The following is a 70,232-nucleotide window of genomic DNA, read 5'->3' as shown; positions in this document are numbered from 1 at the left end:
GGCCAGACCAGAAACATTGATATCCAGAAGGATTATGGCTTCCTGGTAATTTTGCCCCACATCAGGAGCACAAGAAGTCACTACCATTTATATTCAGAAACATTACCAGTTCGTTTTCATAGGATATCTGATGTGTTCAGATAGGAGTCCCTTGAGAAATCATTATGCTTTCTACCCTCAGCCCCTGATGCTCTAGGTTCTTGGTAGGAACAAGCTGGAGCAGCCACATACTGAGCCCTTTCCAGTAACCTCCTTCCATGCTTCCCTCATGCAACACTAAGGCTCCTCTGTCAAAGGAGCCATCTTCCCATCTCTGCTTCATTGCATGACACAGCCCCTCCCCCCAGGCTGTTTCTATATATACATGCACACACAAAATAAGCCAGACAGATGGTAACTTGTCTTTCTTTTTTAGGAAAAAAAATCAGGAAAAAGATTTTTATTTCTAAATCTGCCTGACCCATCTATATTTAATATGCCTCTTCTACACAGGCTCTGTGGTTACACAGAGCCTGATATGCAAAGGTTACCCCTATCCCTCAGGAATCCTCCAAAGTGGTTGAGTTGTAGCCCTCGAATTTGCAACATGTATTTTTCTAGGACAGTAAAGCAATCTTTACAAATTAATTTAGTCTGCATACTATAAGGTGTCTCAGCACCTCTGCCTTCTGTTTATTCCCTTTAGAAGGAAAGTAAAAACAGAAGAAAGCATTAGCAGAGCCTATTTTGGCATACTACTGTGATTTGGCAAAGAGCTCAAAAATCTTAGAACTGGTATTTTTTTCATTCAGATGTGTTTAAATGTCAGTGCTACAGCATGTAGATAGCCCTGGGTGCAGTCCCTAGTACCGCAAAAGTAAGGGACATCCCTCAATGGGTTTTCCTTGTGTTAAGAATTGAGTGGGTGAAGATTAAGAAGAGCAGAGTAGTAACCCAGTGTTCCCTTTGTTTGATAGTGCTCGCATCTGGGACTCCATTTTTAATAGCCAGAGCTCTTTCTGTGGGTGATGCTCTAACAGAAAGAAAAGGGAATGTAGAAGTGACTTTTGAGCTTCATTCTTCAGCAGACAGATAACAGTGTAACATTTCATCTAAAAGGCTTTTCATGGGACCTAAGGATGTGGCAGCTTAGTAATGTCTGTACCACCAGATGTCCTTAGTGCTCAGCCTTGAGTTCAGAGGCATTCCGCTGAAGTTGCCACCTTCTCTGTAAGGTGTGTATAGCTGTCTTCTGGATGACCATGTAGAGACCAGTATTGCCTCTGCCCCTGCTGGTTTTCCTCCTGAAGGTGGAGTCCCTGGAAAAGAGAAATGATAGCATACCTGCCCAGAAAACCACAGTAGGAATTTTGGAAACTTGCTCCATAGTTGACCTCAAAGCCAATTGAATTTGGTGCTAAAACAGTAGACCATTCCACACAATTAAGTTGTCCAATGGTTTTGACATGTTAGAATGGTGCCAGGTTAGCAGCATTGCCCTACTGAATTTGAGAAAGCTTGGAGACCTCCAGCAATATGCTGACAGTGATATGGGTTCCTTCTGAGACTGCTAATTAGAACGGTTCCTCTGTGTCTGGTGCCAAAATTAGTCCAGAGGGCTTCTCATCTGTTCTCATGCTTTACTTTTCATGGGAAGACTGAGCTCCTGCCTTAGGAGGCCATCCATGCCAACATACACTGGTTGGACATGGCGGGTCTTATGTCCCTTGATGAACAGATGCTTATGTTTTCAAAGCATTTACCTTCTGCAGCAGGTACACAATGAATTTCCTCATCCCATTGACTGTTCCTAAGAGCAGGACAAGACTTCCGTTGGTGACTTTTGGTGTGACATAGTTGAACTCTGGCTCCTATTTTGTCTCCTATGAGAGCCAACTTCATTTGGACAAAGGGTGGGACTGACTGTTGGAAGACTAAGAAATGACCAGTGAGCTAACGAGAGGTGTGGGCTCCTGATGGTGACGGGTGAAACGCTAGAAGGCTGAAAAGCCGATAAAGTTCCAAGAAAGGAAGTTGATATTTCAAATCATTGACTGGGAAGCTTGAACTTAGAGCATATGGTTCAAAAGGATATGAATTCATGAGAAAAGAGGTTGCTGAGGCTGGGTATTCATTGTGAGCTAAAGAGCCAGTAGTCCCACTAATGAAAACATCCTTAGGACCACAACCAGGCTGTGGTGGCTCACGCCCTTAATCCCCAGCACTTGGGAGGCAGAGACAGAGGTGGATCTCTCTGAGTTCGAGGCCAGCCTGGTCTACAAGAGCTACTTCCAGGACAGGCTCCAAAGCGACAGAGAAACCCTGTCTCAAAAAACAGCAAAAAAAAAAAAAAACGACCTTAGGTTTGTTAGCCATGCTGAGCAGCCTGACAAGTAAGATCAGAGCACCGCCAGCTCAGCAACATACAGTGAGTTCTTCCTGTGAAGGAATGTAAGGTGAGTGTTGGGTGCAGCGCTGGGTGGGTTGCTTACGCCTTACTCTTTCCAAGAAGTTGGAAGCCATTTGCAAAAGATAACTGACCTAGACAACAAATGCTTGTCAAATCTTAGGTGACAGGAAGCCTCTCAGAAGGTGATCTGAGGATCCAAGTAGATCGAGTCATTATAAGAAAAGGACATTGGCAACAGTGTTTTGATTAGAGTGCTCTGTCCCTCACTAAAAGTACTGGGTGTTCAGAGTCCAGAAAACTCACTGTGGGCCTAGTTTGTGATTCTGCAGGTTTTCCATCTCTGTCCCTGTCAGTGGTCCTGATTGATAACAGTACTCTGTAAAAGGACAGCCAAGGACTAAACTTGAGGAAAAGCAGTGACGTGGCTCAGAAGGCTGGACTCAACAGCGCTTCAGCACATTAAGGGACTGTCCAGTAAAAAGTGCTGCATTGTCCAGCCCACTAGGCAGACCTGTGTGCCTGAGTAAATAAATAATAAAAGATGGATTTCTGGCTCCTCTGTTTCCTGTCAGTTTCAGTGACTATTAAACTGAAAGCCAGTGCCTTAGGCTTTTCTCAAGAAGCTACTCTAGGGCTCAGCAAGGTGGTGTCTGCCTTTAATTCCTGAGGCAGAGACAGCTGAATCTCTTGAGTTCAAGGTCAGCCTGGGCTACCTAGTGAGTTCCATTCTGTAGCAAGGGTTACAAAATGAGCAAGGGAAGCTGATAAGGAAATTGGAAACCAGTAACAAATAAGGCAAATGTTATGGGAAAAATAGTGTTCACTGTCACACACACACACTCGCCCTCCCCCCCCCCCCCAATAAAGCTGGGCTACTGGTAATGGGGATTGAAACTGAGTCAAATGACATGGAGAAAGTGACCCTTCAATAAAGCAGCAGAAAGGGCTGGCAGTTCTTGCTAAAACTTTAACGCTGAAATGCTGGACCAGCTGAATGTATCTATGTGAACAGCCTCACACCTACTATCCTTGCAAAGTGGGTCCTTTTCCTTACCCTTTCTGCACATTGAGTAAAGCGGAGATACAGCATGTTGCCTGCCAGCGTGAGATTACCATATCCAAGAAACCTGTTTTCTAGTTTCTCTTACTCTCCTATGCATTTGCCAGGCAGACCAGGATAGGGTAGGGTATTCCAAAGGAGTGACTAAAATAAGATTGTCATGAAACAACTACATTTTAAAAGCTTTTGTACGCACAATAAAATGTTAGCGTGAGCCGGGCGGTGGTGGCGCACGCCTTTAATCCCAGCACTCGGGAGGCAGAGGCAGGCGGATCTCTGTGAGTTCGAGGCCAGCCTGGTCTACAAGAGCTAGTTCCAGGACAGGAACCAAAAGCTACGGAGAAACTCTGTCTCGAAAAATCAAAAAAAAATAAAAAATAATAAAAAAATAAAATAAAATGTTAGCGTGAGCAGTGCACTGTAGAACATCTGTATTACTGGCGCTCTGGAGACAGAAGCAGGTAGGCCAAGCAGAGGGACAGAGGAGCCCCCTTTTTTTAAAAAAATCTAGTTACCTCACTGGTAGAGCACATGATTAGCATTAAGTGTTTTACCAGGGTCCTACTCCCCACGTTGGCACCCAGACCAGGGTCCTACCTCCCACGTCGCCACCCAGACCAGGGTCCTACCTCCCACGTCGCCGCCCAGACCAGGGTCCTACCTCCCACGTCGCCGCCCAGACCAGGGTCCTACCTCCCACGTCGGCGCCCAGACCAGGGTCCTACTCCCCACGTCGGCGCCCAGACCAGGGTCCTACTCCCCACGTCGGCGCCCAGACCAGGGCCCTACTCCCCACGTCGGCGCCCAGACCAGGGTCCTACTCCACACATCAGCACCCAGGTAAGAAAAATTAAGGTACTGTGATTCCTGGGATCTTAGCCAGAAATAAAGCTGTAAAGATAAGTGAGCCAAATGGTGAAGGTTCCAACAAGGCCTGCTTCCTCTAGAGAAAAGGTGACCACCCAAGAGGGACTTAGAGGTGCTTTAGAGCCTGAGCTGATGGAGGAGTTGTGAGGTAAGGATGCCATCTGGCAGCAGGGCGAGGTGGAGGAGCTGCATATGTGCTAAGGTTAGAACAAGGGCAGAAGAGAAATCAGTTAAATGTTGGTGCGCATCAAGGCTGAATGACTGCTAAGGGAGAGAGTCCCAAAGGTGACAACTATCAAATGTGTTTTCTCGGTATTAGAGTTCCTCTGCATCAAAGAGGCCAAGCATTTAGCAGGTAGTCATGGCCAAAGCCCCTTCTCACACAGTGTCATACACTAGGTGGCAAAGCATTTACAAAGCATTGAGTAGTCGTATTCCAGTAGCAAGCAACCAATTGTTAATAAAATTCCAAAACTGGTGACTGATTTGCTTTTCTGTGAAGATGATGTAGATCAACACCAGCCAGCCAGTGATCTCATTTTTTTGTTTTGTTTTTAGATGATTACAAAGGTCTCTCATGCCTGTGTGGCAAATATGCAATGAGAAGGAAAACAGCCACTGGCCTGATTAGAAGGCCCGGGAAGCCCTTCAAGTCTTGGCATAACAATATAGCCGGAAAGGGGCCTGGACAGAGTGCCACCCTGTGAACCTGGGTTTCCCTGTTGTAAAATGGGGAGCAGATACCCAGCTCATGGGATGTGAGAAGAGTCCCATCCTAACCACCCCCCGCCCCCCAGCGCACACAGAGCAGGAGCTAGCTGGATTTGGCTCGCCTTGCCTGCTTCAAAATGATTGTGACTCAGTTCAACTTCACAGACGCCACTGCTGTTGCTAAATCAAGGCCTGGGGAGCAGGATGGAAACACGGTGGCCCCAGCGCCCACCTGTCGCCCACCCTGTAGTTTTCCTGTGTGACAAATGATTGGTACATTGATTTGCTTTCGTTACACTTTTTCCCCACCTCTCGTTCTCATTACATAAGTGAGTTCTTTGAGATTCATCACCTTAGGGGGTTTTGCAGGGCAACAGACCACTGCCTGAGGATAGCTGCACTTCTGGGTCCACAGGAAAAAGCTCAGCTGAAGGCAGGCTGGGATCCTGGAGGAAGGGGCCTAGCCTCCCACAGGAGGAGGTCCCTGGAGCTGGCTGGTCCTGGCTGAGTGCCTGGTGAAGGGAGAACTTTGGAGAAGGCTGCATGGGATACCTGAAGAGCTCTCTACATAGGGTATGTCACGGGCCAGAACTGCATAGATGAGCTTATGTTAAAGCCAGTGTTATAGGCCTGGCATGCTTACCCTGGAGTTTTTTGTACTGTATGAGGCCCACGACCTCTTCATGACCCTGAAAGGAAAGTTAACCCGTAACATACTAAATTCTCCCACTAGATGTAGGATAGACTCGGTCTGATCTATTTTAATTTTTTTTTTTTTTTTTTTTTTAAATATTTATTTATTTATTATGTATACAATATTCTGTCTGTGTGTATGCCTGCAGGCCAGAAGAGGGCACCAGACCCCATACAGATGGTTGTGAGCCACCATGTGGTTGCTGGGAATTGAACTCAGGACCTTTGGAAGAGCAGGCAGTGCTCCCAACCTCTGAGCCATCTCTCCAGCCCTATTTTAATTTTTTAAAAAAAAAAAAAAAAAAAAAAAATCACTTCACCAGGGCAGTGGTGGGCACGCCTTTAATCCCAGAATTTGGGAGGTAGAGGCAGGTGGATCTCAGAGTTTAAGGACAGCCAGGGGTACACAGAGAAACCTAATCTCAAACAAAACAACAAATCATGTTCATACCTGACTTTGTAGTTGCAAATTCTTAGTTCTCATTTCCCCGGCTGCTCCTTTTTTGTGCTTGCAGGAAGGTTAACCAGTGTGAGGGTGACCGGAACCCTTTGCATGACCCTAAGATCTCCAGACCAGATAAAAGACAGGATGGACTGGTATCTCTGATGAACTCTGGCTTTAGGGTTCTAGTGGGTCGGACTGTACCATATCTTCCCACATGAGGGAACCAAGACGAGGGGGATCAGGTGACTTGGAGCTGGCAGTCGACAGAACAAGACTTACACAGAGTTTATGGTTCACAGCATGGGCTCTGGAATCAGGCTAGATTCTTGAGTTCTGGCAAGGCCACTTACCAGCTTTGGTAATTTGGTCAAGCTTTATTAAATTTTCTGTCTACGCTTCCAAATCCACAGAACAGGTCCATTGGTATCTGTTCTACAGAGTGATTGTAAGAATCAAATAAAGTCAGAGCGATACCAAGCGTTTTGTAGTAAGGCTTACAGTATTAGATTTAGCTCATTAGTGTGGTCTTGAATCTAATGGAATCATCACATAAATCTGCCCCAGGAGAGTGGATCCTGTGCATCCAAGTTCAACAGTTCCTGGCTGTGCTGGGACGGCTGAAAACAAACCCCAGCTGGAGTGCTGAATACTGAGGCCCTGAGCCTTCCCAGGAGGGGCCAGACAGGAAAGCTGTAAACAGCGTTGGCCATGCACTCGCGGATCTCAAAATAACACTTGTCTGCTCCCACTCTGCCCAGCTGGCAGAGCTGCAGGCTGAGTAAAGTGCCATTTAAAGATAACCTGGCACTCTCTGGACGCCCCACTGCCAGGGCCAGCTCCTAAGGCCAGACTGAGGCTGCCTGAGAAGGTGGTTGCTCACACAACCCAAGCCCATGCACCCACTGCCTTCATCCTGCAGCCTGGAGTCCACAAACTGCCTAAGCTCTGCTCCAGTTCTTGAGCACACTGCAGACAAGCAGGAGCCTGGCCTTCGGAGACACACTCCTAAAAAGACAGTCTCTAGGGGACGAGCATCGCTTTCTAGATGACACACTACACTGGTCACCTACCCTTGACCTTCCCCCACCACCACCAAAGGTGCCCAGTACCACAAGAACAAATACAGAGGACAGTATCTTACAGCAAGAAACATAATTGATACACTTGCTTATATTGAAGGAATGGGCGCTAGGAGAGACTTGAGTTCCTTCAGTTCCCAGTTCAACCTTCACCTTGGCCGTGTTCCTAGTGCTTTTCTGGGCCTTTCTCTTCCTTGCTGTGACCTTCAAGGAGCATATAGCTAGCTAGTTCTTAAGAGGCTATGACATTAAATCACAGTTAAGGGCACAGGGTACATGGTCAGGTAGCTGGAAGTATTCTAGAAAGGAGCACAGAAGGTTTGGAGAAGCCTGGACTGGACTGAAGTGTTGTAGGTGGCTGCTTATTCGTCCCTGTCACCTAGCCCTGAAATAACCACACAGAAATTGTATTATTTAAATCACTGTTTGGCCCATTAGCTCTAGCTACTTATTCGCTAACTCTTATATCTTAATTTAACCCATTTCTATTAATCTGTGTATCGCCATGTGGCTGTGGCTTACCAGGTAAAGTTCCAACGTCCGTCTCTGGTGGGGCTACATCTCTGGTGGGGCTACATGGCTTCTCTCTCACTCCACCTCCTTTCTCCCAGCATTCAGTTTAGTTTTTCCCGCCTAGCTCTTCTCTACCCCATCAACAGGTCAAGGCAGTTTCTTTATCAGCCAGTGGTATTCATAGCATACAGAGGGGAATCCCACATCAATGAAGCCTAGAGTCAATGGCTCTCACAGGCTTGGTCTAGTAGTTCTCCCACTTTCCCCACTCCTGATATCCTGACTACCTTTTCACTCCATGCATGTAACTGCTAGAGATGACGCTAGGCATCCATGTTTTTTTTTTTAAAAATATTTATTTATTTATTATGTATACAATGTTCTGTCTGTGTGTATGCCTGCAGGCCAGAAGAGGGCACCAGACCTCATTACAGATGGTTGTGAGCCACCATGTGGTTGCCGGGAATTGAACTCAGGACCTTTGGAAGAGCAGGCAATGCTCTTAACCGCTGAGCCATCTCTCCAGCCCGGCATCCATGTTTTTATGCCAAGCACAGTCAAGGAGGAACAGGGTTGAATCTCAAGGGTATGGGCTTTGAAGTCAGAGAAGACCAGCTTCAAATCTCAGCAGTGTTAGCTGAGAGAATTAGCTTCTTCCTGTTCAGTTTCTTTCTTTTAAAAATTTATTTATTTATTTATTATGTTTTATGTGTATTGGTGTTTTCCCTGTATGTGTGAGGGCTTGGATCCTAGAGTTACAGTTTTGAGCTGCCATGTGGGTGTCGTGTGGGTGCTCTCAACCACTGAGCCATCTCTCCAGCCCCTCAGCTCAGTTGATCTGTACAGTGGAATGAGCTCATTTGCAATATTAGTGCCTAATGCCTCAACCACATTCACCCTGCAAGCCTCTTACTGACAAAGCCTTATTTTGTCTCATCTAGTCACAGATTAGGATCCCAGAGAGACTGACTTGGTGAGAGGATGATGTTCCTGCATCCCTTTACTTGAAGATTAAGGAAGACTTGGGATTTGGATAGCTCCTTCCGGGGTCCCCAATCTTCACACATTCCTCAGTCCTTGCTCCGTGGCCTCTCAGGTCCATAGCTCATCCTAACTATTCATGTCAGTGCTCCAACATCCCTTGCTAAGAAGTTCCCGTTGAGAAGTGGCGGGTATTGTGCTTATGCCGGTACTCAGAAGCCTGAAGCATAATGGTTGAGGCTTAGGAGTTTGAGGCAAGGCCTGCCTGTGTCTGTCTGTCTGTGTGTGCATGTGTGTTCCGACCTTCATGGGCACACTAGTCCCTGAATCCTTCTATCCCTCCTTCCTAGAATTTTGCAAACAGAAAACCACTGATGTAGCTATGCATGGTGGCACATGCCTTTATTCCCAGCACTTAAGAGGCAGAAACAGCTATATTTCTGTGATTTAGGGGCCATCCTGGTCTACATAGCAAGCTCCAGGCCAAGGCTACATATGAGACCTTGTCTCAAAAAAAGAAGGAAAAAAATTGGGGCAGTGAGGATCAGTTGATAAGATCTGAGTTAAATCCCTGGATCCTATGTGATGGAAGGAGATAAGCAAATTCTTATACTTTGTCCTCTGACCTCATGTCTGTTCCCACACGCTAATAAATAAAAGTAATGATGTTTTTTAAAGAAAGAAAGAAACTAAAGATATCAAATAATGCAGAGACAGGTGATGTGCGATCAAAAGCACACATCCAGAAGAGAACAAGAGAATCAACTTCAAACAGGAAGAATGGCTCTTTGCTGAGCACCTATTGCCAAAACTTGGTGACAGTGGCCCTTGCATGCATGGAGCTCATGGTAGGAAGAAGAAGGACAGCAAAGTGCTGGCATAAGTGGCAATGAGTCGGGAAACATCCTTGGCAGTGGTTTTGATGACTGCCCAATTTTAGTACACATTCTGGCCCACCTATCAGTCAGTGGCTGACAGCTTCCTGGGGCAGGGGCATGCTCCTCCTGCTCCCTCTCCTGGAAAGATATGCCACCACCCACTAAGACCCCCTTTAGAGCTACCCTCCCTCTGTGATTTCCCTTTCCCTAACTCACCTATTCGGCTTTCTCTCCATGACCTCCAGTCCCTCATCCAGAGAGCGCCGGAAACATTTTCTGTCAGCTGTAGTCAGCTCCAAGTCAAGATCCACCCATTTAGAAATCATGGGTCCTTCTGTTTTCTCTCCCATTTACTATGTTACCTTAAAGAAACCTTGAACATATTGGAGTCTCTGTTGGTAAGATGATGTTGATAAAAGATATATTTACCAACCTGGCTTAGCTAGTGGAGTTGTGCAAAGATTCTGTTGAGGTAGCTGCCCAAGTGTTGGAGCACCTTGTGGCATGGGCTGCAGAGATGACTCAGTGGTTAAGAGCACTTGGAGATGTTCTTGCCAAGCACCCAGGTTTGGTTCCCAGCACCTACATGATGGTTCACAATGGTCTGTAACTCGAGAGTATCAGATGTTCTCATCTGGCCTTTGAGGGCACCAGACGTGCACATACACATGAAAAAAAAAGTTTGAAGTGTACATGGCAGGAGACTACGGTAGCCGTTATTCAGCTTCACTCGATTGGTAGTACTGGTCACAGTAATGTGCGCAGAGCAAGGCACGATCATGGCACTCTATAATGTCCTGTCCAGCCGCAGTGAACATAGGCATAGACACTTGTGTCCCCTCTTCAGCTACCAGGCTGCTGGAAGAATGGACCCCAAGAAATTTGAATTTCCCCAGAAATCTCCACCTGGGTGACGAGTTGGTGAAGGCTGGTGGGGCATCCAGAGGAGGCACTTGTCTCGTGGTAAAAGGTTTACAATTTGGCAGATTACCTTGCAGGAAAAACTGAGAACGGAGACAGATGGGCAGCAGAACCACCCCTTGCCTGGACCTCTAAGTTAGGCAAATATCTTGCCCACTATTTAAACTTTACCCTCATTTGAGGACCCCCCAAGATGGACTTGGAAAATGGCACTCAACCTGGGTTACGATCCCTTCAGGTTTAAGACAATCCTTGCATGAAGGTCACTTAAGACCATCAGGAGTAGGACAGTGGTAGCGCACGACTTTAATTCCAGCATTAAAGGCAGAGGCAGGTGGATCTCTGAGTTTGAGGCCAGCCTAGTCTACAGAGTGAGCAGAGTGAGTTCCAGGACAGCCAGGGCTACACAGAGAAACCCTATCTCGAAAAACAAAACAAAACACATCAGAAAACACAGATATTTATGTCATGATAATAACAGTAGCAAAATTACAGTTATGAAGTAGCAACAAAAATAATTTCATGGTTGGGGGTCCCCACAACATGATGAACCATATGAAAGGGTTGCAGCATTAAGAAAGGCTGAGAGTCACTGGGCTCAGGGGTGGAGAGGTAACACTGGATCTCCTTGTCCCTCTTCCAATGTGACATATTGAGTAAATCTCCTGGTTCTGTTTTTCATTGTTACTTTGATTCTTTTCATTGACTTCTTTTTTTTGTTTTTTAAAATATTTATTTATTTATTATGTATACAATTTTCTGTCTGTATGCCTGAAGGCCAGAAGAGGGCGCCAGACCTCTTTACAGATGGTTGTGAGCCACCATGTGGTTGCTGGGAATCGAACTCAGGTCCTTTGGAAGAGCAGGCAATGCTCTTAACCACTGAGCCATCTCTCCAGCCCCTTTCATTGACTTCTTGAGGATGGGTAGCTAAGCCTGGTTTGTTGGCGCACAGACCATGACCTCTAAGTGCTGTAGCAACTCTCCGTGGATTTGTAAAGGTAGATCGGCTTTTCCTACCCTGACACCCTCCACCTGTAATTAGCCTGAGTTGGTTCTGATAGCTAATGCAGTATTTTTGCAGGCTGGCTCCACGAAGTAAAAGGTTTCCACTGTAAAGTGTTTAACAGGATGGGTCCCAAATGGCTCGGGCCATCCCTACTGGTGAGGAGTGAGGCTCCAGATGGAGAGCTGTCCATTCAGAGGGGGAAGGAGCCATCTCAGGGAGCCAGTGCAGCTGCCAGGGCCCAGGCCTGTGGGCACCGACAGGGACAAAGCCGCTCTGAACTTTCTCTCAATGGGTGCCTGTTTCTAGGAATGGGGGCAGGGTGACTCTGCCCCTCTCCTCCCCCTGCAGGACATCCAAGACTGGACACTACAGAAAAGGAGATCCCACACAAGGAAAGGTGCGGCCCATGTCCCTCCAGGGTTGGTCCATGAGCTGGACATTAGGAGGTGGCACCAGGATCAGTTTCTGGGGTCTGGGATAATGATTGGTCTCAGGAGAGGGGCGGGCGCAGGGCACAGCAGGGCCTCCCTGACCGCAGTGTCCAGCTGTTGGCTGTGCCCTTAAGGGCTCAGACTGAAGGAGTCATTGCACTGTCGGGGACAGGGAGAGCAAGGTTGTTTCCTGGGGTGAGGGGCGCCCAACTGGTACTGAGGCTGGGTGGGCGTCGCTGGTGGGCAGACCCCTGGGCGGGGCCTGGGCAGGGTTACTGCGGGCGAGGCGTTAGTCCCGCCCCGAGGAGGCGGGAGAGAAGCCAGAGCCTGTCCGCGGGCTGGGCGGTGCTGCAGCTCCCGCCGGCCGGCTTCGTCCAGCTTTGTCCTGCGGCCCCTTTTTCAGGCCGTCCTGGCCGCTCCCAGCCCCCTCCTGCCATGCCGCCCGCGGTGTCCCACGGGGCCGTGCCGTTGGCTGCCGTCGTCCTGCTGGTTCTGGGGACTCCTCTGGGTAAGGGATGGGGAGCCACAAGGATGAGTGAGGTGGGGCGGGATCGGGGAGGGGTTAAAGGGATCGGTCAGTGTCCCTGGAGACTATCCTCAGGCTGTCCTCCGGCTGTCCACGCGCCCCAGACGCTTCTCAGGTGCCCCTGGAACAGGAAGAAAGGGCGCTGAGAGGTCAGGCAGTGGGAACCTAACCCCAGGCGCGGGGTTCAGCTTCAGGAAGAGGGGGGTTTCTAGAGTTTCGAGGCCGAGCCCCTCAGGGTGGAAACAAAAGTGAGCCTTCAGCTTCCCAAGCCTGTGGGGTTGAGGGTGGCCAGAACTAAATTGGACTGGTGTCCACTGGGCACCCAAACCCCTGCCCGCAGCGCAAGCGAATGAAGACTGCTTGTGGTATCTGGATCGGAATGGCTCCTGGCATCCGGGATTTGACTGTGAGTTCTTCACCTTCTGCTGCGGGACCTGCTACCAGCGGTACTGCTGCAGGGACCTGACCTTACTCATCACCGAGAGACAGCAGAAACACTGCCTGGCCTTCAGGTGGGCTGTGGACTCCCTGGCCACCCTCTCTCGAGGCCTCCCGCTGCCTCCAGTACCCACCTCCACATTCTTAGCTGAAGGAGTCACCAAGACTCCAAATGGTGACAGAGAGCTGGTTGGTTGATGTTAGTTATCATGGGCTTGCCTGGGCTGTTTTCAGAAGCTTCCTGTATCCTGGCAGATCCTGGGAGGGAGTGTACCCGGTTAATACTCAAACTGCAGAGCGGCTTTGTAGACGCTCTGGCAAGAGGGCAGGAAGAAGACTTGGGTTTGGGTCCCAGGCCAGCTTCATACTAGCAGTGTGATTTTTCCGAGACACTTGTCCTCTATGGATCAGTTACCTTTTAAAGAATATGGAAGTTGTTATCCAGTCCTGGTGCCTCACACCTATAATTCCAACACTCAGGTGGCTGAGGCAGGAGGATCAACGTGAGTTCCAGACCAGTCTGAACTATAAAGTGAAGCTGTCTCAAAAAACAGATAAACAAAAACAGAGTTGCCCAAATTAAAGGTTTTGTTACCCTCCCGTCCCCTCCCCCCACCTGACCCAGCTCAGTGTTGAAGCTGGGTTTAGTTTAGGTCCTTATTACTGTCAACATTGCTTCTGTTAAGTGACACTCTTAGCCCCCAAATTAGTGGTTTCAAACTTTTTTAAGGGACCTGCAAACATATAAAACAGATATAAGGGGAAATGTCAAGTGAGATTTGATAATAATGACCCTATGTTATTTCAAAGGCTCCTTTGAGGCCAACACATTTTAAATCTAACCACTTAATGTGTAGATGTGAAACCAGGAGTAGGTGGGCACACCACAAATCCCAGCATGCTTCACACTATCCAGCCAGAGAGCATAGCCTCCTGGGAAGTAGAGGTCTCTAAACTCTACTAACAAGGTGGGCAGAATTAATCTCGCAAGGAACCCCAAGCCTTAGCATGCTGTGGCTGCCTGCTGGCCAGGAGTTGGCGCCAGCACAGTGAGGACTTCCTTCTGAGTGTTGGAAGGTGAGAGGACCTGTTTTTTTGTCTAAAGTCCCAAGACCATAGCAGGCATCGCCTCTGCTGTAATCCTCTTTGTCGCTGTGGTTGCCACCACCATCTGCTGCTTCCTCTGTTCCTGTTGCTACCTATACCGAAGGCGCCAGCAGCTCCAGAGTCCATTTGAAGGTATGCACAGCACCAGGCAAGGGGAGCCTGAGGTGGGCTGGGCTGATTGCTGCCGAGGGCACCAAAGGGATCGAGGATTGGTGAATTCTCTAGTAGTGAGTGTTTCTGGGTGCCTTCACATGCCACCCAGAAACGTGTCCGGGAGCATATGGGAACACGTGTGCTCTTGTGTGTGCATGCACATGCGCATTCAGTCGTTCACAGGAGGGTACCTGTTGATGGTAAGTGGGCAGCAGGTATAAGCGTGCCTGTGGCTGGGTATATGGGGTGGGGTCTGTGGTAGTGGACATTAACTGGGTGCGTTCCAGTACTTTGGATGTGTGTTTGAGTGTTGCATGTAACTGCTCAAGCCCGATAAACATGGAAACAGTGACACCATATGGGAGATGAGTGTGGGAGGGGAGGAGTGGAGGAGGACCCCCTTAGTGACAGCTGTGCTTTGTTACAAGACACCAGCCTCTGGAGCTGCCCATTTTCTACCCAACGGGGACATTCCCCATGCTAGGCTCTGCCTTCTGACGGCTCGGAAACCTGCCCAGGGGAACAAACTTGGTCAACACAGACTGACCCGCGTAGCCTCATACATAGCTCTCTATTCAGCTCTGGGCAAGCAAGCTTTGGGAGGCAGAGGCCACGACTGGTTACCTAGAAGCCTGCTGGGCAGTTGTCAGGGTGCTTACCTTGGTTTCCTGGACAGGAGGAGGTTTCCATGGGAGCTGGGTGTTTAAAATGCTGATTCTTGTCTCTCTTCTAGGCCAGGAGATTCCGATGACAGGCATCCCAATGCAGCCAGTATACCAATACCCTCCGGACCCCAAAGCTGGTCCTGTACCTCCCCAGCCTGGTTTCATGTACCCACCTAGTGGTCCTGCTCCCCAGTATCCTCTCTACCCAGCTGGGCCCCCAATCTACAACCCTGCAGGTAAGTGTATAGCCTGGAATCCTTGTTCCTCTTGTTCCCACCCACCCTTGCTCCAGGACCTTCCCCCACCCCGCCCCTGAAGCTGAGGAATGAACCCAGGGCCTTGCGCTTGCCAGCAAGCGCTCTACCACTGAGCTAAATCCCCAACCCCATCTCCAGGACCTTACCTACCTCTCTCACTGCTAACCCTTTCCCAGACTCCTTCCATTTCTCCTTGGAAACTTGTAGGCTTCTCTTCCCATGGAACCTGCACACCATGGGGGGGAGGCACTCCTGGCCCCACTGACCCTCATCCTGTCTCCTTGGTTTTCAGCTCCTCCCCCCTATATGCCACCACAGCCCTCTTACCCAGGAGCCTGAAGAAACAGCTGTGGCTCTGCTGTCCCTTCCATGATGCCGTTTTTTGGGAGATTCCCCATTCTGTACCTGCATCCAGCCCTGGGGGTGGGCATGGGTCTTCTAGTCACCAGACCCCAGATCAAGCCAAGCCTTGGGCCGTCCTGGGGACAGAGCCCCAGAGAAGTGGAACGTGAGCTGAGTTGGAACCAGGCCATAAATGAGGGGTGGGTAGGGAGGGCTTGGGGTTCATGAGCTATTTTTACTGGGAGGCAGAGTAAAGTGAGAGCCCGGGTCACAGTCTCTGTTTTCAGCAGTCCCTCTGCTCCCAGGATCCCAATCAGAAAGGTTGGGCCCCTCCTAATTGCCCTCTTGGGGCTGAGATGGAGACAGTGGGGGACTCTATCAATGGCTGGCCACAGCACTTCCCTCTGGCTGCCCCACTGGCCAGAGCTCAGGCCTGCAGGATTAAAGCTGTAATGATGTAACTCCTGTCAGTGGAATCATTGGCTCCATTCACCCCTCTCTTAGCCCTGCCTTCTACCAAACCCAGACCTCTGCCTGGTCCACATCCCACAGCAGGGGAGGGCAGCACCAGTGGGAGGAGCGCTCTACCATCATCCCCATCCCAGGCAGAACCCCTGAGGATCCCTGGGCTGTTTTCCAAAGTGAGATGGATTTGTGGCCCCACCAGCATTTTGGGGCCAGGCCTCTAGAACATCCGAGGCACTACCAGCTATACAAAGCACCTGTCCATCCAAGCACACTTAGATTTGGGTCTCACCACTGTCTGACCTTGAGCTTGAGTATGCTTCTGAACGTCCCCAAACCCCAGTGCCTTCATCTGTTTGGCGGCGATAGTTGTCAGAAAGATGAGCAATGGAATTGAAACGCTGACTCTGTCCTTCCTTCCTGACCAGAGGCCCAAGGCTAGGGGCCAAGTGGAGAGACGTGACCACCCAACAGACTGGTGTAAGGTGTTGTTGTCAACTGCTTGATCCTCTTGGGTGCTAAGGTGTCAGGTCCTTCAGGCCCATACCAGGAGCCCAGGGTAAGGTATAATAAGGATGTGAAGGCTAGGGCTGGAGAGATGGCTCAACCTTTAAAGGCTAGGCTCCCAACCAAAAATACAAGGGTTGTGAAGGCTACCTAAGGAGGGACTTGAGGGTGGCAGTGGGTATCCAGAACTGTCTGCCAGTGTTCCTTTGTTCTGACACTTGAAGTCACAGTCTTTATGCTCCACTCTCAAGACATCTGGTGACAAATGCAGGAAAGAGAATTCCATAGTTTTGAAGTTTGGCAATACTGGGAATGGGACTGGGGGCCTTAGGCATGACAGTTAAGTGTTCTGCTCTTAAGACACATCCCAAAACTGTTTTAATAGTTTTGATTCAAGTAGGGAGAATGTCAGCTTACCCAGTGTCCCCTTCTCCCAGCTCCCTAAATTCAGCCTTTTTTTTTTCAACCACCCTCAGGAAATCTAGCTCAATGTAGCCTCTGGCTTCTGGCTTCCAGCACCCCTCCAGGTTCTAGGTAGGGACATTGTGGTCACCATGTCCTCAGGGCCCTCTGTAGCCACATACCCAGGGGGCATTACCCCTTATTATATAATCTAGAAGGCAGGAGCTTTGAGGCCTGAGTCATAGACTGCCTTGCGCAGTGATCTGCTCCTGAGTGAATTCACAGCTTTCCTTTCCTGGGTGAAATCAAGGGGCACATGAATTTCCCCCTGAACATGAACCTTGTCACAAAGGGGTAGCTGATGCTACTGGCCCACAGCTACAAATTTACTTTCTCCTTGAGGGTAGGGGAAAGAGATGGAGCTGGCATGTACAAATTCTTCCGTCACACTTGAGAAGACTAGCCAGGCAGTGGTGGCACACGCCTTTAATCCCAGCATTCGGGAGGCAGAGGCAGGCGGATCTCTGTGAGTTTGAGGCCAGCCTGGGCTACAAGAGCTAGTTCCAAGACAGGCTCCAAAGCTACAGAGAAACCCTGTCTTGAAAAACCAAAACAAAAAAAAAATAAACAACAACAACAATTTAAAAAAAAAAAACACCCACGCAAGAAGACCATCTTTGCCTGGAAGCTAAGGTGAGAGGTACAAGATAAGGTTCCCAAGATTTGGAGAGAAATGGTGTTAATGTTTAAGGGCCCTAACAGAATTCACTGTCCTTGAGTCAACAGTCTGGGACCAATGACAAGTTGCTTTGTAGTATAGGGCAGGAGGCAGGTTTACAGCCGCCAGAGCTGCCTGTGGAGAAGGGCTAGCTCCAGTGAACACAGCCAAGAAGAAAGGAGAAACCTTGCAGGGTAGGGAGAGGGAGGAGTCAGCGGAGTTCTGTCACAGCCTGGAGCTCTTTCAATGAGGGTAGCATTCCAACCCCCCAGCACGCCTGAGGGAGCCTAGAGGGGGCTGTACCTGCCCCTTTCCATCACTTAGCACCCCTGAAAACCAACAGACATCTCAGGAACACAAGCAGGGCTGCCGGAGGGTCAGACAGTAGCCATTAAGAACTAGGGGACTTTCCGGCCATGGTGGTGGAGACAAAGACAGGTAGATCTCCGAGTTCAAAACCAACCTGGTCTACGGTGTGAGTTCCAGGATAGCCAGGGCTCCATAGAGAAATCCTGTATCGAAAAACAAGACAACAACCAACTAATATTGTAAGACCCTAATGATGTAAGTGGGGTCTTACTGGACTAGGAGGAAACACTTAACAGCCTAGGGGCTGGTATAGGAGATCTGGTTGAAGAGGAGAGGTGTTTTGTTTTAACAAAAACATTGGCCTATAACTGCCAGTGTGAGGCTCTGGGATGAAACACACACAAACCCAGGCAAACACGAATTCCGGTGTGGGTATTCATCTGGGGTGAGGGTGTCAGAGCTCCAAGGGATTGGGAGGGGCTTGGGGGCTGGGAAAGTAGGGCAAAGATAGCATGGGAATACAGTGGAGCCGATGAAAAGGTTAAGAAAGGGAATCATGGCTGGCTGGAGAGATGGCTCAGTGGTTAAGAGCACTAATTGCTCTTCCAGAGGACCCGGGTTCAGTTCCCAGCACCCACATGATAGCTAACAACTGTCTGAAGGAAAGGACCAGGGGCTGGAGGGCTGGAGAAGGGAGTTCCAGAAGGGCAGAAGGCTTTCAGGCAATATAGGCCACCCAATGGATGTTGTACCCCTGGTCCTGGGCCTGACTTCCATGCTGCCTTCAGCTGGATAGCATCTGCCGTCCTCGATGGGGGCTGTGCTCTGGAAAACTTGGTTTTCCAGAAAATCGTGGTCTTGAGTGAGTGACCCTTGTCCAGGTCTTAGTTCTCAACGGTAGCCAGACCTGGAGCCGTTTGCGCTCCTGAGAGCCTCAGCAACCTCCGGTGCCCACTTATGATGTCAGACAGACCCATGTCCCAGGCTTTGGCGTCTCCTGGCAAGGGAAAGTGGAGCCAAGTGAGAGCAAGAGAAGGATTTCTCGGTTTGGGGGCAGCAAACATGGAATGGAACCCGGGGAAGAACAGGGAAGACGACGCGGAGGAAGCTACTCGGAGAGGCTGAGGTCAGGTGTCTTCTCCCGTGGATCTATTCTCAAGGGGAACCTGGAGTTGAGTCTGGATTCATTAACTTGAACGATCATTTGCTTTCTTTGAACCCCCTCCCCCCTTTTTTTTCTCTCCCTTGTAAAACGCAGAAGCTGGATGTGGATAGCTCTTTTCTAATACTAGTTCAGGCTCTCCTCAGTTTTAGACAGAGGGTTCTAGTGCGGCAGGCTAGGTGACTACGGGTTCGGGTGCGGCAGGCGGACCGCGGAACACGTGGAGCTGGCAGGAACGCTTCTGCGAATCCCGCAGATCCTGAGCGTAAGCTTCCGCTCCACACTTGGCTCCTACCCCGGCGCTGCACCGACAGTCGTGTAGTTGGGGCCAAGGTCCCTTCCCACCCTCTGGTCTTCTCCCCTGACCTCCGCGGCCAGCTCTAGGTCCAAGCTTTAAGCAGCTCTGAAGAGCAGAAAGCCTGGGACGCAGTTTGCCTCGAGGTGGCGCTGCGCTCCCACAATCAAGCTTTAAACGCACTCAGAAATGATTACATCATCCCAAGCCTAGAGGTCTCTGGGAGGAGGTAAGGCGTGACTACCCCCTCCTTCATCACCACCCCCCCCCCCCGCCCGGTTTCGCACCCCCACCGGCTAAATCGTGTTTTCATTAAAAACGCTGCAAAGATGAAAGGTTCTTGAAGGACACTTTAAGGCTAGAGATTGGCTCAGCACACGCATTTAATACACACAGCCTCGGCGGAAAGATCTGAGTTCAAGGTTAGCCAGGTCTATATAGAAAAAAAAATACTACTAGCTGGGTTAGCTGGTTCTGTCTGGCCTTCAGTGCCATTGTAAAACACTATCACCGGTCCGTTTTTCAGAGGCAGAAAGGAGTGAAGACCTCAGTCCTGCCTCTTATTAGCCATGTGCACATGCTCCGCTGACTAATTCTATCTGCAAAACAGCGAGGCTGTTAGCTTCCAGGGGCTTGGCTGAAAGATCAGCAGAAGACACCCTTAAGCATCTAGCTAGTGCCCTGTACCCATCATGTGCGAGCTTGTGGGCTTGGCTCCAAATCACACCCTTGGAGAGCCGAGAGCCAGCTGGTTTCTCTCCTCCCCGGGAATACCCGTTACTTAAGCAGTGGATGGGTTGGGGAGGAATGGGGTCGGAGTGGACGCTGGGATAGGAGTTGACTCTCTCATTTAAGCCTGTTCTGCTTCTGTAGGGAGGTAGGATCCCACTCATATTCCAAGCACTCTGCTCTCCACTACTGAGGTTAATCATAAATAAAATAAAATAAAATAAAATAAAATAAAATAATGGAGGCAGCAAACCTGTCTGTGACCAAGAGCCAAGGTGGCAGTTTCATGGCGCCACAGCTCCCTCCAGGTCAGTAAGAATCAGAAAGAGACTTGTGAGGGCAGTGTTGGGGGTGGAACCTGAGGCCTCTGTGTTAGCCATAGGAGCTAACACTGAGCTTCACCCCTAACTGGGCCAGTGGTGGCTCTGTCTCCAGCTGGAGCACCCTGGCCTGAAGTCACCCTGGTGCAGGTGTTGTCCTCACTCAGTCACTCTGGTTCTCTGTGCCTTCCTTGCCTATAACTGCTGTGAGTTGAGGAGCTGGCCCTGAGCCCACAGTATGAAGAGTCCCAGAAGGATCGTCCCTGAACGTGCCTAATATAGCCATCCCTGGGCCTGTGTGCCTCGTTGCCCTGTCACCCCTGAGAACAGTTCTGGGCATAGATATAAGGCAGAGAGACTGACTGAGGAGCAGCCCTGGAACACCAGGTCAGGAGGTTGTCTCCTCGGGAGTTCAAGCACTCCCCCATACCGCCCTTTCTGCAGCGTACAGCACAGGCTCCACAGTTGGTGTCCACAAAGACCTTGAACGGTTTGGCAGAGACCCTGAGCTTTTGGAGGCCTTCTAGGGAACCTGGAGTGGACGTCAGAACCATTAACACATGAAAAGAGGTGAGGCATGGCCGCTGGCAGCTAAAGGTTTGCATATATTATCAAAATCTTATGGAAAAACAGATATATAGCTATTTATACAGCAGCAGGTGATGTGAAGAAAACGTCTGCTTTGGCATCAACCCTTCATGTCCGTCCAGCTGCTGTCTTTCCACTTCCATTTGGAGCCTCCTCTCTGTCAGGCACCTCCAACCAGGCCTGCTGCCCAGGCACAGCAGATAAAGGGGTTGGTAGCCTCCTCAGCTCTCCTGCTCTGCCCTTGGACCCCCATGCCCTCTCCATCCGTCTACCATTGCCCCATAGAGAGCCACTGGCCCAGCAGCTTCCCCCAAGGGCTCCTCAGAGGCCTGAATCCTGGCCCTGGAGGCAGTGAGGCTGGGGTGGATGTGTGGTCCCTGGGAGACATCCTCTCTGCATTGGAAGCCTTTGGCAGCATGCCTGCTACATGGGATATGACGGTACCATCTTCTCTGTGACGTGCTCAAAGAACTCCTCTTGTCCAGGAACTTCAGCTCCAGGTTTCAAAGCAATTTTTGGAGAGCCTCGGAGACAAGAAAAGGAAAGTGAGAAGAGACGAGGTGTCTTCCCTCGAGCATGGCCCAGGTCTCGCGCTCTCCCACGGTGGACAGGGACAACTGCGACAGCTCAGCCAGGGTGGGGTGGCGGGGGTTGGTGTAGCCCTGGTACTAGAGTCTGGGCAGTCATGGCATTGGCACCGGTGCCCAGATGCCTGGTCCTATTGGAGCAGTTTGGGCACCTCCACCTGTAAGGCAAAGCAGAGGCCGGTTAGCTCAGGGAGCCCAACAGGGTACCCTAGAGTTCAACTCGCTTTCCTTCCTTGCAAAAAGATAACAACCCAAACACCTCAGTGTGTGTCTGTGGGGTGGGTGAGTGAGGTGTTGACAGCAAGGGTTACAGCTGGTTCTTCTTTATGGTTAGTCTTTAGTCACAACGATAATGGAGGTAATGGGACAGCCTAATTAGGGCATTCGGTTAGGATGTCCTGATTCAGGGGTCCAGTCAGGAAGACAAATGACCCTGGACTCTGTCACTCAAGTAGGACTTCCAAGGAGACAGGGGTGTAAGAATCAAGAGATCCCGAGACATTCATGTGTCCAAGACACTGGTCATTTAAAGTAGACTCTCCCAAGGGGTGACCTTTAGGGCAGACTAGCCCGTGGACTTGGGTTGATCCTGAGAGTAAACAAAATAGACCCAAAATTATTTTTGTTTGAAAAAAAAAATGGAGAAAAAAAAAAAGCTTGCAGGCCGGGCCTTTGGCAGCCTTGCATATAGGGGCCATTTCTCCATCCCTAGGGCAATGCAGGTTTGATTACAGGTGGAGAGGCGGAAATGTGAAGTGGGAGGCCAGAAGTGCTGTAAAGGAAGGGGCCTTGCCTCACAGAGAGGTGTAGGGACCTGAGGCCCTGTGGCTGGATGTGGGCTCCTCAGCTTGTGTTCCCTTATACCCTTCCTTCTCCTACAAGCCTAGGACTGTCCTGGCCCACAGCCGTGCCCGCCATCACTTACCTTCTTCAACTGCTTAAGGTTGCTGGAACGGATGGCAGCCAGGAGCTGGTCACGTGAGTTCTTCTCCTGGGCAGGGAGCACTTTGTCTCCCATCTTCCTCTGGGTAGCTGGTGACAGTGAGTTCTTGAGATTCTCCATGATAAGGGGTGGGGCCAGGGGAGGGGGAGGGGGAGGCGGGGCTGCCGGAGCACCTGCTTTCTTAGGTGAGTTCTTTGGAGCAGACTTTGGAGATGGCTGGGGTGATGGTTTGGGGGAGCCCTTGGCCAGAGCCCCAACTTTGGGCACCTCCAGCCGGTCTTTCTTCTCTCCGCTGGCTTCCTGGGCCTGCTTTTGCTCTTGCAGCCGTTTCTGTCGCTGCTTGTCCATGTTGCGGCTGAGCAGATTGGTGACGGTCATCCGGGGCCCAGCCAGCTCAAAATGGTAGCCCAGCTTGAGCAGGGTGGTGTTCTCCTTGAGCAGCTTGGCGATCTCCATCTCGGTCTTGCCTCCACAGATGTGCCTCTGGTTGTGAAAACGCAGCTCTGTCAGCGTGTTGTTCTGGAGGAGGGCCCGGAAGATGGCCAGGATGCCTTTGCCAGTGATGTGGTTGGAGTCCAGGTTGAGGCTGGTGATGGTCTTATTGGCCTTAAGCATGATGGCAATGGCAAAGGCCACGTGGTCGTCGGCCCGAGTGTTGGCCAAGGCAAACACCTTGACCACGGTGTTGAACTCCAAGGCCTCGGTGAAGCGGACCAGGATTTCATTGGTGATGCAGTCGGAGTTGTTGACATTCACCTCGGTCATCTCTGGGTCATTGTTCTTCACTCGCTCCAGAGGTTCATCAAATATGCTGGGAGCTGCTTCCTCCTCTGCTCTGGCTGGCCCTTCAGAGGGTTTGCTGGGGCCACTGGGGGCCGGCTTTTCTGAGGCTTTGGTCTTGCTCTCTTCCTTGACGTCCTTATCAGGTCTGTTCTCTTCCTTCTTAGCCTTTTCCTCCTCCTTTCTCGAGTCTCTGTCCCCACTTCCTTTTTGTGCACCCTCTTCCTCTGCTTTCTTGTCTGTGCTCTCACTTGGCTTTTTCGGCCTCTCGTCCTCCCTTTGGGAGACTGTGCTTCTGCTCTTTGCCATCTTCTCTTCCTCTTTCTTGCTGGGCTCCTCCTCTCTCTTCTTATCTTTCTCTCTGTTCAAGCCTGCGTTCCTGACACTCCCCGTCTTGTCTTCTTCCTTCTTCGGGGCTGCCGACCTCTCCTCCTTGCCATCCTTCCCAGCCTCCTTCCTGTCCACCGCAGCCTTGACCCGGCCCTTGTCAATGCCCCTGATGGCCTTCTCCTCCTTGGGCTTCTCAGCCCCTTTGCCATCAGTCTCCTCTCGGTCCCTGGAGAAACTTTTCTTCAAAACACCCTTCTTGGGCTCTTTGCCCAGGTCTGAGTCCTGTCTGGGGCCTAGGGCCTTCCTGCTGGCATCGTTGCCCTTTTCCTCTCCGTTCTTGGCATCTGTCTTCCTCCCCACTTGCTTGCTTTCCTAAGAATTCAGAAAAGAAAAATAAACATGTAGAGCTGGCTAAAAGGGAGGGGAGGGAAGGACTGGGGGACCAGCCAAGGAGGCTTGTGGAAGTGCCCTTGAGTCTCTGAAGGACACTGGATGGGGGAAAGACTGACAGCCTGCCTCTGCTGAGCTCTGTAGTGGCAGGACTGGGTTCAGGCCTCAGAAAACGAACAGACTCATCAGATTCATGGTCTCGGGTGAGCCATGTGCGAATGGACACCTGCAGAAAGAACACGGCTTCTCCACAGAGCATCCTTAGAAATCCACGCATGCTAACACTGTCTCGTTTACAGTGTTGAATGCTTATTGTTATAGACTTGCTCGTGTTTATTTTGTTTTTTTAAAACTTATTTGTTGTGCTGGAGAGATGACTTGGAAATTAAGAACACTCATTGCTTTTCCAGAAGACCCAGGTTCAGTTCCCAGCACCACACGGAGGCTAACAACCCTGTGTGACTTCAGATGCCCTCCTCTGGTCTGCTTGGGCACCAGGCATGTAAGTGGTACCCAGATACACATGCAGGCAAAATGCCTGTACACATAAATTACAGTAAAATATTTTGTAAAAGATATATTTACTTTTTTTTTTAATTGTGTGAGTGTTTGCCTGCATGTTTGTATGTATACCACATGCCTGCAGTTCTCTCAGAGGGCAGAAGAGGGCAGAAGAGGGCATTGGACCTCCTAGAACTGGAGTCAAAGATGACTGTGAGTATATATGTAGATGCTGGGAACTCAACCTGGGTCGTTTGCAAGAACAGCAAGTGGCTTTTTTTTTTTTTTGGCGGGGGGGGTAGTGGGATGTTGAGACAGGGTCTCACTATGTAGCTTTAGCTGGCCTGGAACTTGCCATGGAAACCACACTGGCCTTGGACTCACAGAGATCCACCCGCCTCTGCTTCCCAAGTGCTAGAGACAAAAGTGTGCACCACCAGGCCTGGCCAAGTGCTCTTAACTACTGAGCCATTTCTCCAGCCCCAATTTTATTTTATAATATACATTAAGGAAACCAGCAAACTGGCTCAGCAGGCAAAGGTACTTGCCATGCAAGCCTGATAATCTTTTGATCCCCAGGTCCCATGGTAAAGAAAACCAGTTCCCAAAAGTTGTTCTCTTACCACGTGTGCGCGCGCGCGCACACACACACACACACACACACACACACACACAAGACTCCTTGAGTGTGGAGCACCTTGTGCATTTATTCTGCATTCACGATGAGTGTTTCCTAGCCTTCACTCTAATTCAGCCCTGCTCCGTAGGGGAATCAAGGGCTTTGAACACTGAATTGTGTGTGTGTGTTTTGCTAAGAATCAAACAAAGGCCTTTCGCATGCTAGGTAAGTGCTCTTATCACCAAGCTACACCCTCAGTCAAAGCCAATACATTTTCAAAAAAAAAAAAAAGTTGGAATGATCAACATAGCATTGCTACATTTTACTTTACCAACTAAGGATATTTCTAAATCTATTCTCTCTCCCATTGAATGAATATATATGCCTATACATACATATATACATGAATGTGTGTGTATATATCCTTGAAATAAAAAGGAACTAATTAATTAGCTAGATGTAATAGCTGCACTTTTCCATCAAATGTGTGTCTTCTTTTTTTAAGATTTATTTATTTATTATGTATACAATATTCTGTCTGTCTGTCTGTATGTCTGAAGGCCAGAAGAGGGCACCAGACCTCATTACAGATGGTTGTGAGCCACCATGTGGTTGCTGGGAATTGAACTCAGGACCTTTGGAAGAGCAGGCAATGCTCTTAACCTCTGAGCCATCTCTCCAGCCCCTTCTTTTTTTTTTTTTTAAGATTTATTTATTTATTATGTACAGTGTTCTGCCTGCATGTGTACCTACACCCCAGAAGAGGGCACCAGATCTCATTACAGATGGTAGTGAGCCACCATGTAGTTGCTGGGAATTGAACTCAGGACCTCTGGAAGAACTCTTTTTTTTTTTTGTTTTGTTTTTCTAGATAGGGTTTCTCTGTGGTTTTGGAGCCTGTCCTGGAACGAGCTCTTGTAGACCAGGCTGGTCTTGAACTCACAGAGATCCACCTGCCTCTGCCTCCCGAGTGCTGGGATTAAAGGCATGCGCCACCACCGCCCGGCTTCGAAGAACTCTTAATTGCTGAGCCATCTCTCCAGCCCCAAATGTGTGTCTTCTTTAACAGTTCATAGTTTTTTGTGTTTTTTTAAAAATATTTTTTATGGCTTATTTAACTTTTTATTTTATGTGCAATGGTGTGAAGGTGTCAGATCCCCTGCAACTGGATCTTCAGACAGTTGTGAGCTGCCATGTGGGTGCTGGGAATTGAACCCAGGTCCTCTGGAAGAGCAGTCAGTGCTCTTAACCACTGAGCCATCTCTCCAGCCCCAACAGTTCATAGTTTTGTTGTCTCTATTGTTTAGTAAGAACTTTGAGGGGGACTGGAAAGATGGTTCAGAGGTTAAGAGCACAGGCTGTTCTTCCAAAGGTCCTGAGTTCAATTCCCAGCAACCACATGGTGGCTCACAACCAACTGTAATGAGATCTGGTGCCCTCTTCTGGTCAGCCGGCATGCATATAGACAGAACACTGTATACGTAATAAATAAATCTTAAAAAAAAAAAAAAAAGAGCTTTGAGAGGGCCAGGCACGGTGGCACATGCCTTGAATTTCAGTACTAGGGAGGCATAGGCAGGCAGATCTGAATTTGAGGCCAGCCTGGTCTACATAATGAGTTCCAGGCTAGCCAGGACTACATTTTGAGACCCTGTCTTTTTTTTTTTTTTTAACTTTGCCAGGGACAAGTCCCTCTCTGTGGAGAACACTGGAGTCCACTGTGGGAAGCCTGCACGGTGGACTCCAGGATTCCGAGACTCCAGTGTGATTACAGATTCTGTGATGTTGATGTACCCTAGAGAGGCGGCAGAGGCTTGAGTGTTCCAGGCAGCACAGGGCACCGACCACCTCCACAGAGCCCTCATTCTCCCTGTTAAGCAGTGGTTCTCAACCTTCCTAATGCCAGGGCCCTTTAATCCAATCCCCCATGTTGATGTGACCCCCAAACATAAAGTTAGTTTCATTGCTACTTTATAAGTATAATTTTGCTGCTGTTATGAATCGTAATGTATTCGTAATACCTGTGTTTTCTGATGGTCTTAGATGACCCCTGTGAAAGGGTCGTTTGACCCCCAAAGCTCAAGACCCACTCTGCAGCCTTGCAACATTTCTACAGTGCTTGTTTCTCATTCCTGGCCAAGAGTAGAGGAAGTGGCCAATTGCCTCTGATGAGACAGGCTGGCCAACAAGCACCTAGGGTGAGGAGCCCAGAGCACCTGGGCTGCTAAGGGATGTATGTGTGTGAGGGCCTTTCCCGCAGTTGTTCTTTCTTGTTTTTAATATGAAGAGACCGGGAAGGGCTCCTTTCTTTCAGGTGTGCCCAGCTGGGTACAGGAAGAAGAGAAGGCAGGGTTTGGAAGAACAGCACTCCTTGGTACCCTCTGGCTATGCAGCCCTTCATTACCGCACCCTTCCCAGAGGGGTAGAGAAGAGGGTGATCCTACAGAAAGAGTCCGTACCCACATCACAAGCATCATACTAGGGACCAGCCCGGGGTTCCTTGGCTCCTCTACCACAATCACAACAGGCAGGCAAGGGCTTGAGGCCTGGAAGATAAGGCCTTGGACTGCACCCCTTTAAACCTTAAGCCCAGAGGGTACTATTGTACAGAGTGTCACTGGAGCTGTTGGTGGAACTGAGGCAGAGAGGCCCTGTACTCTCTGGTTCCCAGGAAGCTGGGCTTGGTCCGTCAGTTCACCTGGGGCAGTTTTCCTTTTAGGGACCTTTGTAAAGCCCTCTTCAGATTAGCCTGGGACTCACATCTCCTATCTTACCAGGTGCATCATGCCTTCCTCTCATTGAGGGACAATGATGTAGAGCCTTGGGTGGGACCATGTCTTGAGCAAAGCTCTGGAGGTCTGGCCTGGGACAGAGCCGGCTACCTTCCTTCCTTCCTCTGCTCCCCAGATGTGCCCATCCACTGCACACTGCCCAGCCACCCCTCCAGAATGCCCAAACCGCTTGGCTCTCAGGTTTGGCTTGAAGGAGGCTGAGATCTGCAGAGATGACGACCAACCGCACTGGGCAGGCTTAGGCAAAACTGGGGTTCAGGCCCAACTGCCTCATCTGTAGCCATCCGGTCACTGCAACAGCATCTGGCCTTTCCCATTGGGGTCAAGGCTTCTGGCCCTGCCTGTGCCACACCACCCACAGAACCTCACCCATCACCCCCACCTCCCACCCCTACAGTCCCAGGCTCCGACTCAGAACTCCCAACCAAAACTTTATCTCTACATTTTTAATCTTTTTTCTTCCCAGACCTCACACCCCGACCTCTCCCCTTTGACCTTATCCGGCACCAGCTGCCAGCCCTCCAGTTAAACCTCCGAGCTGGGGTCTAGGTTGACTAGGATCTAACAAGAGGTGTGCCAACACTTTAAAAAGAACCAAATGTAAAACAGGCAGAGGGTGGGGGTGGGGAAACGTTGATTAATCACTGCTTTCCTCCAAATAGCCAGGAATGAATGGGGCTGTGGCGTGTCGGAGCAAGTGCAGCCCTAGCAGCTCAGACCTTGCCTTAAAAGGAGAAGGAGCACAGACTGCTCCCAGGCCTGGGATTTTGCAGAGTCCAGCTCCCAGCACATCGCCAAGCCTCCTCCTCTACACTTATCTGAGAGGGAGTCTGGGCTGCCTGCTTGCTTTTGTTTTTAGGACTGGTGCTGTGTATCCTGATGGACTCCACGGGTTATTTTTGCCGGCGTTGGCTATCTCTAGACCTTACCTGACCTTTCATCATTTAGAGCAAAAGGAGTTTAGGTTAAATGTAACAAAGACCTAGAGGACTAAGGTCCAGCAGCCTTCAGATGAGAGATCTAGGGAGGAGGATCGTTCCCTCAGGGAAAAGCTTAAAGGTTACAGGAAGCCCAGCGGGATGGGTCTGGAGTCCAGAGTCACGCAGAGACTATGCTATGGGAAGGATGACCGCGGGAACCTCCGGTGGCCTGTGACACGTGACAGGACCTCTCCTGGGGTCAGAGGTGAGAGGCAACTACTCACCAGTTTCCTCCAGGCCTATGGTCATGTGATGGTGTCCTGTTTCTAAAAGCCCTGGGGACTTCAGTGAACAAAACACAGCACTGTCCTATCACCAGACCAGACCCTCTTGATGCTACTTCCTGTGACAGAAAAGTCAACATTTTCAAGGGCCAACAGAGAGGAAAAGAGAAGGGAGGGGAGAGGGATCCTCAGAAGTGATACCACTGCCTCCAATTCATTTCCAGTGCCAACAGGAGCAAAGAGAAGAGGGGAGAGAAGGGGAAGGGAGGGGAGGAGAGGAGAGGACTAGTTTGTCTATTTGAAAGTCCCATAGACAAGAGCTCACTGAAGGCAGGAGCCAAGGGCTCTGTATTAACTTAGGCTAAGCCTATCCCAGCCATCTCTTTCTTCACCTGATGTTGAGCAGGTGAAGACTCCCCCTGGAGTCTCCTGGACCCTAGACAGCTATAAGGAGTGAGGAGCTAGTTTGAAGAGTTGCTTATAGGAAGGCTGGAAGGGAATGGTCTTTGCTTCTGACCCTCTCTGGAGGCAGGGACGCCTATAATATGACCGTCCTCCTCAGCTGTGATTCACTGTCTCTAGTCCAGGTGCATTCGTTTCTTCCCCAAAGCACATCTGAGGTGACCCTGACTCAGAGTGTCAATGCCAGCCACTCTTACTGCATTCCTAGAATCTGAGGGGCCCCAGAAAGCTTTCCAACTGGAGGCAACCAGATTGCCCCAGAGGCAACCAGATTGCCCCAGCCCGAGCTCCAGACTGGGGCAGTGACTCTGGGTCCCCCATACTGTCTTCGTTGGACAGTCTTTCCAGGCCTCAGTAATGTTAAAGTTGGCCTTGGTGGTCTTGGAGTGCCTTGCACAGTGTGGGCAGCCTCGGTGTGTGGGAATGTACAGCCTGGCAGGCCTCCTCTTGCCTTTGGCCCTGCTTCCTCCAGGACCAAGGCTAGTTTTTCACCAGGAAAGCAAGAGAAGCAGGTGGTGATGTCTCCTGGTCCTGCTTCCAGAATACACCCCCCTCACCACCTAACCATCCCGGTCCTACACATTCTCTCAGAACCCAAGATCTCGATCCCTTGCTTTTCCTAGGAAGCTACCCTGCCCTACCCACCCCCCACATGCCCCCTAACCTCTCAGTAGGAGCCCCCAACACTGTCAGTGTCACCTGTTTGCAGAAGGGAGAGCAGAGGAGTTGGACACGAGTCCCCTGGGAGAACAGCCCCTTTTCAGGCTGGCATGAAGGGCAGAACAGACAACCCAGCCAGGGCTAGTGGGGATAGAGGGGGTGAACTCCCTCCAGCTCCTGCCTCATTCTATCCGGAGTGACAATAAAGGTTCCAGATTCTCCTGCCATCTAGGGACTGTAGCATTCCGGGCACACAGCAGTGCCTTGGTGGTCTGTGGGTAATGGCCCTGCCTGCTCTGAGACAGCCCCTTCCACAGACCTGTCAAGGACTGCTTCTGTCCTTAGGAAGTCTCTGGCTCCCTTCAGCACTGTCAGAAAAACTTCAGATTGTTCTAGAGATGTTTTGTCTTTTAGAGGTATGGAGGAAGCCCATTGGTTCTGCATTCAGCTGGTCTGTATGCAAACCCCCAGCTATGCCTCTACATAATTGTGTGCCCCCGAGGTTCCGCACCTAGCTGTGTGCAGGGAGACCAAGCTCCCCTGCCAAGAAGGGCTGTGTGACTGCTCTGGGAGCCCTAGGAAAAGCGCTCACTGGAGCCAGGCAGTGGTAGCACACACCTTTAACCCCAGCACTCTGGAGGCAAAGGCAGGCAGAGCTCTGTGAGTTCAAGCCCAGCCTGGTCTACAGAGTGAGTTCCAGGGCAGCCAGAGGTACATAGAGAGACCCTGTCTCAAATGAAGAAAAAAGGAAAGTGCTCACTGAAACCATGATGACATCGTGAGGTTCTGATCCTTGTCCTACTTGAGCCCCTTTGTCCCCTTTACTTAGTATTTAGAATTTACAGAGTAGGTAGAATTGGGCATCTATCCAATGGCCTAGGGAATTACAATTTGAATTCTTTCATGGAAAAAGAAATGACTACATCTCAGATGCCAGGAGCCTACCTGGAGGATAAGAAGCTGGTAGGAGATCAGGCTGCTTGGGGAAGACTCTCCCATACCCATCGTATCCCAACTGTACAGCAAACCCTGTAAGAATTAGGGCCTCAAACAGAATTCCTCACATTAACCTGAAGGCTTTGCCATCATCCGATGTGGGACCACAGAGTTGCCTCCTTACAGGCTTTCTCACAGTGTCTCAGCCCAGACTGATCCCAACCCACAGTGAGGCTGAGGATGACCTTGAACTTCTGATCCCCTGCCTCTACCTCCTGAGTGCTGGGACTGCTGGGGTGCCTTGCCACATCTGGTTCATGGTGTGCCATGAGTCAAATCCAGGATCCGGTGCATACCAGGCAAGCACTCTACCAACTGAACTACACCCCCAGCCCTCCTGAACTTTCTGAGCTCTCAGCCCTGACCAAGGCAGGAAGGGGTACGAGATACCCAACAAGGGCCTTGCCGAGCCTAAAATCTCCTTGACTCCTTGTTGGTGATGACAGCCCAGTGGACCACCCTCAGAGAGACCTGGAGGCTGTCAGAAATGGAGGGGTCAGATAGACCTCCCTCACATGACCCTTCCACACCAGAGATTAGCTGACACCTTTGCCAGCCCTGTTCCCATCCTCAGCACCTGGATGGGAGACACATACAAACACTGGAAGGGTTGGCTCCCTCATTCCTAAGGCATCTGGCCATTGAACACAGCTTCTCAAATGCTCAGGGCTTCTGAAGGGTCATGCTGGACCCAGGGAAGCCTGCCTACTTTGAGTTGAGAGGCCGGTGTGGTATGGGTGGTAAGGAGACTGTATTCTCCATCTTTTTTAAGGTTCTGGGAATGGAATCCAGGGACCTACATATAGTAGGTAAAAGCTTTATGTCTGAGTTTTTATCACCAGTCCAGATCAAACTTCCACCTGCCCGGGGCAGTCACAGCTGAGAAAAGCTGTGACCCTTCTGGAATCCCACGGTACTGCCGTGGTCAGCCCACTTGAGCAACAGTTCCCTCCGCTCTGTGGATGGAGGTAAATGAGACACAAATCTCTGTAGAGTTGCGATGTTGCACGATTGTGACCCTCAGAGGCTCTGGGAGGGATGCTGTACTCGGTGGTTTTGTGTCAACTTGACACAAGCTAGAGTTATCAGAGAGGAAGGAGCCTCAGTTGAAGAAATACCTCCATGAAATCTGACTGTAAGGCAATTTCTCATTTAGTTATCAATGGGGGAGAGCCCAGCCCATGGTGGGTGGTGCCATCCTGGGCTGTTGGTCCTGGATTCTATAAGCAAGTGGGTTGAGCAAGACATGGGAAGCAAGCCAGTAAGTAGCACCCATCCATGGCCTCTGCATCAGCTCTTGCCTCTAGGACCCTGTCCTGTTTAAGTTACTGTCCTGACTCCTTCAGTGATGAACAGCAATGCTGAAGTGTAAGTCAAATAAACCCTTTCCTCCCCAGCTTGTTCTTTGGTCATGGGGTTTTCATCACAGCAATAGAAACCCTAACTAAGACAGACACCCGCCCCTCATCTGGGTTTCATATTGAGATGAGAGGAGGAGCCATGAAGGAGGAAAGGGGGAGGGAGCAGGCCTCATCAGAGAGGGAAACCAAGGTTGGAGGTCCACGTGTTTCAAATTCCCTGCCTTTGGGAATGAAACCACAGCCCAAGGACTGCGCACAGGCTGCCTTAGTCTGTCACGTTACTGTGTTCGTTTCCCACTGTTTCTCCAGAAGACCTTGTACTCAAAAGTCCTATCCTTAATGTTAGTGCTAAAACTGAAGTGAGTGGGAATGAGGAAACCAGACTTGCAAGAGGAGACCCAAAGGAAATGCGGATGGGTCAGCCAGCAAGCTGAAGACGAGGCTGGTGGGACAGCACGGTCCTGACAGAAGGAAGCCCGAGGAGGTCCCCCAAGGTGGTGACCCACGTGGGCAGAGATCTAGAAGGGATGAACACGATGGCGAGGCTCCACGCTGGCAGGGATGCGGGGCTGACTCCTGAAGGAGAAGTGGTAAGTGGATCCATGGCACATCCCACTGTGGGCCTCACCCTTTTGCTCCTTCCCAGCCCTTCCTACAACTTTATCTCTAGGCACAGACACTTCCCAGCCAGCCTTCCCTGGGTCTCAGTCTCTCCATTACCCAGAGTTAGTACAAGCCTAGGCCAAGTCACCCCTGCCAAGGGCTTCCCCTGGACTGCTGCCCCACAGATCTCTTTCCTCTCTCCCTTGTCTTAGCTCCTTCCACAGTCTCTCTGTCTCCCCAGTGGATCAGGGCCACCAAGTATCGTTAGTCCCTGGCTGCCTAGCACGCTGCATTTATTCCAGCACAGATGAGATGCCTAATGGTGGTTCAGCAAATGAATTGTTGAGAGGATGATGTCCACTAATTGAAGCCAAATATTAGTGTGGGATGATGAAAGCCAAGAGAGTTTGTGGGCCAGACAGCAGCACACAGAGAAATCCTGTTTGGGAAAACAGCAAGCAAACAGCAACAAAAACTGAAGCCAGCAAGACTGCTCTGCAGATAAAGGTACCCGCTATCAACCCTGGTGGCCTGAGATTGATTTTCATGAGCCACATGGTAGAAAGAGAGCCAACTCCTACAGGTTGTCCTTGGGTCTCCATATGTGTGCCATGTGTAGCACACACGTCCTGTTCACACAGACAACACGAATAAAATGTCGTAAAAGGATTTTTAAAGGTGTGGGAGCTGGAGAGATGGCCAAGGAATTAAATGATTGCTTTTGCAAAGGAACGGGGTTCAGTTCCCAGCACCCACACAGAGGCTCACAACCATCCGTAACCTTAGTTCCAGGGGATCTGACACCCTCTTCTGGCCTCCTTGGACACCAGGCATGCACACGGTGCACAGACATCCATGCAGCTACTCACACTTACACATAAAATAAAATAAGTAAAATATTCAGCATGAATTTTTTTCCACTTGAGGGGTGGAGAAAAAGAGAACACAGAGTTGGGTGGGAAGGAAAGGGTGGGAACAGGAGTTAGGGAAGTCTTGAATATGGTCAAACTCACTGAATGACATTTTTAAAGAACTAATATGAATAAACAAACAAACTGAAATAAATATTTTTTAAAAAAAACTCAGAACCTGAATTCAAGTCAATGAATATCAAAAACTATGGCCTCTGTGCCTAGAGAGGTTGCAGATCTGAGGAACTTGCTCATTAGCCCTCTCAGCCTCGTCCAGAACCTTGAGATGTAGCCCCAGCTAACTTCACATTCAAAATCCTCCTTCTTTAGCCTTCCAAATACTGGGAACACAGTGTGCTTTGCCAGTTCTGGCTCAGAGCCACAATCCCCATGCCTCACTCTGGTACCCGTTAGGCCTGGTAGAGGTGACCTGCTTGTAGGGCAGATATGTGCCCAGGGCAATCTGAGCCAGGGATAAGACTGGAGGACATCTGGCATAGGAGCCAGGGGAGAACGGATGCATGCAACCCCACTCCACCTTAGAGAGCTATTCACAGTCTCTCCAGAGAATCCCAGACCCAAGAGAGGTTCACTGAGGACCCAGGGGATAAGAGACCATTCTGTTCCCTCTGCTGGACTCCTAGATCTCAGTTCAGATCAGGCTAGCCCAATGTCAGATGGGAGTATAGAACACATCATGTGTTAGACTTTCTGGACTCCACAGGGAGAAACCCTCTAGCATCTGTGGCTTCCCTTTCTCCATCTCCTGCAACCTTGAAGACATCTCAGGCAGAGGAAAGAGGTGGAAGCCAAGAGGCAGATGGGCCAGCCGGGCCAGTCCCCGGAGAATGCCCACCACTGATGTTCCTCAAAGGAATGCAATAAACAAGGAAGCCTGTCCCACTGGGGCAGAAGTGGGAGACAGGGAGGAGGGACGGCCATTTTATTCTCCATTTTCCCCATTTTGTCCCAAAGGACCGAGCTGCTGGAAGGAGACCAAGTTTGCTTTCCAAACCAGAGGCTTGTCAGCTTCAGGCTAAAACTCTCGGTCCCGGCTCTGTCCCCCGCTAGCGGCTTTCTTTGGGCCACTGCTCTATAAATGTCATCTTTCCAAAGAAGGCTTCTTTTTCTCAATCCTAAATTCTCACGCAGTGTATCACCAACACGCTAGTTGCTGAGGAGGATACACAGACTAGAATGACACTTAGAAGCCAGGCACACAGCCGTAATACCAACACTGGGGGAACGGGGGTGTGGGCGGCGGGAAATCCATGTAAGTTCAAGGCCAGCTTGGTCTACACAACAAGTTCCGAGTCAGCCAGGGTTCCATAGTAAGACCCTGTCTGTAAGAACCAAATGAAAAGAAGGACATTTAAGTTCTGCTAAATGGAGGACAGCACCTAGGAAATGGGGACATCTCATAAGAGTCCCTTTCATGACAGAATAATATTCTGTTGGATGTATATGACCCATCCTGATGTCCACTTCACCCACTAAGGTTCCAGTGAGAACCATGTCACTTCTGGTCCAGGTTCCGTATGGGGTCTCTTGCAGCTCCCCAGAGGGGCGGGAATCCTTTCTCCTCTGCAGAGAATCTCCTCTACTTTCTAGAAAGGATCTAAAAGCCAGTGGTAGGATTTTCTTTTTGTTTTTCAAGACAGGGTTTCTCTGTGTAGTCCCGGCTGTCCTAGAACTCAATGATCCACCTGCCTCTGTCTCCAGAGGGCTGGGATTAAAGACCTGCACCATCACCACCTGTCTAGGATCCTGGGCCACACCTACAAACTTCCCTTTTGCCCCCCTCCTTCCCTTCCTTTCTCTCCTGAGGCCCAGGCTAAGATCCCCACCGCTCCTTAACCCTGGATTCTTTCTTTCCTGGCCCCCCTCTTTCTACATGCTCACATTTCCTCTGCAAATCAGATTCCTATTTCCAACCCACATTACTATCCAAGACCCACCCCCACCTCTTGCTTCTCCCCAAAGTCCCACATTTTCACCTCAGACCATTCCTTGACCAACACAACCCTGCCTCACACTCAGCACACCCTAGAAGTTCGTTCCATCCAGATTGCTTCTTCCTCTCTTGCTGTCAAAGCAGGTTTCCATCTTGGACATTTTTTTTATTTGACTACTATTTTCAGTGTGCACACACACGAATGATGTGTATGGGTGCATGTGCCAAGGCACTCATGTAGAGGTCGGATACAACTCTCAGGGGAGAGGTTGCCCCTCCCTCCTTTGCACGGGCTCTGAGATGGAATCCAGTTGCCAGAGTCACATGGCGAGCACCTCTGCCTACTGGCTCATCCAACATTTTTGTCTTTTATTTCTTGTCTTGCTTAATTGCTTAGGGAGCATCTGGCCAGGGACCAGACCCTCACTGTAGCATGCATCCTTCCCTTGGTCTCCACCCACGCTTCTCTTCTGCTCTAGAAGGTCATTTTCAGCCTCCCTCAAGGTGCCTCTTCCTCCACGGGACGACTGTCATCAGTGTTCCATCATCATCTGACCTCGTTCCAGAGCCCTGTGTTCCCCCGCCCCATCCCTTAACACTTCTCTTGCTCCCGGCCATACCTCCTCTCAAAGGGTTAGGGTGACAGCCTTATCCCCAGCTTTAACAACTTCCTTCAGGGCACTGCAGCCACTAGGCCTTTCTGGGTACACACCTCTCAGGTCACCTCTTTGCCTAAATGTGTTGGTAGTTCCCCAGAACCCTCGGGATCAGATGTAGATGCCCAGGCCTCTCCTCACCCAGCTGTTGGCCAAGGCCCTCTCTCAGGACCTGCCTGCCCTTACTCCTTGTATCTACAGTTCCCCAGCTCTGCTCTGCCCTTGCTTGGAGACTGTAGGCCTCTCCACCATGGCAGGGCTATTCCCACCCTTTTCCTTCTGGAGGGCTCTGGCTGGCAAGGAGGGGATTTGGACCTGCCGTTCAGGGAGGTACTTTGGAATATGATACAAAGGGACAATTTCACTGTTTCTTTTCCAACAGATGTTTAATAGTGGAAGTACTTTTATGATCTGGGACAGACAACAAAGAGTTGGGTTATTTGCTAAAACAAAAAATTATCATTGAATAACTTAATTCATAGAAAAAAAATAAGGTTCCAGGGTTGGAGAGATGACTTAACGGTTAAGAGTTCAGTTTCCAATTCTCACATCAGGCAGCCAGTCATAACTGTCTGTATCACCAGGTCCAGGGTATTTACATTTAAAGGCACCTGAACTCATGTGTACACACACACACGCACACACACACATTATTAAAGATATTAAAACGGGCAGTGGTGACTCACACCTTTAATCCCAGAATTTAGGAGGCAGAGGTAGGTGGATCTCTATGAGTTCAAGGCCAGCCTGGTCTACACAGCGAGTTCCAGAACAGGCTCCAAAGCTGCACAGAGAAACCCTGTCTCGAAAAACAATAAATAAATAAACAATAAAAATAATAAATAGTTAGGTGGTGATGGTCCCGGCGGTGGCAGCAGCATTTGGAAGGCATAGAAGGCAGATCTCTGATTTCAAGGCCAGCCTGGTCTACAGAGTGAGTTCCAGGACAGCCAAGATTACACTGAGAAACCCTGTCTTGAAAAATCCAAAAATAAAAAGTAAACATGAATCTGAAAACTAAAGCCTGTAGGTTTGATAGCACAGCTTGTGATCTTAGTACTTAAGAGGCAGGAGAATCACAAGTCTGAGGCTAGCCTGGACTACACAGAACGACCCTGTCTCAAGAAACAAGAATTGGAGTTGGTGAAAACATAAAGTCAGCTTGCTTTTACCTCCTAGATAACCTCCTGGCATATAGTGTTCTGGGATCTTGGGGGGGTGGGGGTTGGTCTTCATTAGTCACATGGTCAAGATCATGCATTTCTGCCTGCTCTGCCTTTGTGAGTGATGGGAGCAGACAGCCTAGGAGAGACCAGGAGTGAGGTGCAAGTTTGGGTGGCAGGGCTCTTTTTTTTTTTTTTTTGTTTTGTTTTGTTTTGTTTTGTTTTTCGAAACAGGGTTTCTCAGTAGCTTTGGAGCCTGGCCTGGAACTAGCTCTTGTAGACCAAGCCAGTCTCAGACTCACAGAGATCTGCCTGCCTCTGCCTCCCAAATGCTGGGATTAAAGGTATGCCCCACCACTGCCCAGCAGCAGGACTCCTAAAACATGGGATCTGTTGGCACATTGGGCCAAGGGGGCTTGGGACCCTTGACTGCTTGAGTCTTGAAGAGCCAGGATTTCTCGTCAGGGAGTATTGAGTAGGGGAGGCAACCTGGCTTGGAGGAGCAATTCTGCCAAAAACACCAGTAGAGAAGGCACATGGGGGAGACTGCTCTCCTGGGCCTTTGTCCTTCCACGGAGCTTCTGCGTTCTAAGGCTAGTGAAAAGTTTCAAGGTGAGGTGTTGCCTATGGCTAGGCTGGCAACCTCTCAAGCCAGTCATTCTGGTTTCCATTTGGGATCCAGGAGAGGGCTACATCCTGGGCCTGAAGTCTGTATGGCAAACTTCTTTCTGTGTCCTTGGAGGACAGCTCCACTGTTTGGCTAGCTGGCCTGTGACTCACACTGAGAAGCTTGTAGCAAGCCCCATTTTTGGAGAAACCAGGAAATCTCTTTGGAGAGACAAACAAACCACTTTAGCACCCTGCTCTCAGAAAGGCCTGCCTGCTACTTTCTGCCTCTCCATTTTGCTCCAGCTAAGATGAAAAGTGGAGCTAGCTTGGAAAACATTGTAAAGATTTACTTAAAAGTAAGCTATTTGTCCCAGAGTGCTGGGTCCCTCTTGAGTCCTGGGGGTGGCAGGAGGAACATGCTGTGCTCTTGCTGCCTGGAGCTGCGAGCAGAGAGCCCTGGCTCGCACCCTCCTGCCTTTTCTAAACAAAGAAGCTACAACGGCCTAATTGGGACCAGCTCCACAGCCGGTCAACCTCTGCAGCACGGCAGGCACGGGCTCAGAAGGCACTGGACTTGCTCTAACATAATTCTTTTACTATCTTGGAAGTCTTTTTGGTTGTTGTATTTTTCAAGACAGGGTTTCTTTGAGTAGCCCTAGCTGTCCTGGAACTCACTCTGTAGACCAGGCTGGCCTCAAACTCAGAGGTCTGCCTTCCTCTGCCTCCAAAGTGCTAGAATTAAAGGCATGTTCCACCACTGCCCAGTTCACTGTCTTAGAAGTCTTAATTCTTTTCTTAATGATTTTCTGGGTTTTTTTGTTTTGCTGTAGTGTCTCACCATTTAGTCCAAGTCAGCCTCAAACTTGAGATTCTCTCCTGCCTCTACCTGAAAGTCTTAATTCTGAACAAGTCTCATTTGCATCATTGGGTCCTGCAACTGCCATAACCAGTCGTGTGTGTGTGTGTGTGTGTGTGTGTGTGTGTGTGTGTGTCGGTGGTGGTAGAGTTTTGTTTGTTTGTTTTGCTGTAACCAGTCTTAAGCCTGATAGAGTTGGGGAAAGAATTAAAACAAGAACAGTGGATGTCAGGGGAGAGATTGCCACCTTCTTCTCTTATCCATCTTAGGGAACGGTGGTACCCATGCATGGGAAGCAGTCTTGACTCTCCCTTCTCACCAGATTCCCCCCCCCCTTTTTTTTTGGTTTTTGAGACAGGGTTTCTCTGTAGTTTTGGAGCCTGTCCTGGAACTAGCTCTTGTAGACCAGGCTGACCATATTCCCTTCATAATAGACCCCACTCGCTCCCTCACTATCCCTGCTGCCATGCTGCAGTTGGGACTATTGATGTTTCTCGCCTCCCAGCTGACCTCCCTGCTTCCTGTATTCCTTCCTTTTGAGCCATTCAAACACAGTAGCCAGAGTAATGGTTACAAAGCTGAAGCTGCTTCACAGCACCCAAGTTCTTAGAATGAAGTCCAGACTTCCTGCTAGTGCACAGACCCTTTGTGGCCTGGTCCGTGATTGCTCTGCATCCACTCTGCCCCATGCAAGCCACTTGGATCAAATTGAAGATCTAGGGCAGTGGAGGCTCTTCAGTCTTACTGTCTACTTGAGTTTTGTTTGGGGTGTTTGCTTGGTTTTGAAGACAGGATGTCACAGCAAAGCCTGACTGGCCTGGAGCTCATTATGTAGACCAGGCTGTCCTTGAATTAGTAGTGATCCTCCTGCCTCTGCCTCCAGAACACCAGCATTACAGACAAGTACCACCTTGCCTACAACATAAGACAGAAACTTGGAGGAAAAAAAGTATGTGAAATCATTATCATACCTAAATGACTAATAACAGCAATTCATCCCTTGCTGTCCTAGACACACTGAACCAAATGGGCTTCTATCCCTGGCAGAGGCGCCCTGGCTATGAAGTCAAGATTGAGAGAGGGGAACATCAAGCAGGCCAAGGGGCATTATAATCAAGGATGCTAAGTGGCCTCAACACTGTATAAATGCTCAGGGGAGGGGTGCTGTGCCTGAGTCCTAGGACTCCCCAAGAAGATCACCACAGAGCCATACTTCCGCATGCAAAATGAAGGTTTCGTGTATTAAGTAGGGGCTAGCACAGGTCCTCTGCCTCACAGTCTGACACAGCAGATGGAGGGAGAAGAACCCTGTCTACTATTGTAAGGGGTTTATAAAGATAAAAACAGCAAATCAGTCACAAAGTTACAGTCTCAAACTACAAAATTACTTATCCTATATCACAATTGGCTAAAGATGTTAGTTTTTGAAAGGCTATTAGTATCTAAGGGGGATAGCAACAGCCCCCCTGGTTATGTCCTTCAGACATCTGCTGACCCTGTGCTAACCACAGGGGCTGCTTAAATATTGCCCAGCTGATATCACCCAGCTGATAAAGGAAGTTGGGTGGGGGAATGGGCTGCAGTCAGCAATTTCATGTAACTTAGGTTTCTCCATTAGCTAATAGTTCCCCTAAAGAGGGTTCCTATGGCCTTATCCTGGGGGCTGGGGACAGCCTTCAGCTCTTCTGCAGCCTTCAGCTAGCGTATAGTTCAAGGTCCCAAAAGGGCCCAGCACAGAAAAGAAATCTCTTCTGGCCTTTCAGAGGGAACCAGAGCAAAGAATTAGAGGTAGGGGCTGGAGAGATGGCTCAGCGGTTAAGAGCACTGGCTGTTCTTTCAGAGATCATGAGTTCAATTTCCAGCAACCACATGGTGGCTCACAACCATTTGTAATGAGATCTAGTGCCCTCTTCTGACGTGCAGGCATGCATATAGACAGAACACTGTATACATGATAAAAAATAAATAAATCTTAGGGGCTGGAGAGATGGCTCAGAGGTTAAGAGCACTGACTGCTCTTCCAGAGGTCCTGAGTTCAATTCCCAGAAACCACATGGTGGCTCACAGCCATCTGTAATGAGATCAGGTCCCCTCTTCTGGCCTGCAAGCATAGAGATAGACAACACTGTATACATACTAAATAATCTTTTTAAAAATCTTAAAAAAGAAAGGAAGGAAGGAATAAAGAATGGAAGGAACAAAGAAACAAGAGCTAGAGGAAAGAAAAAAAGGGAAGAAAGAAAAAAGGAAGGAAGAAAGAAAGAAAGAAAGAAGGAAGGAAGGAAGAAACAAGAGCTAGAGGCCGCCTTAGGAAAAACTATTTAGAATCAGAGTCAAGAGAAGTGCTGGGATTATGGACATGGGCTACCATGCCCAGCCTGTGCACACTCTCCTAATGAAGAAGCAACAATCAGATTTGTGGATTGTTTTAAGCTATGGTAGCTGCTTAGAGAATGGCGTCGAGGCTAAGAGAAACCAAGAAGCAGGCCACTAGCAGACAATTGCAGCAGTCACAGCACTGTGACTAGGGGGATGTGATAGGGAGATGCTGGACCAAGCACGAGCAGTGGTACCTAGAGATGGCCTCACACCCACTAGCTGTGGCAGACAACAACTGTCAGTAAAGATGCAGGAAGCTGGAATGTTCACATACTGCCAACAAGAATGTGAATGGGGCTGCCCTATTGGAGCAGCTGAGAAAGCTGAGCACAGTTGCCACAGAACCAGCGATACCATCTCAGGAGAGCCAGAAGAGTTTACAGGAAAACTTACATGCAAATTCCCAGAAAAGCATCATTCCTAACAGCCTCAAAGTGGATACTACTCAACTGATGTATGGGCAAACAAAATGTGGGTCAGCCACAGAATGGGAAAAATATTCATTCGACTGTAAAAAAAAAAAAAAGGACAAAGTATCAATCCGAATTTCGAAAGTTTGAAAACATAATTTAAAGAAACTAGACACCAAAGACTACATATAGTATGATCCCGCTTACATCAAGTAGCCAGAACAGCAAAGCCAAAGAGGCAGAAACAGATTTGTTTCCCAGAGACTGGGAAAGGGGTAACACATGATTGGTGGTGGGCATAAGGCACATGTACCACGGTGCACATGTGGAGGTCAAAGGGCAGCTTGTGAGAGTCCATCTTACCAGCTTGCTAAAGGGTTTGGAGGGTACCAAAAAATAGTTTGGAATTAGGTAGAAGTGTTGATTACATAATTGTGCAGGGGGGTGGAGGTCCACTGAACTGCACCCCCTCTTGTGGGCAGCAATGCTGGGATTGACCCTAGGGCTTCATACACGTGAGGCAAGTGCCTCACTGAGCTGCAGCCCTGAACTGCTTACTTCAGAAGGTGAAGAGTCCGAAAATAAGAATTCAAAAATGCCAGGTGGTGGTGGCCCACGCCTTTAATCTCCCAGCATTCAGGAGGCAGAGGCAGGTGCATCTCTGTGAGTTCCAGGCCAGCCTGGTCTAAAAGAGCTAGTTCCAAGACAGGCTCCAAAGCTACAGAGAAACCCTGTCTTGAAAAAAAAAAGAAGAAGAATATTAAAATAATGTAGAAATAAATATAAAGTTGTAAGCCTAAGAGAATAAGAACAGATTATCTGGAGCTTTCTAAGCAGCTTAAGGACTAACTATTAACAGTGGGTTACTTTGTTTTACAACCAGTAGCTCTACCTGTAAGGCCAAAGTGGCCCTCTGCAAACTGAAAGTTAGCCCTAAAATAACACCCTGGCCATCTGTGATCAACAACGAACGTGAACTGAGTTAATCTTTAGAGGGTAGGATGTACAGGACTTTTGGTTTTGCATTGTCGCATACCCTTCTCTGCTCTGCGAAACTGGGAGTATCAGGGGAAGTGCAGAGCTTTGGTAAACACTATCAGGAACAGCCAGGGAAAAACAATGGACTAAATACAAACACTAGTGTAACCTACGAACGTTAATGGAAACTGTAAACAAACAAACAAACAAAGGCAATTTGTATCTGAGTTTTACCTCAAGATTGTAAAAGTTCCTTTGTTCATGCCTAATGCTTGTTGCTTCTTGCTATAAAAAGGGTGAGTTCAGAAATTGTCCTTTGGCACAACCTTACGAGTCCATCTCTGGCTGTGGTTTCAGCAAGCTGATAAGCTTTTTGTGCCCCATGGAGATTTATATTTGTAATTTTTAATTTTTTTTCCTGGAATAAAGTTTGCTTCTGGTTTACTAGACTTCAGTGGTCTGTCCCCTTCTTTGCGTGACCCCCAGGGACCCAACAAAGAGTAAATCTTATAGTGTATGAATTATATCTCAATAGAAAGAAAAGATAATTGAGAGAAATCTTGGCCTTAAATATATGCAAATAAAAGAAAAATCATAGCAAACAAAATCAAAGCCTCTATTCCTACTATTCCTTCTTTCCTTCCCTTTCCTCCTCTCTTCCTCCCTTCTGTCATTGTCCCTCTTGTCTTTGTTTCTTCCTATTTAGTTTTGTGAGCCACTCTGTCCTTGAACAGATGATGAATTCCTGCCTCGGTTTTTGGAGCCTGTCCTGGAACTAGCTCTTGTAGACCAGGCTGGTCTCGAACTCACAGAGATCCGCCTGCCTCTGCCTCCCGAGTGCTGGGATTAAAGGCATGCGCCACCACCGCCCAGCTACATTTCTTATCTTATATTGTTTAAACTTCTTTTTTATAAATGACTGTCTTTATTTTTGTTTATTTTTTATTAATTTATTTGCACACATGTATTTGTCAGTGTGTGCACGTGTGTGTACCTATGTGCATTCGTGGAGAGTATTAAGCATCCTTTTCTATCGCTCTCCATTTATTTCTTTGAGGCAGAGTCTCTCCCTGAGCCTAGGGCTCACATTTCCTTGGCTAGGCTGGGAGTCAGCTAGCTCCAGCCACCTTCTTGTCTCAGTTCCACTTGGATCTGGGGTTACAGGCTTTTTCAGGGTCACCTAACTTGTTATGGCAGTGCCAGTCCTCATGACTACTGAGTCACTTCTCCAGTTTTTATCACATAAACTTCTAAAGGGTAAAGGTTAAATAAAGAACCAAAAAATACAAATATAAAGCCCAAGCAACCAATAAAATGAAGCATGGCCAGTCACGTACTGTAGTTATGAACACTGATTGGCTCAGGCAATGCTCAGTCTCCTAGGCACCATAGGGCTGTGCTGGACTTAAATTTTTAAGGTTTTTTTTTTTTTTCATTCAAAACAGAATTTCTCTGTGTAGCCCTGGCTGTCCTAGAACTCACTATGTAGACCAGGCTGGCCACAAACTCACAGAGCTCCACCTGCCTCTGCCTCCCAAGTGCTGGGACTAAAGGCATGATGCATCACCACCGCCCAGCTTAAAATTTTACCTTAATAAATCCAGTTTAAGGGCTGGAGAGATGGCTCAGTGGTTAAGAGCATTGCCTGCTCTTCCAAAGGTCATGAGTTCAATTCCCAGCAACCACATGGTGGCTCACAACCATCTGTAACGAGGTCTGCTGTCCTCTTCTGGTCTGCAAACACACACAGATTGAATATTGTATACATAATAAATAAATATTAAAAAAAAATAAATCCAGTTTAAGCAAAGGATTGAATTCTCTTTTCTAATTCCATTTGAGAATACAGATATGTCATGTTTCTAATTATCATTGACTTGTAGAGCAATTTTAAAAAATTACCACCCTATACTGTACAGGTCAAAGGAAATATGATGTGAATTACATTTATGACTCGAAATGTTCTGGTAGCCACATCACAAAAAACAAAACAGAGGCCGGGCGGTGGTGGCGCACGCCTTTAATCCCAGCACTCGGGAGGCAGAGGCAGGCGGATCTCTGTGAGTTCGAGACCAGCCTGGTCTACAAGAGCTAGTTCCAGGACAGGCTCCAAAACCACAGAGAAACCCTGTCTCGAAAAACCAAAAAAAAAAAAAAAAAAAAAAAAAAAAAAAAAAAAACAGAAAAGATAAAGTTAACTTTAACAAAACATGTTTTGAACCCACTCAACTACTACCATTTTGATATGTAATATAATCATATAATAATCTATACAAGAATAATCTATTGTATAATAAGTATATAGCTATATAATGAAATAATTTTTGTATGTGGGGAGATGATTTGAATGAGAAATGTCACCTATAGGCTCAGGCATTTGAATACTTAGTCCTCAACTGGTGTCACTATCTGAAGCAGGTGTGGGGAAGTACAGCCGTGCTGGAGGAAGTACGTCACTGGGAGCCGGCTTTCCGGTTTAACCCTCCCCACTTCCAGCTCAATTTCTCTGCTTCCTGCTTTCAATTCAAGATGTGATCACTGCCAGGCAGTGGTGGCGCACACCCAGCACTCACGAAGCAGATGCAGGCGGATCTCTGTGAGCTCAAGGCCAGCCTGGCTTACAGAGAAAGTTCCAGGACAGCTAGAGCTGCTACACTGAGAAACAAAAGATGTGATTGCTCAGCTTCCTGCTTCTGCCCCTTACTGCCACCCCCCTCCCCCCATGATGGACTCCTATCTCTCTGGAACTGTGAGCCAAAATCTGGCTCCAGGGCTCTATCTGGCTCTGCCACCTCAACCCTGGGTTTGCAAGCACGCCACTGTTCCTGGCTTTTTCATGTGGGTCCTGGGGACTTAACTCAAGTTCTCAGGCTTGTACAGCAAATCCTTACTGACTAAGTGTGGCCAGTGACTGTGTGGGGCAGTTTGAGCCTAGGATGGCTGTCACTTTCCATAGAGACCCATTTTTTTCCCATTTGCCATACAGGTTAAAGGTCATCTGCCTTACAAGACACACAGGAGACTCACATGAATGACATTGTGGAGCCCACAAAGCTTGACACAGACAGGAGGTATGAGACTCATTGTTATTGTGGCTGGATGAACCTGATCATGCATGCAGTTCCTAAGATAGCAGCCAGGCACTCCATATGTGCTTGTGGGTGTGTGATGCTTCTCCGTGGTTTCCTTTTCTCCTTTTTTAAGATTTATTATTTATTATACTTACAATGTTCTGCCCTGCAGGCCAGAAGAGGGCACCAGATCTCATTACAAATGGTTGTGAGTCACCATCTAGTTGCTGGGAATTGAACTCAGGACCTCTGGAAGAGCAGTCAGTGCTCTTAACCTCTGAGCCATCTCCCCAGCCCTTCTCTGTGGTTTTTTTTTTTTTTTTTTTTTTTTTGGTTTTTCGAGTCAGGGTTTCTCTGTGGTTTTGGAGCCTGTCCTGGAACTAGCTCTTGTAGACCAGGCTGGTCTCGAACTCACAGAGATCCGCCTGCCTCTGCCTCCCGAGTGCTGGGATTAAAGGCGTGCGCCACCACCACCCGGCCTTCTCTGTGGTTTTCATGAAGAGAAATTACTTTTGCTTCCCTTGGTGTTATGTGCATTGGTATAGTACTTAAGTGTGTGTCTAGAGCAGGGTCTCCCATGGAAGCAGGAGGATGGACTAGCTACTCCCTCTTCCTCACATCCTCCCTAGACTTGAAATTTTTCAAGACTGGAGCTTTGATTGCCTTTTGGTTTTGTTGTGTTTGTGTTATTGCTGGTGGTGTTTTGTTTTGTTTTGCCGTACTTGGGATCATCTTAGGGCTTCATGTACCAGAGGAAGGCATTATACCACCTGCGCCACACTCCAGCCCCTGGTTGTTTTTAAGTAGTAACAAGTCTTCCTTCCAAGACAGGGAGAAACTTGGTCCATCTGCTTTACCCATAGTACCTACACTCTGGCATACCCCAGGGGGCTGGAGAAAGAGGAAAGTGCTCTGCTTGGCAGATGATCCAACATCAGGAACTTGATCCTCTGAAAAATAACATTAGTGGCCTCATGTTTCCCCAGACTATGGAGAGTCTCCCTGCAAGCTGCCCGTCAGTCCTGCATTGCTCTGGGAGTTTTGTTTCATCAGAGGCTCAGCTGGGAGAACAGTGTGTTAATGGTTCTATTCATCATCTGGTTTGGCTGGCTTCATCTCTGGGGATGGGTGCCAGAGGCCAGGGGAAGGAGCTTGTACTGGGGCTCTGGGGATCTGTTTGGGCCCTTGGAAAGTGCATTTGTTGGGAAGCATGTGCATGTCCAAATATAGGCAAATGGTTCCATACAGTCATACAATGGACTGCGATGATCTCCACTAGAAATGATGTTCAGGAAGAATCTAATGAAAAGAGAAAATGACTAATATGCTAAGCAAAAAAAAAGCAGGCAAGAAAACTTAATGGAATGTATACGTACATAGAATGATCTCGGACACTAAGGGAAATCATAGAAAGCAGCCTGTGCCCATGGGACGGAGAGATCTGAGAGCAGGGAGAGAGCATGGGATGCCTGTGGCACGAAAGCAGGACGATTTGGGGGGCGTTAGGGTCTTCTGCAGAAAGAGAAGGGGGGATGGGGCAGAGAGAGAGAAGAGTAGGAACAAAGTCCAAAAAACGCCATGGGGAAACATTACATTGTACGCTCAATTAGTCAGACAGAGGGAGGGTCACACTTTGTAAATACACTATGAATCACTATGCTGCCTTGGCTAGCCTGGATATGTAGACCAGATTGGCCTTGAATTTACAGAGACCAGCCTGCATCTGCTGGGATTAAAGACATGTGACGCATAAATCAGGCTCTGTGGTGCACATCTTTAATCCCAGCACTCAGGAGGCAGAGGCAGGGGACCTCTGAGTTTAAGGTCATCTTGGTCTACAGTGTGAGTTCCAGGACAGCCAGGGCTATACAGAGAATCCCTGTTGTAAAAACAAACAAACAAACAAACAAACACAAAAGACGCATGCCACCATGCCTGGCCCACACTGCTCTTTGAAGCATGGGCTATGGGACCTGGAAACAAATCTGAAGACTCGAACCTCAAAGCCCCTTGAGCAATGAAACAGTTGCATCTTCAGTACCTCGCGGTCATTACCAACATTCTTCTAGTGATTTTAAGATTAAGTTAATCCTGAGTGCAGTGGAGGACAGAGGGCAGTTGTTGGTAGCACACAGTGGAAGAGACGCTTCCATAGGTGAGATGATTCATTTTGGAAAATTTGGTCTAAGCAAAATGATATAACACCAGCCTCTGGCAGACGGGATTCTAGCAGGAAATACCAACCGTTAATTCCTCATGGTATCCACTATAGCTAATGAATCAATTTCTTCCTCGTGGACTGAGAACAGGGCTGTTTTGCATCTTTGGAAGAGGTATAGTTGAACCGGGCTTCCCAAATTCATTTGTTATTGATTTCTTTCCCAGTCTGCTGGTGTTGGAAGGTGGGGTTGGTCATGTGGGAGGTGCTGGTCTGGGAGACACTGAATTTAGGCTGCTGCTACGGGGGTGCCTTTCTCATGTAAAGTACATACCCTCTTGCATGCTTGCTGACTTTCTCTCGCCCACTTTCTGCCTTGCTACGACACAGCAAAAAGACCCTCCTTAATAAAACTCTCCCATCACAGACCTCATAGCCTTCAGAACTATGAACCAAATATATTTCTGGTCATTAAACGTCACACAGTCTAGCCAGACATGATGATACACGCATCTGATTCCAGCACTTAGGAGAAGGCAGGAGAATGTGGTGCCCAAGGCTATCCTCCACTACATAACAAGATCAAAGCCAGCCCAGGCTACACAAAACCCAGTCTCAAAAAAAGTAAAATAAATAATAATTTCCCAGTTGGTATTCTGTTGTAGTAACATAAGGGGAACTGAGGAAGCAGTCACTCGGTTTGCTTTATTGTAGGGTTTAATTCTCTAGTAGAAGTCTGGCTAAGAAAGAGGATTGCTGGGAGCTGGAGAGATGGCTCAGTGGTTAAAAGTGCCAGGTGCTCTTCCAGAGGACCTGGGTTCAATCCCCAGTAATCACATGATAGCACATAACTGACTGTCATTCCTGTTCCAGGAGATCTGACACCCTCACACAGACAAACATGCAGGCAAAATACCAATGCACATGAAATAAAAACAAATTATTAAGTTGTCAGGCTTGGCAGCAAGTATCAAAAAAGAAAGAAAAGAAAGAAAGGAGGGGGAGGGAAGGAGGAAAGGAGGCAGGCAAAGAGGATTGTCTACAGTATAGACAATCCACATTGAAGTCTCTACGAGGACCTAATCCTAGTTCTGTCCCTTCTTTGCTACTCTGGTCTACCCAGACCTTTCTAGACACCAGCTCTACACGTCTAAGCCTGGGGTTTCCAGAGAGGAGGCTCTATGAATGCTGTGAGGAAATCAGCTCCCTTTCTGATTAGTTGTGCAGGGATGGGGGATCCAGAGGGAGGCAGCTTGTAACTAGTTCTCCAGGGAAGCAATGTTGTTTTTGCTAGCTCTGAAGACAAAACTCCCAGACACTTAAGGGTGAACCTAGATGATGGGAACTGAGACTTACTAATTCCTCAGTGGCTCTAAGTGGTACAGGGATCACAGGTGGACTCAGCTGTGTTTGGTTAAAAGTCTCAGTCCATGATTCCACATCCCTACGGAGCTGGGCGAGAAAGTACCAAGAGAAGGAAGAGAATGGAATGACTGACAGACCTTCCCCAACAAGCAGCTACCACAGAATGTGAATGCTGAACTGACTTCACTGACGGTTTACAGACACTGAAATAGAGTGGAGGGTCCCTGCCAAACACACTTTTCAAAAAGCCTCACAAGAGTGTAAGCTCAATTCACAACTTTTGTAGGTTCAATCAAGTCCTATAAGACTAGCATTTGGGGCAGGCAAGATGGGTTAGTGGTTTAGGGGGCCTGCTACCAAGACTGATAACCTGATCCTGGGAGAGGAGACCCAACTTCTGCAAGCTGACCTCTGACCTCCACAAGTGTGCTGTAGCAGGGGCAACTCACCCTAATAATAAGTCAAATAAAATAAAAATGACATTTGCAAATGTCCCTTGTCCTCTTCCTCATCAGACTTGCACAGCAAGCACTTCTACCCTAGAACCCGATGACCTCATGTGATGACCCTCAGAATCTGTGGCAGAAGAAGAGAATAGACTCCCCAGAATTGTCCTCTGACCTCCACACAGGTGGTGTGACATATGCAAGCCCACACTCACATACACAAACATGCACATGTACAATCATGTATAAACATACAATAATAAATTTTTTAAAACTTGAAGAGGAAGAAGTAGTCATGGGGAAGAGGAAGAAGATGGGAAAAGGAAGGCGGGAGAGGAGTTTGGGGATGAGCAGAAGGGGATAGCACTGAAATGATGTGCCATTTTTACCTGGTGTGTGGTGGCAGACACTGCAGGTGGCACTTCTGAGCACAGGGACAGGGCATACAGTCCCAGACTGGGGCTAGGAAATCTTTCTTTGTTTGTTTTTGTGGTTGGTTGTTTGAAGTTGTTTTTTGTTTTTGTTGTTGTTATTGTTGTTGATGGTTTGTTTTTTGTTTTGTTTGTTTTGAGACAGGGATTCTCTGTGTAGCCCTAACTGTCCTGGAACTCTATAGACAAGGCTGGCCTGGAACTCAGAGATCTATCTGCCTCTGCCTCCTGAGCGCTGGGATTAAAGGCGTGCGCCATCACCACTCAGTCAGGAAATCTTTCTAAAGGAGGTGACAATAAAGTAAGGGTTACAGGGACCTAGCATCCCACTTAGATGATGGAACTTTCAAAGGCACTGAAAGAGCATCTCAAGTCTTGGCAGGGATGAAGAACCAATGAATGGTCTCCAGCTGCAGCAAGGGGTGGGCAGAAGGAAAGGAAGATTAGTGGCTTAAAGGGGTGCTGGCTCACCAAGGACCTCCTAAGCTCTATTGAGCAACTGAAGGTTTTTCCGCAGGGAGTGGCAAGATCATGGTTTCATCTTATAATAAGACTCTGGCAGCTGAGAGGAGGATAGTTTGCAACGTCAAGAGAAGAGAGACAGGGAGAGCAGTTAGGAGGCCATGGCATGTGTCTAGCTGATATGTGATATGGGTGGACGCGATGGCCGGTTGTATAGTACAGAGAGAAGCTAAGAGACCCTGGAGGTAGAACAGGCAGGATTCTATCACTAGTAAAGTCTGGAAATTGGGAGAGAGATGAGGGCTGTTTAACCTCCATGGTTATGACCTCGGTTCTGGGTTAGATGTTACTTCTAGTTGCCAAAGCACAGAAAGGAGAGGAAAAGCAGGTTTAGGCATAAGGTGGGTGTCAATGACTAATTTATTTTTAGACTGGTTGAATTTGAGACACTTGAGGTGTCCAAGAGGCAACTGGATGATCTAGAACCCAAAATAGAGATCTAGGCCACAGATAGAGACTGGGCATAGGGTGGTAGCAGTGTCTGTGGGGCTGGAAGGCACCTGGGGAAGACGGCAGAGGAGACAGCAATATGCAGCCATTACAGGGAGCATTGCTTTCCTCAGCAACCAGGAAGGAATAATTAGGGAGAAAAAAAGGGGAACCGGGCGAATGTGGTGTCTTGGTGCCACAGAAGTGAGCGTTTTAAGAACAAGAGAGTGATTGAATGTCACAGTAAATAACTAGGCTAAAGAGCAAAGCATACACCATAGACTCAGCAACAGGGAGGTCCTAGGCTGCACCATCAAAGCCCGTAGCATCGTGGTGGTGAGACAGGGGCTGACTGGGCATGCTCGGTGGTGATGCTTCCTCTGTAGCCTGTGGAGGAAGCAAAGGAGCTGAGCTGAGGCCTGGAGACAGTGGTCAGGAATGCTGAAGATGGAAGGAAGGAAGGAAGGAAGGAAGGAAGGAAGGAAGGAAGGAAGGGTGCTTAAAGTAGCAAAGGTTCCTGTGGAGGCAGGAGCGAGTGAAATCCCAAAGGGATGGGGACAGATGCCTTTCAGATGGCTTGAGAGAGAGGTTTGCATTCGGGAACGCTGAGAGGTGTTCAAGCATCTTCCCTGTTGCTTTTGTGTTTCTCTGTGAAATATGGGCTAGGTATCTGTTTAAGACGAAAAGAGAGAATGGTGGAACAAGGTTCGGTGAGAAGAGCTGGCTTTCGGAAAAAACCTCTTAGGGGAGTGAGAGGCACGTGGTAAGACGCCCTGGGCAGGGCTGAGGGCTCAGCTGAGGTGATGGGATTTTAATTCACAGCGGCGCTGATGTGCATGGCTGTGACGTCTTCTCCAGGTATGATCGGAGGTTTGGATTTAGAAGAGGAATACTGACAGTCTCATCCGCACCGGATGATGACGGGCTGGAGAAGATTCTATCTGAGAACTGAGAACACTGTTTAGAATGACCCGAACTCAGACATAAACTAAAGAGGAAACTGGGTAAACCAAGAAGGGCCTGGAAACTTAGCTGATGAGACAGTGGGTCGCACTGGAGCAAGCAAAGCTACGGCGGGAAAGATGCATGAAGTGAAAGATGCCTTTCTTTTTTATTTTTCTTTTATTTAGTTCTTACAGTTTTTTGAGACCGGATTTCTCTACTACATAACTCTGTCTGTCCTAGAACTCTCTATGTAAACCAGGCTGGTCCCAAACTCACAGAGATCCACCTGCCTCTGCCACCATGCCTAGCCAGAAGGTGCCATTCGAGCTACCCCTTTTTGGAAAGCTAGCGAGTCTGGAGTAAAAGAACCTAGCCTGAGTTTTAGGGAAGTGCCTGACTCTTAGCAGACTGGGTTAGGAAGATGGAAGTGGATTACGTCCAAAGAACACTTTAGTGAAGTGCCTAACTCTTAGCAGACTAGATGAGGGATGAAGTGGATTATGTCCAAAGAACATGCCCGCACATGAGCAGCTCTGAGAAGGGCTCAACTGGAAGCGACCACGATGGCGCTCTATCAGGTGCCTGCTCTTCACAAAGCATAGTGTTAGGCCATCTCAATCTTCACAAAGACTCTTCAAGTTAGTAACATCATCCCTTGAAGTAAGTCAAGTGTCTTATGTGCTTCCTATGAACCACAAATTCTACACCTAGATACATACCAAACAGAAAGGAAGTCACGGGTGCGAGTGTGAGAGCATTATCGTTTATGATAACCCAAGACTGGAAACCACCCACATTCCCATAACAAGGAGATGGACTAGTTAAGTCGTGGTATAGTCATGCAGAAGAATACTGAACAGGGTGGAGGTTTAAAAATGCTGTGGACAACACAATTGAACTTTACCAACAGACCGTGGAGCGAAAGATTCTGGATAGGGAACTCTTCCTGGGTGAGTCAATAAAAACAGACAAAGCTATGTATGCAGTTGGAAGTAGAGATAGGAGTTACCCTGGGGAGGGAGCTTGGGTGGGTTTTGTGGCACTGCCATGCTGATGTTCAATTTCCTGACCGCTCTGGTCAGCCACTCAACTCTGCACACACATTTCATGCACACTTCTGTATGTATTCCATGTTGCAGTAAAACAGCTACTGTGGGGAAGCCCACTTTGTGGAGTACAAATGCAATATTAAAAAGGCGCTAAGAGGCCAGGCGGCAGTGGTGCACTCCTTTGGCAGGCAGAGCAGGCAGAACTTTGTGAGTTCAAGGCCAGCCCGGTCTATAGAGTGAGTTCCAGGGCAGGCTCCAAAGCTACAGAGAAATCCTGTCTCGAAAAACAAAACAAAAAGGCATTAACAAATAAAAACAAAAGAAGGTAAGGCTTATAAATGTTAACCATGTGTCTGAAGCCACCCAGCTGGCAGCAGTCAGCAGGGAATTAGCCAGTTCCCTGGCTTGGCTTGGGAATCTGTGTAGGTCCCACCACTCTGCTGTCAGTTGGGTACTGGGATAGGACCTGTGTGCTCCCCCGCCTGGGCATGGGTGGCCCTGAAGACAGACAGATGCACATGAAGCATCTCCAGCAGGGGCCATTGTCTGGTGACAGCTTGTGTGCCAGGTTTCTTGTCCTGTCGTGTTTTCATATTTTCTCTACCTCTCCCAGGAAGCACCGAGCATTCTTCTGGTGACCTAGGCCTTGACCTCCTAAAATTCTCCCTGCTTCAATCTAGCCTATATATGGCTGCCGGTGCCGTCTTCCCAGCTCACACTGCATGTGTCAACGCATCAGAGATCAGCTTCACCACTCGCTCCCCACCTGTCAATCTGAAGGCATCACTGCCATCTCCTTGGCTTTCCGTCCTCCAGGCAGAAGAGAGAGGCTGCCAGGAAGGCAGACCTGTCAGCTGCCATGAGCTCTATCCCTTCCTTACTCCTTTTCTAGTGCCATCAAGGTTTTTCTTTCTGCGGAATTATTCCCAGGAGCATACAGATAGGCAACAATGTTCTCTGTCTCATAAAAGCCCTCCCTGATACCACATTTACTTTGGCTCTTTTGAATAGCATTAGGATGCGAGAGAGATTGCCTCAGCACAATAATTTTATTAGGTTCTAGTGGCTTCCATTTTGCAGGCACTGTGGCTGGTTCTCTGACTTCATCTTATTAAACCTCTCAACAACAAGGACAAAGAGGGGTGCTCTCTTCCTTGAATCTCCATTGATTCTGTGAGAGCCTGGTTCCCTCCCACCTCTCAGTCCCTCCACTAGCTCTCTCCTCTTCCAATGCCCACATGTTTACAACATAAGGAAGAACTCTGCCCTTAGCCCCCCATTCTTCTCCACCCACACCCACACCCCAAGCAACATCTTCTAGGCTCATGGTTTTAAATGTTATTCCCAGGGGTGGCAAGATGTCTCAGTGGTTAAGAGTGCTTGCTACTCTTGCAGAGAGCAGTTCCCAGCACCCAGCTTACAACCATCTATGACTTCAGTTTCAGGGAACCCAGTGTCTTCTTCTGGCCTCTGTGGGTACCAGACACACGCACACGTGTGCATGCGCACACACACACACACACGGTGGACATTCATACATGGAAGCAAAACATTCATAAGTATAAAATAAATGCACCAGAAAAACTTTTTAAAAAGTTAAATATCATTCACATGCTAATGCTCCCCCCAGCCCTCTTTCTTACTGAGTCTAAGACTTATACCCCCTGGCCACCTGGCACTTCCACCTGGGGATCTTATTAGCAAATGAACTTAACTAAAGGCCTCAGTTTGAACTCTGGCACTTCCCAAACCACTCCTCTGCTCTTGGCCAGCTGGTGGTGCCCATGAAATCCCCGCATCAGGGAGGCAGGGGATGGTGAATTGAAAAACAGCCTGGGTTACACACCGGGACCCTGTCTCAAAACAAACATCATCTCCCACCACAACTCCTCTTTCCCTCAGCATATCAGCCAGTCCTGCGTTAACCTGAAAGGGGCTTCTGAACTTCTTGCCTCAACAAGCCATCCTTTTCCAGGCAACTGCTACACACTCAGCTGTGCTCCCCCTCATCCGCTCTGCTCTAAACCCTCCAGTGACTCTGCAAATGGAGTAAAATTCCAAACTTCAGCTGCTGGGGCTGGGGCTGGGGCTCAGTTCTTAAGAGTGATTGTCTAACATGTGAGAAGCCTTGGGCTGGATGCTTAGAACCACGAAAAAGTGGGTGTAGGAAAACATGTTTAATCTCAGCACTTGGGAGATGGATACGGGAGGGTCAGAAGTTCAAGATTGTCCTTGGTTATATAGCAAGATTGAGACTAACCTGGGCCACATAAGACCCCATCTAGCCAGGTGTGGTGGCACAGGCTTTTAATCCCATGACTTGGGAGGCAAAGGTAGATGGATCTCTGTGGGTTTGAGGCTAGCCTGGTTTACAAAGGGAGTTCCAGGACAGCTAGAGTTGTTACACAGAGAAACCCTATCTTGAAAAATGAAAAAAAAAATCTAATTTCTGGCTAGGAGTTTACTTTAGTCCTTGGTTAGCACGTGCAAAACTCTGAGTTTGAGCCGCACCACCACATAAACAAACTAAGAGACGAACCAAACTTCTCTGCTTCCCTAAAAGGCTTTGCACTATCCGGACCTTGCCTCCTCAAGGCCTTCTTCATCTCTCCCAGCTATGCTCCAGTTAGCCTAGCTGAGCTTCCTCTGACACAATAAACTGTTTCCACCTCCAGGCCTTTGCATGGCTCTTCTCCTGGAAGCTGCTTCTCCAGGCATTCCCATTGCTGACTTTGTCCCAGACGCTAAACAAATGTCATGTTTCTTGTGCTGAAGATCCCATTGAGCCTGTTGGAAATGGGCCCCTACAATGGTTGATCATATACTCTTTCCTTAAACAGATTCACACTTTTTAAAATCATATATATGATACATGTTACACATGTGTATGTTTATGTGGCATATATACATGCATATGTACACACAGACATATATATTGTACATTGTGCTGATTAGGTTTTTTTTTTTGTCAACTTGACATACAAGCTAAGTTTATCTGGGAAGGGGGACTACAATTTAAAAAACATCTTCATCAGATTGGTCTGTGGGCAAGTCTATCAAGGTCATTTTCTTGATCAATGACTGATATAAAAGGGCCCAGCACACTGTAGGTAGTGCCATTCCTGGGCAGGTTGTATAAATAAGCAGGTTGAGTGGCCATGGAGAGCGAGCAAGTAAGCGGTATTCTTCCACAGTCTCTTCTTTAGTTCCTGCCACCAGGTTCCTTCCCTCTGACTCCTCATCTTGGCTTCCCTCGATGATCGACTGTGATCCGGACATGCAAACCAAATAAACCCTTTCCTCCCCAACTTGCTTTCTGTCGTGGCCTTTATTATAGCAACAGAAAACAAAGTATGGGGCTGGAGAGATGGCTCAATGGTTAAGAGCATTGCCTGCTCTTCCAAAGGTCCTGAGTTCAATTCCCAGCAACCACATGGTGGCTCACAACCATCTGTAATGAGGTCTGGTGCCCTCTTCTGGCCTGCAGGCATACACACAGGCAGAACATTGTATACATAATAAATAAATAAATATTTAAAAAAAAAACAAAGTATAATATCTGTGTTGACCGTAAGAATAAATACCATCTCTTTGGCAACAAGGACCGTCCCTATGTTATCCACTCTGTTCTAGCATTTAGAAAATGCCCAATATAGTAGATATAGTAGCAGCTCAATGAACAGTTGAGGAATCACTGATTTAGGAGAGTCCTCCTTGTCCCTATAAGCATAAAGCATGAGTCACGAATACTGTGTGGAAACAGAGTAGAGGCTAGGTGTGTGTCAAAGCCTAGGCTTAAAACGTGTGAGGCTCTGGTACTACCCATCCTTAGCACTAAAGAGAAGGGGGTGAGGGAGAAGAAGACCTAAGTAGCAGGGAGGGGAATGAGTGGGCTGAGTTGGAGCAAAGGGAAGAAAGCAACTGCTCATGAGACTTCAGTACCAGATTTCCAACCCAGCACACTTCTTGGAGTCCTTGGTAGACTATTGAGCCTTACTACCCAGGACCAGGCCCTTCAGCTTCCATGGGACAGATGCTCTGGCAGGTACAGGAACTGGTCCAGATCATGGACAGCCAATCAGCAGAGCAGGATGGGAATGCAGATCTGCTTGGACCCTAACGAGACGATCCAACCACTAGACTCCACACACTGAGCATGCATAGTGCCGCCTGAAGCCCTAGCTGAGGACCTCTTGGCACTGGAGGCCGGCATCCTGCTGGTCCTGCCACCTGACCTGGAAGTCAGGGCTGATGAGCTAGTGGAGCCTAGGGATCCTGAACAGGGAAGAAGTGAGGGGAGGAGCAGGCAGAGCCTGTGGAGCAGGAGGCCTTTCTATTCCTAGCTGTTTGTACACAGTGTCCTGATGACCTGGCCTGGCCTCTGCAGTGGACCCCAGAGATAGCTGAAGCCCAAACTCCCAAAGCAGCCCTGGCTTTAGATCATGCTGGGATAGAACATGGCTATCGAGGAGAGTTCTTATGTCTGAAATGTCCCTCAACCCTCTCTTTTCTACCATTTACCAAAACCAGTAAATCAGCGTGGGTCCTTAAGCCCGGGGTGAGGGTGGGGGAGTTAAATAAAGGTGGTTCCGAGAAATCAGGTGACGAGCCAGGCGGCAAGCAACAAATCACCCTGGCCTCCTTCTTTCATTGGTCTTTGCTTTCCTCTCTCCTCTCCACCCCTCTCGCCATTACCTCACTCCTATGGACAGAACTTTTTAACCTCGTGAGAATTATTTTAATGTTGTTTTGGCGTCTGTACAGGTACAAAGGCTGATGAATTGAGACTGAAGAAAGCCTCTCTCCTGAGGAAATAAACTCTGAATACCTTATCCTGTTGAATGCTCCAATAGCCCTTCGAGGCTGATTTTATCACTCCTACTCACAGGTAACGGAGCTGAAGAGGCTAAGCCAATGAGATGGTAGTGGTGATGCCCTCGGTACCAGCACACGCTAAATAAATTAATGCCCTCCCTTTCTGGCCCAAGGTACTCAGCTGCACTGGGGCTGTAAGGGGAAGAAGCAGAACACAAATCTGGATTGGGCTGAGTGCAGGCACCTGTGGTTTGCTATCTCATGCCCGGACCTGCTGCTGAGAAGCCCCAAACAAGGACTTATACCTTAGACGTAAGCCACCTTTTTCTGCTAGCTATGATCAGTGTGGTTCACTAAACACAAAACAGCTTAATCTGGACCTTACTCTATGGATCAGGATAATCCTGTTTATCCAACCTGGCAATCACATGATTTTCAGATTCTTCCTCCCTTCACCCCTATGCTGTGGCTATTTTTGCTTTGAGTGCACACACGCACGCACACACACACACACACACACACGCACACACACACGCGCGTGCACGCACACACACACATGCACACACACACACACACACACCATATACACACACACATGTTCCAAATCTCTCTTAATCCCGATCATTCGAGGTTTGCCTCCTCTGGGTCAGCCGTGGACATGCTGTTTCTGTAAGTCCATAGTCTCTTGGAGGAGGGAGAGAGGCTGGTGGAGGGGGAACAGATAGGCTACATGAAAACTTTGTCTTCCTTGTTCATCCAGTCCTGGGGACCATGAAGTCCCTGAAACCCTGAGGCTTCCAACTGTCCATGCTGGTGACAACCTCCCTTGATCGGCATCTCTCAGCCAGACTTTGAAACCATCCCCATCTTCCTCTCATAATTTCATAGTGAAATTCCATTTCATAATTGCAAGTCCTCCTCATTCCTGTCCATCTGGCTTGCCCCCCTCTTATGTTTCCTGTCTAGCCAAGGTCTCAAGTTCTCAGACCTGCTGTCCCCAGAAGGGACAAACGTCAGAGGCCATGCTGCAAGGGAGTTCAGCTCTGGTGCCTTGCTTGCACTAAATTATATATATATATATATATATATATATATATATATATATATATATATAATTTATTCTTATTTTATGTTCATTGGTGTTTGTCTGCATGCATGTCTGTGTGAGGCTGTCAGGAGCCCTGGAACTGAAGTTACAGACAGTTGTGAGCTGCCATGTGGGTGATGGGAATTGAACCTGGATCTTCTGGAAGAGCTGCCAGTGCTTTTAACCTCTGGGTTACCTCTCCAGCCCCACAAAATTCTTTAAATGTTACATATTCAGTGCATGAACAAAAGACTTAAAAACAACAAGTTAAAACAAACACCTGTAGGTCGCACCACCTACCTGAAGACAGTCAGCTGCTTTCCCAAACTACAGATGGAGGTGGCTAATAATTTTATCTAGCTTTTTCTAGTTTGTGCATGTGCCTACCTGGGTCACCAGGCCCCCATCACCTCTTCTGCCCTCTCTACTCAGGCCTCCAGGGCTATTTTGAGTGTGTACCAGTTGGGGTTAATCTCCTTAATCATTGAGCCGTGCTGCCTCGTGTACTCCCAACAAGCCCAGCTATCTGCAAAGGGCATTCTGAGGGTTGGTGCCACCGTCTCTGGCCTTCCCATTCATGAGGGGAGCCCGGGGGATAGAGTTGAAACAAGGCTGGAGGAAGGGGCTGAGGAGGCTAAGTGGCAGCAGGAGGTTCTAGGCCAGCAGTGGGTTCTCAAGAGTTTCAAGTTAGCCTCTGGGGAAAACCTAAAAGAGCTTTCTCTGCCCCCTGGCTCAGCTGCCCTGGCCCCTGACCCTGCTTTCATGCAGGTGCTAATCCTGGGTCCCTGTCACCCTAGAGGGAAGGACAAGAGGGGTAGGCTGAGGGGTCATTCCCCTCCCACTTGGGAAGGGAAGAATAAGAGATGACCTGTTGGGATCTGGTCCCTGAAACATGAGACAAGGACTGCTTCACTCCACTGCTGGCTTCTGCACTGGCTGGGGCTCTGTCTTCCACCTGGGCTAAGGGAGAACTCCCAGAGGACCTGGGAGAAGACTGGCTGCCAGATCCTCTCCATCTACAGGCAGGGCAGGAGCCCGCCTCTAGCCTTCCCTGAATCCCCTGCTAACTGAAATTCATTTCATAAGCAGCTGGGGATCTTATGATCTATGTGGAGGCCTTATGTAAGTATCCTCCTCCTGAATCATATATGCTGGTGAGGGAAACAGCCAAGAAAAATAAAATAAATAAATAAACAAAATTTAAAAAAAGAGGGGCAGGGGTATGCAGCTCCACAGCAGGGCAGACACTTGCCATGTTCAAGGCCCTGGGTTTGGTCTCCATCACCATGGGGAAACTGAGTCAGCAGGAGGAAAAGTACTTGCCATGCAAACCTGAAAACATGAGTTTCAGCCTTTGGAACCCGTGGAAGTAGAGAGTGACTCGTGCAAGCTGTCCTGGGACTTCCACACGCACACACGACACACACGAGCACCCCTTCTCTAGTGATAAATGTCCTGAACGATAGAACCTTATGACCCTGGCACACTTGATCAAGGTGCCCAGCTTTGCCTAAGAATCTGGGGTGACTGCCTGGAGGTGGTGACCTGGAAGAGGTACGGGAGGAATATGCACGAAAACTATGCTAGCCAATCCAAAACCTCCGTGAACTATTCCAGCCCAGTGAGGAAGACGTAGCCTCGGTCCCTTACCTGGTCTAGACCCCAGCATGCCAGTCACAGTATGAATCTGACTTTCCCTCCTAGGAAAAGCGGAACAGGCCTGCTTATCTCTCTTAGTTTCTTCTAAACGTTTTCTCTGTGTGGAAAGTTTCAAACGAAAGTGGAGAACAACGTAATAAACACTCATGTGGGTCCAGCATCCAGCTGCAACAGGAACAACTCCAGACCAGTACTTTCTCACCCACACTCCCATCCCTGTCATTTTAAGGCAAATCCCCCAATTCAATCAATTTTCCTGAGAATAGTTTATTACGTATGTCTAAAATATAAACATTATTTTAAAAGAATGTCCATGCGGGGCGGTGATAGCACACACCTTTAATCCCAGCACTCGGGGGGCAGAGATAGGCAGAGCTCTGTGAGCTGAAGGCCAGCCTGGTCTACGGGCAAGTTCCAGGACAGGCCCCAAAGCTACAGAAAAACCCTGTTTTGAAAGACAAAAAACAAAACAGAACAAAACAAAAGAATGTTCATAATGCCACCATCCCATCGACAGGATTTAACTAAAGTGTCTTAATGCCAACCAGTACCTTTCCCTCATGGACAGTTGGTCTGATAATTAAAGGTACTCCTTAGATGGTGGTGGTAGGGGAGCTTTCAGGCAGACTGTCATAGCCACCGTTTCTCTAGCAACACACAAGTACACAGATCTTGAGCATCTCTCTGGGGCTCTCACAAGCAGCGGCTGTATGACCCTAAAGGAACTCAGCTGGCACAGTGCTTATCTACCAGACACCAAGATCCCTAGTTCAACTGTGCAAACCTGGCATGGTGGCACATGTCTGTAATCCCACTGCTTCAGAGGTAGAAGCAGGAGAACCGGAAGTTCGAGGTCACTCTCACTAGCTGTTGAGTTTGACTCAGCCTGAGTTAGCTGAGAACCTGTTATAAAAATAAAGAAGGGCTGGCATTATCTCCCCATCCGTACTCTGATATCCCAATGTAACAGGAAAAGGGGAGGAAGCACAAAAAGTCAGGCAGGTCATTTACTGTGTCACCTTGGACAAGTATTTAGCCTCATTGAGACTTTTTTTTTTATGATGGGGATAAAAATCCTATCTCCTAAGACTGTTGAGGCTTTGAAAGAGAAAGGTGATGGTGTAGTACACCTTTAATCCCAGCACTGGGGAGGCAGAGACAGGCTGATCTCTGAGTTCAAGGCCAGCCTGGTCTACAGAGTGAGTTCCAAGACAGCCAGGACTACACAGAGAAACCTTCTCTCGACAGAGAAAAAACAAAAAACTAAAATAAAACAAGATTGGGGTGGTGGACATGTAGAAGGTTCTCTGTAGCTCATCTTTCTGCTGCGGTCCATTTAACTGGCTAGCTCACTATCAAACCGACTGGCTTATTACCTTCAGGTCTTCAGGAAGAGGGAAAGGCTCAGGCAGCAAGAGCTAGAGCCAGTTCCCCAGTCTGGAGTGGAGTTCACACTCTCCAGCTAGACTTGAGTATCCATGCTCTGTGTGCTTGCTCTGGCCACTAATCAAAGAGACAAGTCCCTAGATGGAGGGGTGGGCAGGGCCGGACAAGGGCAGAGATTTGCTTTGGACTAACTTCACCATTTTCTGAGTTCCTTTACTAAAGTGAATTAGCAATCCCACTGCTGCGGCTTATTGGATGCTATGTGCCAGGTTCTGTGCCATGCACTTCCCACCACCCTCTTAGTCACCTCAACAGGGGTGGGTACTGTTCTCAGGATCTAGGTAAGCTGGGAGGAGTCATAGAGTCAGCACAGTAAGAGCTGCTGGTACCCACACAGGGTTTGTCTGGTACTTAAACTCTAGGCCTTGACTTCATGCTCATTCTTCTGATAACAAAGGGGCTACATGTTAGGGTTCAGTCACATTCCCCCAGATTTAGAGACTTCTGACCGTGCTCAGTATACATGTCTAACTCCGGCTGGCCATTGTGCTAACATATGCCCTTTGCCTGCATGAGGAGCAACGAGAGCATTGTAACAGACTACTTCCGTAAGGAACAATGGTCCTAAGAGCAGCATCTCCTCCAAGGATGCATACTGTCTCACCCTCTATTCCTTGACTTGGCTCCATCTGAAGAAGTGCATCCCTGGGCAGGGCCAGGGAACTGGGAGACAGAAGAGAGAGGCAGGGCATAGCATTTACTAAGTGCAGAATGTTGGAGAATCAAAGTCCCAGGAGCACAAGAGTTCCTCGGCTGTTCTTTGGCCTAAACATCTTGCTTTATAATTAAGTAAGGGCTTTGGTTTTAGGAGTGGGTGGACAGTGCAAAGATAGGACGCTTACGTGGCATATGAGAGGCCCTGGGTTTGGTTCCCATGGGTTAAAAACAGTTCTGTTTGACCTCACCCTCCAGAAGCCACTGGAGACAAGGCAGCCATGGGGCCCAGAGCCCAAGGAATGGAAGAGGAGAACAGAGCCAAACTCCAGAGTGACTCTTAGGGTCCAGGAAAGGGCAGGGGTCACAAAAGTGTCAAGACCTTGTCTAAGTTTCTTTTCTCTGTCCTGGGTCACTAGCCCCTTGATGGAGGATCTATCATTTCCCCCATATCTGTTTTGATATTTATTTATTATTATCAGAGCTATAAAAGAATTAGCCACCTCCCCGCAGGGTAAGAATTCCTGAGTCCCTTGGCTCCCCACACACTCCTTGTTTCCTGGGAAAGTCTTGAACACGGGCCCAGGGAATGGCAGGCACAGGGACAATGCTCCAATTCTTGCACCGTGTCTCCCTGCTTTCCCATCCCTGCTCTCAGGCCTTGGGCCATGTCCTCCAGAGCGTTGGGATCAGCTTGGCCTCCTCTTCTTGGGTGGCTGGAGACTACAAACGTCATTCTATCCTTTCTCCCTCCTCACTAGCACAGGATGGAGATGAAGGAAGAAACATGCCGAGACCATGATGGCATCAACTCGACAATGTATCCTTCAAGGACACCCCTCAGCTCCCTTTCCTACTTGATTTTTGAGATGTCCTGTCTCTCCAACACATCCAACTTCTGCTTACAGAGCAAATTCAGGGCAGAGCTTCCCACTGCCAGTTTAGTGCATAATAACCTGTTCTGAAGCATTTCATCCCTTGCCAGTAAGGATTGTTCCTCTAAGAAAAGAAGGGTTCTGGTCATGGAGTTAGGGGGCCTGGTCCTCCCTTCCCACCCCATTCTCCTCCAGGGTGTGTCACTCACGTCTATAGACATCTCCCTCTGGATGAGCTTCTTGGTCTCCTTTTCACAGAAGTTGAGCATGGCTTCCCGGCTGAACGTGCCAGAGGGCTGTCTGTCCGTTTGATTCTTCTGCCGCAGCCCCACAGGAATGCTCCCATCCGGGTCCACCACATCCAGCTCCTTCTCCAGTTCTTCCATCTCCTCAGGGGAGAGGGTGGACAGCAGGCTGTCGATGTCAGGGTCTTCACTCACCTGCCGCCGATACTTGGCTACCTTGGACATCTTGGCAAAGCAGGCAGCTTCTCTTGCCAAGTCTGTGGGAGTGTTGGTGGTATGCAGAGAAGGGAGAAGGGGTGCTGGTCTGGGTAGAGCTGGGTGGGCTTGAGTGGGAAGGCCCAGCTAGATGAGGACTGCAGCTCGTAGGGCCCGCTGTGCCACAGGTGCTCAGGGGACTCGGCAGCCTCCCTGCAGACCAAGGCTAGTGGACCCTGCTTGGTCTAACAAGCAACCAATAAAACCTGACAGCTGCCCAGCCAGAGAGGAGAAGCCAATCCCCAAGCCAGGGGGCGGGCCTGCCTTACTGTCAGAGCTGTTTGAAACTTGAGGACATTCCAGGGAATCTTGGAGCGCTGCGTGACCAAATTTAGTACAGAGCAGTTTAGCCTTTTAAAGACAAGGGGGCCATGCAATGAGGAAAAGATAGAAAAATGCAAAGGCTGGCAGGGGCAGACCAAGCCACTGGAAGCCAGGGGAGCAGGGACCAGGCGATGAGGCTCGAGTGGCCAGCCTGAAGCCAGCCTCGGTCAGGAATGGATTTTACTCTTCTGTCACTGGGTGGCCACTGTCACCTTTCTACTGTATTTGGTAATGTTTTGGGGGGACTCCCGGGAGTTTGTAATCCCAGAAAAGACACTAATGCAAGATGAGGGACAGTTCTTATAACCAACCCACCTACACAGTTTCCTGTCAAGAACCTGAGGGCTGAGCATCAGTTGCCCTGATGCCCCTTTGCCCCTTTACCACTTCAAGAGATAAGAGAATGGGAGACATGGTAGAGGGTTGGGGAGTGGGGGGGTGATATCCTCACAGTGTATACAAACTGAAAATGTTTTGGTGGTGTTTTTTTTTGGGGGGGGGGTTGGTGTTTTTTTTTTTTTTTTCTTTTCTTTTTTCTCTTCGAGACAGGGTTTCTCTGTGTAGCCCTGCCTAACCTGGAACTCACTCTGTAGACCTCGAACTGTAGGCTGGCCTCAAACTCACAGAGACCCACCTGCCTCTGCCTCCCAAATGCTGGGATTAAAGGCACGCACCATCACTGCCCAGCTACAGACTGAGAATGTGAGGGCTGTTTGAGGAAGAGATGGGATCTGCAGGGAAAAGGAAACTCTTAGAGAAACTGAGAGAGCTCTCAGTTTCCGAGGCCCCAAGGCTCTTGGGAAGAGGGTTCTAACCTTCCTCGGTGCCCTCTTCTGCAGGGCCATCTGCAGACAGCCTTCTCTGGGCACAGTAGGAGGAGCAGGCAGACACCACCCACATATAAATCCAGAGCATAATTTAGCATGTCTTAAGGGAAATGCAATTCTGGGCCGCTGAGCGGTGTGATTGCAACAGGTCTGGCTTGTTTTGTAGAAGGGCTTTCCACTGCTCATCCATCAAGCCGCCCTGTGCGAGTCTCACAGACATTCGATCTCCTGCCCCCCTCCTTCCTGCCACAAAATCCCTTCTAGAAGCCCTGGTGTAACCCATCAGGGTAGATGCTTCGATCTTTCCTGGCATCTCTCCATCCTAAGCCAGAGAGAGGCAGTCACTTGATCAGCATTCGCTGAGTCCAAGGATCATCTAGAACTAAAACCTAGCCGTGGCATTTCATGCCCACTAGTTCAGCCTTAGCTTCAGTCTGAGAGAGGGGCTGAGGCTTCCTGGTGGCGCTGGTAGAAACGAGGCAGGCAAACCGCGAAGCTGGAGAGTGGAGGAGAGGCTGAGAGAACCCTGGCCACTGCAGTTCAGTCACATGTCCACCAGATAATAACAGTCGCCAGGCTCTGCTGTGAGAGCAGGTGATGTACTAAAGATGCCAACCAGTGTGAACCTGCCATTGTGGAGGCCATAGCTAGTACCAGTAACTGCCACGGTCAGAGTATGAGCTGTCTCACAGCCATACGTTCTATGCTTGGTCCCTAGCAGGTAGCTCCATTTGGGATGTTCCGATTTTAGGAAGTGAGACATAGCTGGAGGAAGCAGATCGCCAAGGGTAAGCTCTGAAAAGTTCTACCTGGGGCCAGGCTCCTTGTCCGCTCTCTGCTTCATGGCTGTCATGAAGTGAGGAACTGTTACCACACGCCACAGGCGCTCACCGCCAATGTGCTCTGCCTCACCACAAGCTCCAAAGCACAGAAGCCAAGAACTGTGGATTGAAGCTGGGCGCCAAGATTAACACCTCCTTCCTTTAAGTCTTTAGGTCAGGTGATTTGTCACGTGATGTAAAAGCTGAATGCATGACTGTTATTAAACAAATGATTTCAAAGAAACCATTAAATACTAAGAGTTTGCAAAATGCCTCGAAATATAAGTGCAGAAGTGGGGCGTGGTGGTGCATGCCATTAATTCCAACATGCGGGAGGCAGAGGCAGGCAGATCTCTGAGCTCAAGGCCAGTCTGTTCCATTCAGTGAGTTCCAGGACAGCCAAGGCGACACAGAGAAACCCTGTCTCGAAAAGTGGGAGGGGAATACAACAGAAGAGGTATATAACAATACAGGTAAACAAGAGACTAGCATTGACTCCTGTTACTGTCACCACCGACCGCATGACCCCGAGTAAATACCCATCTCCTTGAGAGGAGGCTTCTCCTCTTGGAAAGGCAGAGCAGCAGCACCCCCACCCTGGCACCCCCACCCTGCATAAGTCACCCTTCCCTCACTGTGACGACACACCTGGTAGAAGCACTTGTGGGAGAGGAGCTGTTTCTGTTTACTCTGACTCAGTTTCAGAGGGATTTAACCCAGCAGGTGGGGAAGGTAAGGGAGCCTGAGGGCGGTGGCAGGCTCTCCTCTGAGCTGCATTCACTGTGGTAGGTGTGTGCCTCCGCCATAAATACACAAATTCAATCTCAAAAACTTAAGATGTCATATCATTTAATGGAGTTTTTAAAAATTCTATTTCACAATGGTGGTGCACGTGCTTCATCCCAGCACTTGGGAGGCAGAGACAGGTGGACCCATGTGAGTTTGAGGCCAGCCTGGTCTACAGAGTGAGGTCCAGGACAGGCTCCAAAGCTACAGAGAAACCCTGTCTAAAAAAAAAAAAAAAGGCAAAGTAAGGTGAACATGAAATTGTAACATATAAGAAAACATTAACCTGAAACGTGGTAAACACAATATTCATTAGCAATTATTATTTGCCTTGCCTTCTTATTTTTTTTTTTGTTTTTTTTTTTGTTTTTTTTTTTTGAGACAGGGTTTCTCTGCAGCTTTGGAGCCTGTCCAGACCAGGCTGGCCTCGAACTCACAGAGATCTGCCTGCCTCTGCCTCCCAAGTGCTGGGATTAAAGGCATGTGCCACCACCACCCGGCTTTGCCTTCTTTTTAAAAAAATATTTATTTTATTTTATGTATATGAGTATTTTGCCTGTATTATGATTGTGCACCACACCTGTGCCTGGTGAACTGGAACTGGAACAGACTTGTGAGGCACCTTATGGGTGCTAGGTTCTCTGGAAGAGCAGTCAGTGCTTTTCACCTCTGAAGCACCGTTACAGCTCCGTCTCTGCACTCTTTTTGTAATGGTGGGACTTGAACCTGGCTCGAGCCCAGGACTTTACATCTACTAGGTAAGCTTTCTATCATATTTCCAGCAGTTTTTAACAAGTTTTTGTGGGGTGAGGAATTTTTTTTCTTGTTCCCTTGTTTATTTTTGAGACATGGTCTCACTATGTAGCCTGGAACTCACTCTGTAGACCAGGCTGGCCTCAAAAATCAGAGATCCACCTGCCTCTGCCTCCTGAGTGCTGGGATTATCTTTTTTATGAGTGGGGGGTTATTCATTTGTTTTCCAAGACAGGGTTTCTCTGTAGCTTTGGAGCCTGTCCTGGAACTAGCTCTTGTAGACCAGGCTGATCTCGGACCCACAGAGATCCGCCTGCCTCTGCCTCCCGAGTGCTGGGATTAAAGGCAGGCGCCACCACCACCCAGTCAAGTGCTGGGATTATCGGCATGCGCTATTACATCTGATGCACATTATTTACTGATTTTTTTTTTTTGATTTTTCGAGACAGGGTTTCTCCGTAGCTTTTGGTTCCTGTCCTGGAACTAGCTCTTGTAGACCAGGCTGGCCTCGAACTCACAGAGATCCGCCTGCCTCTGCCTCCCAAGTGCTGGGATTAAAGGCGTGCGCCACCACCGCCCGGCAACTGATTTATTCTTCTTTTTGTGAGAGGGTCTCACTATGGATCCCTGCTAGCTAGTAGTTATGTAGAGCAGGCTGGCCTTGAACTCACAGAGATCCTCCTGCCTCTGCCTCTGAGATGCTGGGATTAAAGGAGAGTGACACCATAACCAACTACCTTTTTTGTATATATAAATCTTTATTTATTTATTATGTATACAGTGTTCTTCCTACATATATGTCTGCACACCAGAAGAGGGCACCAGATCTCACTGTAGATGACTGTGAGCCACCATGTGGTTGATGAGAATTGAACTCAGGACCTCTGAAAGAGCAGCCAGTGCTCTTAACCTCTGAGCCATCACTCCAGCCCTAACTACCTTTTTTTCTAAAGGTTTTATGTTCAGTTGTGTGTATGTATATACATCTGTGCCTGTGTATGTACACATGAATGCAGTACCCATAGTGGTCAGAAGTGTTGGATCCACTGGATCCAAAGTTATAGGCAGCTGTGAGCCACGCAACATCAGTGCTGGGAACTGAACTCAGATCCTTTGCAAGAGCAGCACAAGTTCTTTACCACTGAGCCATTACCCAAGCCCACTTTTTACTTTGCATCTTGATTGGTTTTTGTTTTTGTTTTTGTTTTTTTTGGTTTTTTGTTTGTTTGTTTGTTTGTTTTTTGTTTTGTTTTGTTTTTCGAGACAGGGTTTCTCTTTGGTTTTGGAGCCTGTCCTGGAACTAGCTCTTGTAGACCAGGCTGGTCTCGAACTCACAGAGATCCGCCTGCCTCTGCCTCCCGAGTGCTGGGATTAAAGGCGTGCACTGACCTCACTAAGCTACCCAGACTGGCCTTGACTTCGCCCTGTAGTAGCCCAGACAAGTCCTGAGCTTGTGATCCTTCGGTCTCAGCCTCTTGAGAAGTTGGAACTTCAATAATACAATACCAGGCCTGTGTTACTATACTTGTCTTTGTTCTGGGTTCTTTCCCCTCTAGCCTACCACTTTTTTCTTTTGTTCTCTCTCCTTCAGCAATAACTACCTTCAATAAACATACAGGTATTCCCTCTTGCCTGATTCTCATTCATTCATTCAATAATTTATCTAGATACTACCATACACATGCACGCACGCACGCGCGCGCACACACACACACACACAGTACTTTGTCAGGTATTGTGTAAAGAAAGATGCAAACAACAGGAAGGAGTCACACCATACAACAGGACTCACGTAGGAGGTTTAATGGAAGAGGACAGAGAAGGGGGCAGAGAGGGGAGGCAAAGACTGGGCCCTGGGGACAAGAGTGGCAGAAGAGAGAGAGATGGGAGGTGGGCAGGGCCCTTTTATAAGGGAAGTAGCGAATGTGCACAGAAGGTGCTCTTAGTGACTGCAGCTGAGGACGTCGCCTGGCAGAACCCTAAAGACAGGCCACAACAGATGCCTGAATACTAACACTTTTGATTTTTCAAGATAAGAGTTTCTCTGTGTAGCCCTGGCTGTCCTGGAACTCACCACCGCAGAACAGGCTGGCCTTGAACTCAGAGATCTGCCAAGGTGCGCCACTACACTTAACTTCAGAAGATACTTTTCTAGGCAACAGTGA

General features: G+C 48.6%; 3 protein-coding genes across 4 annotated transcripts in view; 2 read left to right on the top strand and 1 right to left on the bottom strand.

The window, feature by feature from the left end:
- Positions 1–2,943, top strand: part of Ipo9 (importin 9) — a 44,560-nt gene extending 41,617 nt beyond the window's left edge. For both annotated transcript variants that reach the window (XM_041648039.1, XM_041648040.1), the window contains exon 24: positions 1–2,943. This exon is cut by the window's left edge and continues 383 nt beyond it. The gene's annotated coding sequence lies outside the window, so the exon portion shown is untranslated.
- A 9,309-nt stretch (positions 2,944–12,252) lies between these two features.
- Shisa4 (shisa family member 4) lies at positions 12,253–16,203 on the top strand. Its single transcript, XM_041648774.1, has 5 exons — positions 12,253–12,485; positions 12,844–13,015; positions 14,047–14,180; positions 14,935–15,102; positions 15,416–16,203. The coding sequence occupies exons 1-5, from the start codon at positions 12,413–12,415 to the stop codon at positions 15,460–15,462; spliced, it is 594 nt and encodes a 197-aa protein (XP_041504708.1). The 5' UTR covers positions 12,253–12,412; the 3' UTR covers positions 15,463–16,203.
- Positions 16,204–19,682: 3,479 nt separating this feature from the next.
- Positions 19,683–64,736, bottom strand: Lmod1 (leiomodin 1). The gene is made up of 3 exons (XM_041649334.1): positions 64,266–64,736; positions 22,473–23,972; positions 19,683–21,705 (listed from the first exon to the last, which is right to left on the bottom strand). Exons 1-3 carry the CDS (start codon positions 64,524–64,526, stop codon positions 21,679–21,681), a joined length of 1,788 nt encoding a protein of 595 aa, XP_041505268.1. The 5' UTR covers positions 64,527–64,736; the 3' UTR covers positions 19,683–21,678.
- Between the last annotated feature and the right edge of the window lie 5,496 nt (positions 64,737–70,232).

The sequence above is a fragment of the Microtus oregoni genome, unplaced genomic scaffold (genome assembly GCF_018167655.1).
Source record: "Microtus oregoni isolate MIOR12 unplaced genomic scaffold, Mior012 000003F_ref0000135, whole genome shotgun sequence".
In the NCBI taxonomy this organism is placed as follows: Eukaryota; Metazoa; Chordata; class Mammalia; order Rodentia; family Cricetidae; genus Microtus; species Microtus oregoni.
This window is presented reverse-complemented; position numbering and strand designations above follow the sequence as displayed.

Coding starts and splice junctions, on each gene's coding strand:
- Shisa4 (XM_041648774.1), top strand. CDS start 12,413: ATGCCGCCCGCGGTGTCCCACGGGGCCGTGCCGTTGGCTGCCGTCGTC. Junction 12,486..12,843: donor GGTTCTGGGGACTCCTCTGG/GTAAGGGATGGG, acceptor CCCTGCCCGCAG/CGCAAGCGAATGAAGACTGC. Junction 15,103..15,415: donor CCCAATCTACAACCCTGCAG/GTAAGTGTATAG, acceptor CTTGGTTTTCAG/CTCCTCCCCCCTATATGCCA.
- Lmod1 (XM_041649334.1), bottom strand. CDS start 64,526: ATGTCCAAGGTAGCCAAGTATCGGCGGCAGGTGAGTGAAGACCCTGAC. Junction 23,973..64,265: donor AGAGGGAGATGTCTATAGAC/GTGAGTGACACA, acceptor CTGAATTCTTAG/GAAAGCAAGCAAGTGGGGAG. Junction 21,706..22,472: donor ACCTTAAGCAGTTGAAGAAG/GTAAGTGATGGC, acceptor TTTGCCTTACAG/GTGGAGGTGCCCAAACTGCT.